At 41.5% G+C, this 61,013-nt stretch overlaps 1 protein-coding gene across 1 annotated transcript; it reads left to right on the top strand.

Annotated features, from left to right (window-relative positions):
• The first annotated feature begins 448 nt into the window (after window positions 1-448).
• FBLN5 (fibulin 5) lies at window positions 449-45,203 on the top strand. Its single transcript, XM_058027316.1, has 11 exons — window positions 449-512; window positions 2,586-2,640; window positions 5,066-5,117; window positions 6,416-6,658; window positions 32,366-32,488; window positions 35,239-35,355; window positions 36,270-36,389; window positions 39,468-39,590; window positions 40,161-40,287; window positions 43,017-43,212; window positions 45,042-45,203. Exons 1-11 carry the CDS (start codon window positions 496-498, stop codon window positions 45,201-45,203), a joined length of 1,335 nt encoding a protein of 444 aa, XP_057883299.1. The 5' UTR covers window positions 449-495.
• Window positions 45,204-61,013: the final 15,810 nt, after the last annotated feature.

Here is a 61,013-nt window from a genome sequence, read left to right as displayed (position 1 = left end):
CTTGATAAGGCTTTCTGTCCAATAACGGTGCTCTCTGCTCTGAGGCACATTTAACTGTGAAGTTTGCAGCGGGAGAGGCTTTCCTTCAAGCTGTTAGTGTTTTATCCTGGCAGGCTCCTCGAGGTTGTTGTGAGGAGTCTAGCCAGTTGGTGAGCTTTGTAATCTAAACCAGCTGTCCCAGGCTGAGGCCCCCATTTGCATTGTTTAACATACTTAGAAAATGAAGTGTTCATTTTTAACATTCCTCCTCCAATTGGTTTAATGCTGAATTACAGAAGAGAACTAAGCAAAACCAGGTGCTTTCTCTGTATTCTCTCCAGTGTCTGAGGAGGTACAGACGGCTCCCGATCTTCTCCATTACTTGCCATTTCATTCTTTGGACTATAAATGACAGAGGAACTGAAGTGCTAGCAGAGGGTAATGTTTGGAAAACTTTCTAGTTATTCATCAGCACAGACTCTGGGTTTTTTCCACCTTTCCCCAACGGTTTTGGACATGCAAGGATTAAGAAGGTAAGTGGTATGCATGAAACTTCTTTGCTTACTGACGGGAAACCTGCTTGTGGAAAATAGCTGTGGCAGGGACATGTTATGCCAATCCACTTGCAAAAGCCATTTGCAAAGGGATCTCAATGGTCAGAGGTGGGGAAAGACGATCTGCCTGTTACTAAAGCTGTGCTGTCTCTGACGAGTTCCTTCTTGATCTGTGCTTATACTCTGCGCATCTGCGGCAGTGCTGAAGTGCAGCAGCCACTATCCCACTGGCTACAGTGATTGATTGAAGTTAATTAGTTACTATTGCAGAAAATTGCTGGTTTAAAATATTTTGCCTGCTGGGCAAGCTACTGTGACCAGCTGCATGTAGTGTTGATAAGCTGTGCTGCATGTCTGTTAATAATTCTTGAGGGGATTTTAGATCTAAAGTAACGAGCAAATTGAGATCATGGGTGCAGACAGAACACATATGAGGCAGTAAGGTCGCTCCCTCACCAAAAGGAAAGAATATATCATCTTGTAGTAAAGGAAACTAAAGACTGTCTAAAAATGTTTGAGTTTTGTCTGGCTGTTTTATGGGGGATTTTGTTATCGTGCACTGTCCTGCAGCAATGTGCAGCACAGCCCAGTTGCTGCATATGTCAGTATTCTGCTATAACCTGTTGTATTCCTTCCCAATGCTTTTTCTCACTCCATGCAAAGTGAGTATGCAGTCCTTATAGAATTGTACACTTTAAAATTTCTTCAAAGAGATCTGAGGAATCAATAAATTAAATGCAAGCCTAAATGGACAAAATTGTAGTTTGAATGCTTTACATTGAACTCTAAGGAAAACTCTGTGCAGAATTTGCCTTTTCTTGTCACTCAAAAGTTGCCAACGAGCACAATCTGTCTCCACAGCCCTATGAACAACCATTTTAGGGTTTTATGTTTACTTTTCAGAGCTTGTCAAATTTGTGGTAATGTGTAGGTCATTGTGTTTGGTTTTGTCTGATGCATTTGTAGGTCTTGCTCAGCAGCTCAGTTTGCACGCTGGAAATCAGGAACAGCTCTAAGAGAGAAAGTTGGTAGCTCACATGGGTAGCAGAACTAAGGCTACCTAAAATATCCCCTGCTTCCTGTACTGGTTTTGTGGGAATGTATTGTATCCAATTGCCATTTAGAATTCCAATCCAAGATAAGCAAGGTGTGGATCTAATGGTACTAGGAAGTTTTATATAAATCAGCAGCAAAAGAATGAAATCCACAAGACCAGAAAAAAAAGTAGTTTCTGACTGTGCTTTCATGGTTTTCTATCTGTTAGTAAATATTTGGAGGTGGAAGGTTACTTGACCATAATTTTTATGCTCCAGGCAAGGAGCTCCAAAAATAAATGTAGGGCTCTTTTAGTGAGGGAGCCTTATCTTTCAGTTGCAGTGGAGAGAGACCCAGTAGGGAGCACTAGATGTGAAGATGATGTACCTGGGGAAGGCTCCATTGAAGAGAACAGCTTCTGGTAGCTGGTGACCTGGCACAGTGTGTCTCCTTCAAGGCTGAGCAAAGGGACAGAATCTGGCCCCAAGCAAATGGATTCATCTCAGATAGAGCCTCTGGGGATGAAATGCGGTTTAGCAGTCGGAGCAGCTGGCTTGGATTCAGGACCTCCTGCGTGACATGTCTGCAGCCCTGCCAACACTTCACGCTGTGAGCTTAGGCAGGGCCTTGCTTGGGTTTACCCATCTGTAAAACATGCACAGTGTGCAAGAGAAGCCTTCATTTTTGCAAAAGAAAGGTGCCAGAGAAGGGGAAACCCCTTTATTGAATACTGCACACTTGTTCATCTAACAGCTGCTGCATTGGGTGTCATAAAAATCAGATTAGTCCATAGACATTTGCAGTCTGGTTTCAATCCCAGTACCATCAGAGTCATTGGTTTGAGACCTGAATCTGGCCCAGAATTATATTTCTCCTTCTCCAAAGGCCAAATTCATGTTAGCAAAACTGGAATACACTGAAGTGTCACTAGAAATTAATTTGTCCATGTGTATTTAATTCTATGTAACAAGCCTGGATATCAGAAGGTTTTCAGCCTATTTTCTATGCACATTACAGGATACTGACTGCTTTCACACTGGCTGTCTGCCTTTCAAGCCCTGGAAAAGCACAGGTGAGAGGTGCATGCAGAGATGTGTGTACTGGTTTGTACTCAAGTGCTATATGGCATGAAACTTAACTGGCTAGCAGGTGGATAGGAAGCTCTGTGGTCTGGGGTTTACATGGAAAGGAAGTTGTGTGGTCTAAGGGTTTAGAGGGGAGAGCCTGGAGCCAGCAGGATTCTGGAGTTGAACATGGATTGAGCTTATTGACTCATCCTTGCCAGCTCAGCAAAATATCCCTGTAGAAACCTGGACCTCGCTGAAAATCTGATTCTGCCTCTAAACTGAACACTTCTGGAACAGGAAATAAGAAAAGCTATGCCATGAAACCAGAGACTGCTCAGTTCCATTGTGAGAAACATCTGTATTTAGAGAATTCATTCATAGAAATACATCTCTTCTGTGTACAGCAGGATCAAGTCTTAAGACTGTTTAATTTTGGACTGTGATCCTGAATGACTGCATCCCTGTTTTTATTTTCACTTATGCCCAAACCCATTTCTGTTCAAGACAGTGGATGGAAGTAAAGCACTCCAGTTCTTGAAATAGCAGAATCATTAATTCTTTTTATGCTCAGGCTCCAAGTAACTTTAAATTGGGAAAAACTGTTCCTAAAGGCATGTTGTTTGGATCTCTAGTTAATAGTCCAGGTATATTTGGTATCCAGAGCAGTGTTTCTAAATACCTTTGCCAAAAGCCTCTGAAATGTAGTTGTTTTTCTTCTATTACATGGAAAAATTCCTGCACTGGTCATGCTTATTGATATTTTTGTGATTATTGGATCTGTATGGGAAATGCTTGCCATGCCCCTGGAGAATTTTTGAGATGTCTTTAAAGATTTGTTGTTATGATTTTAAAAATATTGTTTACATTAGAATTTTTATAAAAACATCTTGTAAGATAAATTGATTTTTGAAGTTGCTTTGAAAAGGAAACTTGAAGCTGAAACAATAGCAATGACTTCTTTCTGAAGATACTGAAACTGTAATTTTGACAATATTGGAATATTTTCTAGAATAAAGTTCTAGAAAGTTTTTGAAACCAGTCCTACAATAGTTTCAGTGTTTCTGAATCGTCATTTTTTGACCAAAGCAAAATAATTTTCTTAACAACTATTTGAGCTGTTCCAGCTAACGTAGGTGTAGTGTATGTATGCAAAAAGGAGAACAAAAGGTAGAGTACATACATTCTTTAAAACATGAGGGTAATTATACATTCTCCCATTACAATACCTTGGCTTTCCACAACATGATACCAAAACATCTTGGAATGCCAAAACAAATGAAGGCAGAATTCCTCCATACTTGTCTGACACTTCTAGCAGGGGTTTTGTGTATTCATATGTGCAAGTGGCAGGTGCAGTCCAAACAGTGCCATGTGTTTCACTTCAGTCCTGTCCCTGATTCCTGCAATGACCCACTTCCACTGACTCACCCCTTTAACCCTTTGTCTCCCATCTACAACTTACTACTTTTCCAAACATCAATTAAGTGCTTTAATCTGCCACTCATGAAGTCCAAAAGTAAGTGTCTTTATCATTAAGATACGACAAAAAAGGAAGGATCTTGAGCACACTCCATCTCTCTGCCCTCTGGTGGCTTCAGTGGTTCCTGTTTCCTGGATATCTCTTGCTTACATTGCCTAGTGCAACCCATTTACTGGAAGATCCTGTGCTTGTGTCAATTGCTTTGCCCCTTGTTAAATAGCTGGAGGCTCAGTCAAAAGCTAGGAAGAGCAGAAAATCATTTTAACAGGCTTTGAAACCTTTATCACCTGGACTTTCACCAACTTAGAGATGCTGAGGTCACTCAGGAGGTATCGAAGGCTCAAGGCTGCAGCCCTGATCATGACCAGCAGAATAGGAAGGAACAAGGCTTCCAGTAACCTTAAATGCCTATGACATGTTGTATAAAGATTTATCCTCTAAAAACTACAAGGTTTGGTGGAAAGGAAGAGCCTTATTTTTTTAAGCTTGTTATGTTTCAACTGTGGCTCTGGATCAGTCAGTGCCTGACGTGTTGCGTGCTGAATGGGCTGTAAGGGGAGTTTCAGAGGCTGTGGGAGATGTAACAAGGACCTTCGAGATGAACCCCCCTGTTCTGGCAAAACCAAAACCCCAGACTAGAAAACTGTAATTCTGTGCTAAAAACTCATAACACATTGTACCCCTGTACTCATAACTCATTGGGGGCCCCTGGGCAGAGGAACAGCCTGACACTGCCATCCCCTGAGGGTGCCAATCTTGAGCTAAGGGACTGGAACCTGTGCTGAGGCCTCAGGGTCGTGGCTTGCTGACTGTCCTCTGGGCAAGGAGCTTTATTTTGATGTACTGTACCCTGCTGAACAATTGTACTAATCACAATAATCCAGATGAGCATTTGACTCTGCAAATCTCTCATTCACCATCACTGAGTGTCCTTTTTTCTCTCATTTTAGCAGCAATGCACTAATGGGTTTGACCTGGACCGTGCCTCTGGGCAATGCTTAGGTAGGACTTTGATTAAATCAATATATTTAAATTTGGGTTCAGAAATCCTAAATTTATTGAGTTAACATTGTGGTGCTCCTACTATGTTTTAGATGAAAATTTCTTACTGTGTGATAAATTTGTGTTTGTATACATGTATATACAACAAATATGTGTATATATAAATATGTGTGTGTGTGTGTCATTACATAGCACTGATCTTTAACATTGTTCAGATACTAAAAGGCTGTCAGGGCTACTCAAACAACAATGATGCATTTTGATAGGAGCTCAGTGTAGCTGCCAAAGGACAAGGGCTGTTCACCCTCCTTCTCTTTCTCCTTCAAACTCAGGATTTATTGTCTTTGCTGCCTGTCTCCACCTGCAGGCTTAAATAAAGTCTTCCATTCTCAGAAACTCAAACTCCAAGTAAACTGAGCTGGTACTGTAAGGAAATCTGCACTTTTCCCAGCAGCATCTTTTTGTCAATGGCATTCAGTCTCCAGGGCAGCATCTTCTACATGCCATAAAGTCACCCAAACAGAAAAGGAAAAACCTGCAGCAGATTGTTTGTTCTGCCATAGCCTACTGTTTCTGTGGCCCAGGGGAATGCTCAATTTGGCTAAAGCAGTTATATCCTTCTAAATTTAATTCAGCCACAATCTCAGTCAAAGCAAGACACCTGAACTGTGTCCCCAGATCCAAGCATCCCTAACTCGGAGGGAGGGAATCGAGACTTCCAAAGCAGGATCCAAATTTCACAGCTTGGCAGACCAAACCATCAGTTTCTGAAATCCTGATCTGCATGTTGTGGTTTGGACAGACCCTGCAGCAGGAACAGGCAGTAGCATGATGCAGCCATGTGTAAATCAGTGTAAACTTCTATGTATAAACTTCTATGTGTATAGAAGTGTGTAAACTTCTATGGAATAGTAAAGCAGGCCTCGTCCTCTCCCTCTATCCTTTAATAGTATGAGTACTCCAGAGTGCTCATAGTACAAGAGGACAGAGGGATAATATATATCATATTAGAGGATATAGTAGTCCTAGTATTAGAGGATATAGTATGAGTACTCCAGAGTTCTAGAGCAGTGTTACTACTCTAATAGTATGAGTAGATCACAGGATATGTTGAATATAAAAGATGTTTTCTGTTTGAGTGCAATCTAACTTCAAAGTGAGGCTCCACAAGAAAGGGTTAGCCATTTGATGGAGAATATAAATTTTTTTTGCAATGTTATGCAAAAACACATGAACTATTTTTTGACCAGTGCCATTAAGGAGCAGTCACTCTTTAAACCTTTGCAATTTCCTTGCAGACATTGATGAATGCCGGACCATTCCCGAGGCCTGCAGGGGAGACATGGTGTGTGTGAACCAGAACGGGGGCTACCTGTGCGTGCCCCGCACAAACCCCGTGTACCGCTCGCCCTACCTGAGCCCCTACTCCAACGTGTACCCACCGCCCCCGGCCCCCGGCCCCGTCCCCAACTACCCCACGGCCACCCGGCCCCTCATCTGCCGCTTCGGCTTCCAGCTGGATGAGAACAACCAGTGTGCTGGTAAGCACTACAAATCCTTCTTCTAACTTTCATTTATGTTAAAGCCTGTCTGACATTGCGGAAACAATTGTCCTCCAGCTGTCCTTCAGTTAATGCAGCAGTCAAGCCCAGTATTTTGAAGTCAATTTTTTTTTTAAGGATACAAGCTGTATGTTTCATATAATTATTCCATGTAAACTAAGATGTTGCCATCTTATTTCAAAAATTCCATATCTTCTCAGCAATTTCTCAAGTGCAGCTCTTCACAGCACCAACTCCATCTCTCTTCAGAGCACATCCAACAAACTCCATGTCTCCCCTCACTCCGCTAACCCACTCTTTTGTAGCCCTCTTCTTACTGGACACAGCTGTGGCCTGTTAAGGGCAGGCCTGTTCCTAATCTTTGGTGATTAGTACAACTGCAACTCCTCAGGTGTGAGATTACCTTCTGAACTGTCTTTATTTTCTTACATTCTATCCCTCCACACTAAGATATGACTCAGTCCTATTATTTAAGCAGAAAAGCCATTTTCATGAAAAATGTAATGCTTCTATGAGATAAACAGCCATCTGATGGCAGGTGATTTGTCAGTGCATCAAAAGCATGCCTTTAATGCTGATGATTCTATCCATGAGAGAGAAGGTGGTCCTTCATTTGAAGTGTTAGGCAAAGCCTGGGGAAACTTCATTCATCTCTTGGCTGTATGTGAGCTGGTCTTTGACAAGAAAAAAAAAACTAAACCAGAGAAGCCATGAGCTTTCACAGCCTCTCTTTGGACTGAGGAACAGCACTTACTTCAAAACTACAACAGAAAAACACAAGACCTAAAACTGACTTGTCTTTTGGACTTATGCTGCCCTATTGTCTGAAATTTCTGGCAGGACTTGGTTGCAGATGATGCACTTTCTTTGTCTCCCTACTGAGGAGACCACAAGAGCTTCACAGGAGCTTTAAAAGTCTAGAGTTAAATTCAGCTAACATTTGGGACATATTTTTTTATTTGAATCATTGTCCTTTCCAAGGTGGGAAAAACATATTTTCTCACCAGCACTCACAGTAACACTGACTGGAAAAATAATATTGGAAAAAAAAACCCCAACAAAAAAAGGAAAGTCATAAACCCTGGGTTTTTTGAAGAGTTCTTAAATCATGGGATCACTGAAGTTTGCTGTAAAAATAAGCATTTTTGCTATCTGATTCTTTGAAAACAGCCTCTAGTCCATTTCATCTTAGCAAATTGATCAACCTGTTCTTTTATCTACTGATTTGTAGATTTCCAGGAGTGTTTTCATTTTGCTCAGTTTGCTTTAGATGATTCAGGAAATGGGTAGTTAGTGGAAAAGAAGTGCTGAAATGAAAGTGGAAATGAAACCTCTGAATTATACTGTCTGGTCTGCTCCATGCAAACCAGAATAATCAAAACAGGAAGATTTAGGGAATTTTTACAGTGAACTTTCCAGCCTCCAAAGGGCACATATGTTCCTATTTATGCTAGCAGAAATGAGAGAACTTCTACTTTTTTCAGTCAAGACTGCTCACTTCAGTCATTTTAACTTTCAAATATTTGGGATTTAATTGTAAAGAAAGTTTGGTAATGAGAGATATTAATGAGAATGTATGGGAAATGACAGGCTGCCATTTGAGCACCACAGCAAGTGGGAGCAGTTTTTGTAAGTCTACATCAGATTTGAATTTGGGTAGATGATGTGACAAAGGAAGAAAAACAGAACTTAAAGCAAATGAGATCTGTCAGGGGTCCATGCTGGGTTAGATTTTTTATTTAGTGAAATTCTCTGGAAATATTCACTATCTTGATGCAGTATTTATTGTTGTATCTGTGTGTGTTTTGTATCCATGCGCCCCAGGATGGAAAGAGTGGTCACCAAAGGAAGTAATTTGGTCCAGGTCTCACTGTGGTGCTGGTAGAATGGCCTGATCCCCTGTTTCCAAGGCTCCTGGAGCAGTTAAGAAGGTTATGTGTAGTGCCTTGCTTGAAGTTCTTAGGGGCAAGACATCAGGGAACCTTGACAGGGTCCTCAGGAGCAACCTAAATTTTATCAGGTCATTCAAGAAAGTCTGATCCACAGGATCATGGCATCCATAAGCCAATTATAAGCATCACTCATGTTAATGGTATTTCAGCTGCTTTGTGCTTACCTCCTTGTCCATATTCAGCATGTTCTTAGGATACAAAGCACTCCAAGGGCTAATTGTGTGGTGGAATGCTTGAAAAGAATGAACTAGAAGTAATTTTGCCCAGTAGCTGGGCCACTATGTAACAGGTTTGTTATGCTGGTGTTCAGACACCACCCTCTAGCACCTTCTTTCCAAATAAAATTAGTCAAAGATATTTCCATTAGAGATAATGAGATTTTCTGCTATTGACTGCAGGGGAACCAGAGCTATTCTCGTGCCAATGTGTCTGGGCAATTTGCAGATGTTAACAGAGTACACATTTTTGTCTGGTTGGATATGGGGTTACAGATCAGGGTCACATTTTCTACTGCTAGGACAACAGAAATGTTTACTTTCACTTTGAATGTCAGTCAAAACAGCTTATTAAATACAGGAGCATTTTCTGGGAGACTGGGAGATTTACAGCCTCAACTTTGAAGCACTGAGGTTGTTCAAGAGACTTCCAAAGTGAAACAGGACAAAAATTTGATCTGAAAGTTGTGTGAGTTTTAACAAGCTCTTTCTATTTTTATTTTTTTCCTACCACTCCACAAAATGTAGGGAGGCTGCAAGAAGGTTGCTCTGTCCCAGTCTGGCACCTGGCCTGCCTGCCAAGGCCCCACATTCCTTGGCTCTCAAGGGAACGTGCACCCCTGGCTGTTCACATAACATTCCCCCTCGTGGGGCTGATATGTTTCCATGCAGCAAAGAAGAGATATTATCCATTCTTTTCCCTTTCAAGCTTTTTGGCCTCATCCTTTCTGGCCTGGATGGTCACAGACAGTGGTTAAGTGTCCACAATCCTTCTCTCTCCTGGCGACCACTCAGTCTTGCCAAGATTCTTTCATCTCCAGATGTTGTCCTTTATGAAAACAAAACTTTTCCTGGCTCAAGTGTCTCTCAAAGACACCTGTCCATGATAGCTTTGCCATCGAGTGTCTTCTGTGTTCTGCAGAAGTACCCATAGCCATTTGTGGTAGCAGACAGAGAAATGTTTTAATGATAATTACTTCTTAAGTCTTCTGTGGGTTTGATTCCTAATACATGGTAATTTTTACCCCTGGAGTTGCTGAGTGCTTTATATTTTGTATATGTAAGTGGTCTGTGTTTTCAACAGCTCAGAGTTTTTGTAAATCATTCCAAAGCAGGTTGGGAATGATTTATAACCACAATTAATGTTGGAATAAAAGATCACATACAGAAAAAAGCAAAGAACATCTAGTGCAAGAGCACTGTTTGAACTGTTTGTCTTCTAACATTACTTGTCTATAAATACAGAATGGGTTAGTCATAATAATGACTTTTTGCACAAGGAACTTGGTCTAGTAACTGTTGGCTCCAGATTACTGCAGTGAGGGCCTGTGTTCTTGCTTTATACATTCATAAGCTGAGAGCTCTTTCCAGTTTCCTTTCACTCCACCTTGCTGTTTCCTGATTTACAATGATCTTCAAAACATGCCTCAAACACAGATCCTTCTGGGCATTGTGGAAAGAACTGTACTGGGTGGGCTCTTATTATTGCTTTCTCTCCAATTAATGCAAACTCACAATGTGAGGAGATGATGGGGTTGGAGAGGGTTGAATAGAGTTCAGAGAAAGCAGACCTCAAAGATAGAAAGGCAAATGCTAGGAAAAGTACAAGCATAAGGTCAGATGAGTATGACCTAGATACAGAGAAGGGAGGAGGGCAGAGGAGGTAATTAAAAAAAAAAAACCAAACAAAAAAACAAAACATAATTGTTATTTTTAAAGCGAAAGGTAAAAGGAAGAAGAAAATGGAAGGATGCTGTCCCCAAGTATAAGAGAGAATTGTTTTTCATGCCCCATTTGTGCAGTAGTCATTGCTTCAGCTTTTCTTGTTTCTCAGAGATTGTCAGGATCTCCTATATTCCCCACCTATGGGTCCCCAGTCCTACATTTGTGAAGTGACACGCCTTCCTTCAAAAGATTACCTTTGCACAGATGGGTTTTAGATCATTATCTTTATATTGCAAACATACCTAAACCCCACATCCAAGCCTGCAATGTACTGCCCTGCCTTGTGCCCAACCTCATTAAGAGCAGCCTATGTCTAGATGAGTTTTCAAGCAAAATGAAGGAACCAGATGTTCCTGTGTGGGGAAAGGGGAGGGAAATTAAGAGACAGAGAACTGAAAGGAGGTGCCCAGGTCTTGCATCAGGCTCATGGCTGTGCTGGGATAGAGCCCAGAGTTCCTTATCCAATGGCTTAGCCATCAAGCTAGGCTGCCTCCTCCTAATGACTTTCCTAGTGACCTCTCAGTGCATATAGAAACAGGAGGAAGAAAAGTAGGGAAATGCAGCAAGGAGATTATCCCTTACTAGGGTTTATATAAAGTAAATAACAATGGAATCCACTCCCACTGTTTTAACCCTATTTGGTTCAGTTCTGTGTCTTTCCCTCTTCCTCTTGGTCTGTGAGACAATCTCTTTTGCTGCTCCAGAGGGCCAGTTCCTGAAGGTTATGCATGATCCCTGTTAGGGAATGACTGCCATCAGGTCCAAATAAGCCAGAAAAAGAAGGAAAGATTACATGAGAACAGATTCTGTGAGAGGCTGAGCTCAGACTTCTGAAAGTATAGGCAATTGTTGACAGTTCCTGATTAAATTAAGGGCCACGATGTGTAGCTTTTACTTGTAGTATGGTTTTCTGATGGGCTTGTAGTGTGAATTGAGACCTCACACTGCCACAGCAATGGAAAAGTTTCCTCTCAAGTATCTCAGGAGTTATAGCTGGTGGCTAAGGCTTGGGCTGGAGAAGTTTGTGTTCAGTTCCTGGCTTTGTCATAAAGCATGACATTCCTAGAGTCACTACCCCTGGAAGTGTTCAACAACCCCTGGACATGACACTCAGTACCATGGTCTAGGGGACAACATAGTCAAAGGTTGGATTCAATGGTCTCAGAGATCCTTTCCAGCCCAAATGATTCTGTGACTTTGTACTGGATATTTTGGGGCTAAAGTGAAATAATATTCATTTGCAGGATGATACCAAGATTAATTTCACAAGGGGATGATAGGTGTGGAGGTGACTTCCAGGGAAGTATCATGTAAAGATACACAGACAGGAGAAAAAGATCCAGTTTAATAATTCTATAGCAGTGAAGCTCAAGGTGAGACATGTGGCACTCAGTTTTTTCCCCAGTCGTCCTGGTTCCAGCCAGGACAGGGTTCATTTTTTGCAGTGGGGACAGTGGGGACATGGCCAGGACCCAGAGGTTATTCTGTACCCCCTCATGTCATTGCTGGGGGCAGGCAAAGGGACTGTGCCTTCCAGGAAGAAGGGATTCCTTCCAGCTGAGAAAATTCATCCAGGGTTGTTTATTGTCCAGGCTGCAATGAGCATTTTTGTGTGTGAATGACTCTCTTCTGTACACTTTTGTCATTAATATTGTTGCTGTTATTGTTCATTTTCTTATCTCACTGCTGTTTCCAGTGTATTGTTCTTATCTCAACCTGTGATGCCTTTTGTGCCTCCAGTAGGAGAGAGGGAGGGAGAGCAGCTTGTGGTTTTTTAGTGGCAGTACTAAATTAGAAATTCCCATCCCTAAGCCACAACACCAGTGCACTAACCTGGCTGGAATTCAGTGGCACTTTTGTCTGTGTCTCTGCATAGATCAGAGAAGAGGGGAAGTTCAAGCCCTTTACCTGTATCTCCAATTTGTTTCAAGGAACATCTGAGCTTCAGCAGCCATTTGATCCTGGAGTTTTTCAATCATCTTCTACTTATGCTGTATTTGTTTCATGTTTTAGCACAACTCAAGATGGTTTCCCCTTTATTATTTAATGTAATCAATTTAATGTAGACAAGCCAGGTAAAATAAACATGTGGAAAATAAAAACCATATACATTAAGGTTCAAGACCATATGTCAGGAGAGTAATGAAAGAAGGATCATTCACATCCTGGAGTACAGATAAACTTCACATAATCCTGGCCATTGGATAAACCCACATTATACAGCTCCAGACAAACATAACTATAAATCTTTTAGATCCAACTTCTGTGCTTCTGATCTGATGGCCTGATCTATTCACAATCCCAACAATCTTCATAAAGGTAATCAGGAGTTTACTATAAAATAATCACAGGTTAAAAGGCACATCTGAAAGCAGTCAGAGCTCCTTCCTCCCTCAGGAAACCATTGCACTAGCACAGAGAATGGGCAGTGGCTGAGGAAAGGCAAGACTCATCCAGCCACTACAGTAGGGTCCATCAGTAGAGTCCTACAGAAATATGACCATCAGTAAAGGTATCCTGTCCAGCTTACCATGGGGAATGAGGGTCAAAATGCTGTTTTTCACTGAAGTAAATCCATTTGTAGTAGAGAAGTCAGCTTGATAGAAAAAGCTGCTGTACATATCAATCTGTAGCATGGTAAACTGAACGTTCTGTGGCTTGGCTTGCTCCTGCTTTCATTCCTCCGTAAGTGCAGTGTGGGAGGAACACAGTCTGGCGGTTAAAGCACAGGCAAGTACTTCATTTATTCATGAAACTTCTACTACTAACAAAGGAATGAGTAGAATTGAACCAAAAAATATAATATGCAAGCCAATAATGCTGGCATGTAATTAAGCAAACGGGCACTCTTCACTGGAATGAAAACTAGCAGGCTCCTGGGTATCCAAAGGGTAACAGTAGGAGCAAGCCCATCATTCTGCATGTCAGTGCCCTTCAAGCACCACTCACTGACTGTATTTATGTGTGATGATGTGAAAAGTGAAAACAGAATAAATAAAACTACAGTATAGCCACAACTGAAGTTGAATGAGCTACAGTCATACCGGGTAGGTAGCTGGACAACAACTGGAGACAAAATCACTTAGACCCATGATTACAGTTCCTTTTTACTTTGGTGAAGCTCTTAAAGCAGAAGTTCTTGTAGTGAATTTATTAGGTTCAAGTTAAGCTGTCTTGAACCTAACCTTAAGTATCTTATGGTCAGGCAGACAGGTACCATATTTTTCTCCTGCTAAAATACTGATACCACAATAAGGATTTCCTAGATTTTGTGGCATTCCTTGACATTTCAAGGTCAAGATAGACAGGTGGTCAGATCATCATCTTATGATTAAAAATTAGTAGTGTTTGAATTTGGTTTCAACTTTACCTTGAGTTAAACTGATTCTGTCTGTTGAAGTGTGCATCTGCTATTAGGGAGTGATTGAAAGTTTTCTAGTTTCTTTTTTACTAAGCTGTGAGCCAGGAGGGAAGCACAGTGGCATACTGAGGAACAGCTGAGTGAGAACAGGTCATGTTAGCACATAAGGGGTTTGTGTGCAGAGAAGGGGCATAAGCACAGAAGGGACAGCGTCCTTGTCTTGTTAGATGTGCAGGCTACAGTCCAGACACAGGAGGGTTGAAATTTTTCTAGACTGTGACCTCTCTATCTCATGATGTGTTTCAATTTTCCCTCTTTCTTGGAACTGTATGATACTTTGGAATACAAAGTGGCAAGAACCCAGGAATCTCATCTCCCTTGAGATCTGTAGACTACAGAAGGAAAGGGTATGCAAGGAGAAGTTCAGCAGATACTCGGGGTTAATGGTCTCTGAAAGGGGGGTTATTGCTCACTGGGCTCTGGGCCAAGCAATACACAGACTTCAGTTGTCACCCAGAGTGGGCTGGCAGGAGGCTCCATCTGACTCACTTCAGAGGAGCAGTAATCATGCCCAGCCTGCCATATCCTGTGGCATGTGCTGCCAGGGCAGGGCTCACACCCCTGCCACTAATCTGAGAGTGATTCCTTGCACTCCCTGCCAGCCCTGGTTTGATACGTGGGGCTTTGTTGCCGCCGTGCCTTTATTATGTCTTACTTCCAGGGATTTCAGCAGTGCCAAATCAGTTAAGGCCACTATGTACAGATTAGCTCTGTCTGCTCTGGAGTAGATTTCATGAGCTTTCCTTTATGGAATAGCTGTCATGCAAGACAGTCCCACCAACTAGGCCATTCAGGGCTTAAAGAAAATCAAGTCACTTAACAGTGCTGGTAAACTGATAGGTATTATGAGTACCCTGCCCCAGTCTGTCAGCTCTTTGGCATGTTTTTCTCTCGTTTTCCTATGAGTGACACTTTCTCTATCTTTCTGTGGCATAATGTGCAGAGTTCAGTATGTGACAGTCTCTCCTCACATGGAAGGCTGATTCATTTCAGTGCCTTTCATACCACCAGCACTCTACTCAGGTCTATGTCAGTTTTTGCATATATTTGCATCACCCACAATGCCTAGAGATGGCAGTGTTCTCAATAACTTAAAAGTCACTGTTTTTCTTGGCCTCTCTCTTATATGTTTTGGGTCAGTCTTGTTTCTTTCCATTTGGTTCCAGCCTGAAATTTGCCATGGTTATATGTCACAATATAGATGTTAAGCCAAAATATATAGAAAATATGAATTCTCTTCTTTGCCAGTATAAATCAGCCAAATGGACCATATGTTTTGCCAGACTCTATAGAAAGTGATAATGTGCTGGCACTGTTCCTTTGTCCTGTCCTTAAAACACCAGACCCATGACAGAGCTGCCACACAGAAATAGAAGAGCTGCCTGGAGTAAGATGTTGCATGGAGTTTAACATGCTCTGATCCCTTGATCTGCCAGTCCTCTGCCTTCCCATTTTACTACTTCAATGACATGAGAGAATTTTTCAAATAAATAAAGCTGCTAGAAGATAAATGTGAGTTACAACCAGCCCAGTTCAGGGCAGTTTTTAAAACATTCTGCCACTTTTCTGGGATGTTCTGCCCCTTGGGGACGACAAGATGTGATGAAATTCATCTTCATTTTTAACACCAGCAAAACCTTTTCTTCTTTCAACTGTAACTCATGGTTGCAGGTGCTCTGTGATATAAGAGCACTCTGCAGTGTGAGGAGAAGGATGGTGCAGAGGATAGGCAGCAGTTTAGGTGTCAGGACGGCTGAAATGCAGGCCCAGGTCCCCAAAGCTTGGTTAAATCCCCTGCTCTCACTGACCTGCATCCTCCATATGAGTTTAGTGTAGAAATGTCCATTGGTCTGGTCTGCAGCCTTTGCCACGGACTGACTCAGACCTCTTTGCTCAATATTGCTTCTAGAACTCACTACTTCTCTGAGGAATCCCAATATAGCCAAGGAATCATCTGGAAACCCTTGAGGGGTCTGGGTTTTCAGGAAGAGACCTTTAGCATTTACTGAAGTTTGGGGTGAGAACAGTGTCTTCTCTTGGGCATCTGCAAGTTCGAACATGCAAACTCATAAGTCCGTCTGGAAATTTTTCTTGTTTTTTCTATGTATTAGCCATATGTCAGTAACATGCTACTACAATGAGAAAAAATCTGCTTGTATTCATGAAGCATTCAGATACTGAAAATAAAAGTGCTTCAGCTAAACAGGGAGAGTCTAGGAGGAGAGGGAGAGGAATGCACCATAAACTTGCAGGGTCTGAAAGAATGCACAATCTACTGCTTGGTCTGAGACTGTGTTGTTTGGTATGTGTTTCCTTTTGGTTTTTTCCACAAGATAATTTTAACATCTACTTTTTTATAACATTTTGAGCTTGGTTTTCTTTTCTTTTTTTTTTTTTTTTTTAAGTAAATGAAGCATTAACTTGTGAGTCAATAAATTGCTGGTTGGATTAAAGGCATTGATTGGCTTTGTGGTACAACCAACATATCTGTAGGTAACACTGAATGGGAAGATTGTATAAACAGTAATACACAGAAGTCTAGGAAAGCTACCGTTGTGATCAGGAAATTAAGGGACTGGAACCCAGCAGTAGGTGAAAAGATAACCTAACACAGGATCATGTGGTGGAAGATAATCAATAGAAGGCAGTGATTTCACGAGCAGTGTAGCACTAGGCAGTTTCTGACAGTGTTACTAAGACTTCTCATTCCAGAATAGAGAGCAAATAGTACTTCAGAATGTTCTGTTGAGAATGGCTCCAACCTACTGCTATTAGGTGTAAGTACTTTACTACCAGAAAAATGTAGACAAGTTTATGGAAATGTCAGTATAGAGCAGCAGCAAGTTGGGGCCATTACTGAGGCTGACTTTGAGTGAACTATTAAAGTGTATTATAAAACTTAGTGTAAGATGACAGTAATTGGAACTGTAAATGACAGAAGTAGAAGTTTGTATGGTGGGTGGTACAAAAGAATGATTATTGCTGAATAGGGTAAAATTTGCTGAAAGGAAGGAAAATTACTTTTAGACTGAATATAATAAAGCCCTTTATGGCACTGCAGTGTATCAGGTTATACAAGAACACACTAGGTATGTTGTAGTGGAGGAATAGTACAAAATGTAACAGTAGAATCATTTAATAGCTGCCTGGAACAATTTTTAGCAAGAAAGAGTCTCACTCAAGTTGGAGGTGCAATAAATACTGTCAGGTGTGGTTTGCTGTACTTTTGAGTTCTTTGATATATTTCCAGCTTCCAGTGTGCACAGAGGCACAAAGAAAGTCCCAGTATGCTTTATCTAACTCTGTAGAGAAAAGCTCAGAGCATGGGTTAGAGCCTCCACCCATCAAACAACATTTACTGTCACTGTGGCTGAGCAACGCAGAGCTGCGAGAGCCTGCACGGGTAGGCTGACATCCCCTTTCCAAGCAGGAATCTTGGAGCAGAGCACAGTCTGCTTGCCAGACTGCCACTCCTTAATCCTGGAGCAGGAACCAGGCCAGGGAGAGGAGATGTGATCTGAAAGCCATAGCATGCTGCTAATTTCCTGCTATTGCAAACCCTGTGGGGAATCCCAAACCCGGCATAGGCTGGAGCAGCTTTGGATCAGGCTCCTGTTCTTCAGAGGTAGACTGCAGCATATATACAACACTCATTGCCAGCAATTCACTAAGCACTGCATCTGGAGCTTTATTTCAGAAGCAGATTGAAATTATTTTAATTAAAAGCAGGACTGACTTTGTGATGGAATAGCCCAGACCTGTGCATTGACAGCTATCAGTTGATTTCAGGCACTCATCCCAAAAGACTGTAGCATGCCAGCTTTAGAAAGGAGGTGTTTTTCTCCACAGAATCAGTGCTGTTTCAAGACACAGTTCAATAAAACCTGTATTGTGTTCTTCAGGTGGTACATTGCATTTTGGCACAAAATTTTTTCTCGTTAACATTTTCAAGGGTTTAACTAGTCATAGATGAAAAGTGGTATAAGAGAACTTTACAGGGTTGCACATAAGACTTCAAACACTGCCCATGAATTTAATGAAAAGAAATAAAAAGTTTATCTCCATGTTTCTCACGCAATAGGCTCACATAGAGATTTGAGTCCAGAGAACTATGGCATAGGTGTGTCCTATACAGGTTAGAGAATGCCTCTAAAGATTATGAGTGGCTGACCATTTGCAGTATATCCATTAATGGCCCAGCAAGTCACATGCATTCTGGAGCTGGTAAATTTATCATCTAAAGATACAAAATACTATTATATTCTGCTCCACAAAAATCACAAGTTGACATCTAGAGAATTGGGACATGAAAGTGTTTCATAAATTCATGATCCATCCATGGTTCATTCCCTTTGACCTGGGGAGGGACATGAAATGCTAAACTAAGCACTATCTCCAGTATCTGATTGGAGATGATTAGAAAGACTATGAATTGTAGAATGCTAATCATGCTAAGAATTTGCTAGGCCTGCTTTTGTCCTGGAGACTGTGCCTTTTAAAATGGAACTGCTCCCTTGTGTGACTTGGTATGACCTGAGACCTTGTGGCAACAAGGGTTAATAAAAGAATGTACTATAAAGAAAAAAATTTAAATTAACTTTCCACTACAGTAGGCCCACATGATGGAAAATTCACTGGGATGTACCTTCTAGAGAGTAAAAGCAGGAGTTTGGTCCAGGAATAATCACAGAGATTAAATGTTCCTGCTGGTTGGGAACATTGTCTCTTCTGTTTGTTTATTTATTTACTTTTCATTTTTTTTAATTACCCAAAGAGAACATAGGGTTTTTTTCAGGCCAGGCTGCTTGAAAATGAACTGTTTGGCTTGGGAATGCTCAATGTGAACATGTCTTTCTGAGCTTTCATGGACAATGTGAGAGCTGGTGGGACTGCCTGTGACATTGCTTATGTGGCCAGTCCTGTCAGCTTGTAGGAATTTCTGAGTTGCTGCTATAAGGAAGGTTGGCTTACCTTGGAGATCTGGGGACAAAAGTGTGCAGGTCTGTCTGTGTGAGTAGTGCAGTCTGGTTCTGTTTGTTCAGCATCCAATGAAATGGTTCACCAACCTCAACAGTTGCTACTAAATTAATCAGAGATTCACATTTTAATTATTTTCTCTTAACTACTTCCAGGGGAGAATTCAAAGTGCAGTCAATTTCTGCCTTCACAGGCACCCAATTCTCCCAACCATTCTGATTTCCTGGCATAAAAAGACCTGGGCACACTGAAGATATGCAGCAAAGGACCACTGTGGTGCTTAGAGGGTGGCAGCACATGTCATACAAGGAGAGGTTGAGAGAACTGGACTTAACCTGCCTTAAGAACATAAGGCTTCTGAGGGAATTGTACTGCTTGCTGCCTTCCACTGTCTAATGTCAGTGTGTAGAGAAGATGAAGCCAGATCCATCTCAGAGATTATGTGGACAGGAATGGACAAAAATTGCAACATGGGAAATTCTTATTAGCCATCAGGAGAAATTTTATCACAGTGAGGTGTTCAAACACTGGAAAAGAGGTTCAAAAACTTTGTAGCTGAAGGTCGTACCCTTGGAGAAATTCAAACCTCAACTAGAAAAGGCCCTGACCAGCCCGACTGAATTGTCCCTGCTTTGAGTGGAGGCTGAGACCAGATGATTTACAGAAGCCAGCTTCAACATGCCTTGTGCCATGGCTCTGAAACTGCAGTGCCTGAAGTGCAGTAGCCTGTGTCTGATACTGGTTCGAGCCTTTAATATATTGAAGGCTCCCTTGAAATGAAAGTAATACTCTCTTTGTCACATGGACTATGAGTTTTAACACTGATTTTAGAGTGCTGTCAGATCTTTGAATGGAGTGGGGTGCAGGCTCTGCAGACCCGACCAGTTAAGAGTGACTCAAAATTTACATCACAACCCCAGGGTCTGCAGTGAGAACTAGAGGTCCTTTTTAAGAAGAGAGACCTTCAGATCTCTGCCCATGGCAGCAACTCCTGCCAGCTGCTCCAGAAGCTGTCATGATTGACTAAAGAGAGTGTTATCCTTGGCACTAAGGGCACTGGGGACCTTATCAGGGGAGAAAATTGTTTTTCATATTTCATCTGAGTTTCAAATCTGTCCATGTGTCAGCATGTTTTATAACAATCTCAAAAGCACCACAAAGCTAAGGTAATTCTTGTATAAATGTTAGGACCTTTTGGGCTCTTTTATAAGCAAAGAATGGGTAGTGGAATAAAGCCAGTGGAGAAGAAAAATCTCTGCAAATACTGGCTTCCAGACTCAGACAGCTGTGTCCTCATTACTCTTAATAGCAAAGAGCAATGAATGTTGGGCAACATTCCCCCCTGAGTGTATACATAGCAAGCCATCTATTTATTTATTTCAGTGGTGGTGATCATTGGAAAATGCCTATAAGCCCTGCTCAAATAACTGGCTTTAACTCAGATTTGGCATTCACTGCTTTATAATGCTTGAACCACATTTTCTTGCAGTGTTCCAAAAACTACTGCCAGCCAACCGAGTTGCAAACTGTCCTGGATAAATGAAAACTGTGTGGATATGGGAGGTTTACTTTGTTCCAATTAGTGTGTGATGTGGATGTCTACTGGCAGCTTTCCTGCTCTCCTTACGCTCAGTTCATGGCTCCCTGGAAAAAGAGGTGTTTCATCTCAGAGGGCTTTTTCCCTCTTTCTCTCTCTCTCAGTAGCCCCTTTCAGTTACCTGTAGGGCCTAAATTAAAACAGCAAATTCCTAGATTTGGGGAATTCTGATATAGTAAGATCTCAAAGGAGATATGCTGAGCCTTTAGAGGCACAAAGTTGTGTTTTATTTTGCCCCAAGAACTGCCAGTTTTGAGCAGGACCATAACCAGGTTCTAGATGTTTGCAAAACTCCCAAGCAGGATAAGATGTGAAACTGCATCAAAGAAAATTTCTAATAAAAGTTACCTAACATTTGCAGAAGTCCTGTCCCCCACCTGTCAATCAACAAATCAATTGAGATAAGGGCAGATCTTCCTCTGTATTAATCCTGACATAAAACAGAAGTCTTCATCTGGATGGTCTTGACCAAATTTTCTCTCCATGAAACTGAAGATTCATTTCACTGAAAAACTGAGAAAATACTTCACTATAAGAACTTTGAGACACACATTCTGCAAGCCAGGCTCTTTTCCCTGGTTTAGTGGCTATGTGAAGGGAATAAGGTGTTAGCCTCTTGGAGAAAGTCAAAGTGCCCATTATATGTGTGTTTGACTCATGTAGCTTCAAGTGACATGAGGCAATCTACAGCCATGCCACCTCCAGCTGGTGCCTCTTTGAGTGCTCAAGCCAAGCAGTTTTGAATCCAGTCCTTGAATGAGATGCTGGTGATTATTGCTGAAGCTTTTGTGAGAGATCAGTTAGTGACAAATCCCATACAAGGGATCTCTATCATGATATCCCATGACATAGATCCCTTGTTGTCTTCTTTTCATATATATTGAAGATTTCAAGTTATCCTGCCAGTGACTGCAGCATTCATACTGAATTTTCTCTATGGGTATGTACATATTGCTCACCTAGAATCTCAGTTGTTTTTTCAGTTGTTTGCACAACATGCTTGATGTTGCACATCCAAAGTGGCTGCATTTTAGTGGAAGAAGCAGCCCTTCCAATAACCTGCAGGTGGATATTTGTATCCCATTGTTTTCACTGTGGCTTTAATTTCTGGATCCATTTGGATCCATTTCTTCTGCCATATTAAAAGTCAGACTGTTCTCTTCTTTACTAGTTTTTGTGGTTTATTCACAGTCCCAGACCTCTCTAGACTGCCAAAACACTTGGAAAAGGAGCTCTTAATGACTCAGTTAAAATGTACGGTCAAGAAGTTCACTTATTAGAGGAAATGTAAACTGACCACCAATTGGCTAAACCAGCTGGCTGGACTATTTGTGCTTGAGATTTCTCAAAGCTCCCCAGGGAACAAAAGTGGGAATAGCAGTTCTCTGCTTTTAGTTCTCTCATGTTCTGTACCCTAACAGAGAAGTCTTTGAAAAAATTTGTTGGAGGACAAACCAATAGCATTTGACCGACATGTTTAAAAGCTTTATAAATAATGCTTTAAACACCTATAGCTTTGATATAATCTTTCTTTCAGGTCTTTTTTAACTAACCCATAGTAATGCAGAGAAAATATACAATTCAGTCATAGAAAACTCATTTCTTCACTATTAATAGTTCTACACGTCTTGTGTAAAGTTTTATAAGCCTTTTCTAGAGATTCTTGCATGAGACTATTTCATATCATGCAGCAAACTGATGATTGTAAGAATCTTTTTTCTTATTTCCTGGCTCTGACTGCACATTTTTTGTTTCCATTGCAGTAGAAAGTGCTACTTAGATAACCTCCCAGCAGCTGGGAGCATTCTTAATAAAAGCTCACTGGCTCCTCTTACCACTGTGCCAGCAGATCACAATGTAGCATATGGTCATACAAAACAGGTAATTTTGAGAAACCACAATAACACTCCATTTATTCAGCTGAAAATATATTTCCTGATGATGAAGATAAAACCATGTTGAGCAAAAACTTCTTTGTACCTCCTAATTCAGCAGGTTCAGTGTCATCAGTGGAATGGCAATGTGTCTACCTCACTTCTGCAGGGTACTTGGGTCACTCTTGTTCTGCTATACTGCAGCTATTTGACACAGAATCAGTGCAGCAGGGAAATAGCTGACATTCCCAAATCACATGCACTGGTCATGCATGTGCAGAATCTGCAGCAGGAAATCATGAATCAAGAGAATACAGTTATGTTCCAGCCCATGGAGTTTCCATCTTTTAGCAAAGCTCTTGGTTGAAATTAGTAGCTTGTCTTTTTTTTTTCTTTGATCCCAGAGTCAGCATACTGACTGTGCATTTGTGCAAAAGCTCTCATGGGACACCAGGAATAGTCCACACAAGTGGCTGTGATCAGAGAGCCCTGTGAATTGGAGGGAGTGAGGATCTGTGGTCATGCAGGTGATGCCAAGCGTATGAACCACGCACAGGTGTGAGCAGAGAGGGGAGAGGCTGCTGGCCCTTAGTCCCCTTGCTATGCACTTCTTTGCATGGCTGTCCTGTAAATCTCAGCCACAAAAGCAGGACTAGAACTGTGTTCAAAGAGCAAAGTCCTTCACAGTTTAGCTGTTGTTTATCATCTCTGAGTAATGTGTAAAGTGCTCTCGCTAAGGAAAGGCTCAGAAAGCTGGCAGGAGATGCAGAACCTGTGACACATGTTGAGCAATTTTCATACCAGGCAGAGGGAGCAGAATTACACATTCATGCCTCACACTTATTTAGTATCCATTTCCAGACTGACCCTCTATGTGAAAAAACTCACTTTAATCCTCGTTTACCCATCACCCAATAACCTAATGCATATGGGATGCAGATAGAAAATTAATTCAGCAATCAATGGCCAGTCCTCAGACAGTGAAATATGCAATTAAACAGGTGTTTAGAGAGTTGATCTTGGATCGTGTCCAAGCTCAGCGGGGTCAGTTGTCCTTGGAAAAAACACTGACCCCACACAGCAGCAGTTTGAATTTGGCTTCAGTCTGCACTTTAGGAATGTGGCATTGTTATTTCTTCCCTTTTCTTATCGAATGTAATTATCTTGAGGAAAAAAAAAAAAAGTTTTGAGAAAACATGTGATTTCACTGAGTAAAAATCTACTACTGAGGAAATTATTTTTCAGTGTCCAAATAAGGAGTGGGGGAGAAATCTGGGGAAAGTGCTCTGTTCCAAGTAATCTTGGACTTGATACCCATGTTACTGAGCTCGGATGTTTAGTCCTGGCCTGCAATTATGCCTATAAAAAACAGACATCCAATCTTTGTATTATTTTAAAATGGAGCCCTGAGGGTTATAAATGACTGAATGAGCTTTAGTGTTTGAGCAGACAGAGATTCTAGAACGAGCTCTCAGCTTTGAGCCTCTCTTCCAGATCATTGCATCTTAGGAGCCGGGTTAGCTCCTGGGGTTGTGACAGTAAAACAGTGGGACTAAAAGACAGACAGAATAAAATAAAGACATAGGGCCCCAAAATCACCCACACCTCCTTGTAAAAGGGGGAAGAAGATTTTTCATGGTAAATGTTTTCCAGTCTGCAAGACCTGTGCTCTCACAACTGTCGTAATAATCTCCAGTATTGCTGTGTTGAACCCCATGGTGCTGGTGGCTCTCAAATAGTCATGATGGCAAAAGCATACCCACTTTTGTCAATGGCTGACCAAAAGAGGGAAAAGCAGCCTTAGCTACTACTGTGACCCACAGAAATTTGTAGCATGATTATCAGAATTCATTACTTAAGAAAGGAAGTCATGCATGCTAAATATGTTCCAAAGAGAACAAAATGTAACAGTCCATCTGCAAAACAGCACACATTGCCAAAAGCATATTGTCTTGGAAATCTGCTGTCCACGTTGGCTTCCCCCTTCATCACAGAGTCCAAGCAAAGTTTCACTTCTAATTGTCATGGTCTCCAAGAGCGTGGTTCTAGCTCAGAGATGACAAGCCCACATCCTTCCATGACAGCTCTCTGCTCGTGCTGCTGTCCCACTGTCAGCCAGCTGGGAAGGGAGCTGCCATGGGGAGTGGGATGCTCACAGTGCCCGAGCACAGACCACGCCTTGGAGGGATGAGAGCAGTCACAGATCCCACCACTCACCGCCCCTGGATGCGCTGAAGGACAATAGTCTCCCTTGTTCCTGTTGGGGCAGGTGCAAATCATCTCCTTGGGATGGAGCTCCCGTGGTAAACTTACCACTCTCTGCATTTACTCAGTCTTGTGGTATTTAACCATATGCCCATAAGTACCAATATTTTTGTATCCTTTAAAAGTAGCTTTTTGTCAAGAAAATCTTTCCTTACCTGAAGGGCACTGAAAAGTCTCTGAATTAATGAGTTGCTCTTAAGGACTTTGTTCCCTTCTCTGTTCTTTAGTGCACAAAGTCCTGTCTATGCACAATCCTCTTTTTTCTGAGCAGAAGAAAGGCAATGTCTTTGCTTACAGTCCTTGAACCACACCTTCCAGAGGGCAGGTGCTCCCAGTTCCTAAATACCTCTGCTCCTTCTCCTGTTGTCTGCTGGCTTCTTTCCCTGGCTATCCACCTTGTAAAGTCACTTAGATTGCTGAAAAATCTACTGCTTCCTGCAAGACCACATCCTCTAACCTTCAGCTTAGTCTCTTGAGGGTCTTTGATTCAGTGAATTGTCTGTGGTAATAAATTGGATTCTTCCTCTATTACCTGGTTCATCCTTCACAAAGAAGCAATCACTCTGTGTGTAGTGAAAGGGAGGTGGTTGGCATGCCCAGCATATTTAGGCTGATGACTTAACATCTTCTACCACAAAAAATGTTATTAACATTTTCTATGTTTTCCACATATTTCTGAAGTTACTAAAAGCATCAGAGGTACAATTTCTTTCACTAAAAACCATTTTTATTGATTAAATTACAAATAAAAAATAAAAAATGCACACATGTACACTTAAATATTTGCAATGGAAAAATCATTTGGAAGAACTTTTCAAATTCCTATTCTCATTTTCAGTACTTTTCCTAATGGCCTAGGAAATGGAAAATTAGGTAAGGCAAACAGAAAATCTCAGGTTATGGATATAGACAAAAATAACTAAACATTGAAAGGTGTTAGATTATTCAGTGAATACTATAAGACACAATTTTGACCACATAATCTGTCTTTTTTTGTGACCCAGGACATAGAACCTTACCTGTCAAATGGTGTTTTGAAGACACAGTTTTTTCCTACAGCTTGTTTGAAAGAATAAATATTGTTGAGGTGTAAGACCCTAAAGGACAGGAACAATCTTTAGCATCCTAGTTTTTTTCATATGTAATTTCACAGCAATACTCACAGTCCTATCTGTAAGAGTAAGAAGAGGTGTGAAAACCAGATAATTATTTCAATTTGCTACTGACTGCATCAATAATTCTCTTTCTGCTTCAGTAACTATTGGAAACTTTGAGGTTCCATGCACCATCTAGCATGTGCTGTATTATGTTTTTCAGATGTTTAATCAGAAAAACAGAAGCACTAAAGCATGTGTCTAATTTTTATTTTTAATCTGTCTTCTAAACACTGAATTATATGTCTTTGTCTTTTGCTTTAGCGACCATCTCAGATAAGAACATAGTTTCCATGCAGATGCTTGGAAGATCACAGGCAAATATACCTTGAACCTTTTCTTAAATAGATTACTAAATGGAGCATTATCTTGCTCTAAGATAAATTTTTTTGGCTTGGAATAACTCTTTGGAATCTCTTGGTATTTCTTTGCAATATCATTTTTTAAAATGTTGATGCCAGAAATGTATTTCAGTAATTATTGCACTAATGCAATGTACAGTGTAAGAACAATTTCCTGTGTCTACTCAGTGTGCTCACAGTAATGTTCTTCAGCAGCATGATGTCAGGAAAAGTTCATGTTCAAGTGATTACCTATAACAACCCCAGAGGTTTGTTTTTGACCTACATTTTTTACTCTTGATATAAGACCTTGCATTTGTCTGTCTTGAAAAGCACTTTCAAATGTGCCCACCATACCTAGCGACATACTTTCATATAAGACTTCATTTCACATTTTAGTTCTTTACTGCACCAGCTTGGGATCCTCTGCATTTTATCACAAATGTGGAAAACAGTGGGCCAAAACCAGCTCCTCAGAATTCCACATTTATGATTCTCTCTTGAGATTATGGAACTCCTAGTCTTAGTTTCTTTGGTTTGAAAAGTACTGAATATATCTGGTCTTCAATCAGAGGGTTAGAGTGTTGGTTTTCTTTTTATGCTGTGATTTCTTGCAGTATTATTAATACAAATAAGAGTGGTCTCAGTCCTGTGTTTTTGGTGAACATGAGTCAGTGCCATAAAAAGACCTCCTGATAAGAATTAGCCTCCCTGGTGAGATGCAGTGTTGTGCTGCAGTTTCACATTTAGCTTTCCTTTCTATATTAATATGTTGCTCCATTTTTTGTGCATGCATGGCTTTTAAATTATTTATTTTATCTTTAATTTATAAGCAGCGAATTAAAAATTTCATTCATTGTTCTATGATGTGGCTAAATTCTAAAGAATCCACTAATATCTATTAATATTAGCTTTTACAGATAATAAAACACAAAGCCAGTAATTTGCATGCTAAACACCATGAGTTCACATATTTATTTTGACATTATAAATGATATCTATCCAGTCACCAGGCATCCTGCCATCCATTAAAAATACAATTTGTACCAATAAAAACAAAGCATCAGCACATCACATCCTACAAAAGGCAGGCAGCCAGCCAGAAATTAAAAAAAACTTTCTCCACCCTTGCAATCCCCAAATGAAATCCCATTGCCCCAGCCACCTCACCTCTTGTCAAAATGTCAAGTAAAGACAACATCACACCCCAGAGCTGCTAAACCAAAGCACCACAGCCATAATTTTTAATGCAAACACACTGACCTAAGAGAGAGGCATGTGGTTCATTTTGGAGTGTTCAGACTTCGGCTCTTTCAGCCCATGTATCCTTACAAAGGGATATGGAGATGCCCTGTACCTATTCTCTCCTTCTGTCAGTAACCCAGAGATCTCTAAATCTCACGGCTCAGAGCCACGAGGCTCTGTTCATTGTAGGTGGTATTTCTTAGGAGGCACAGAGCAGTGCTCTGCACAGGCCATGTGGTTGCTCTCAGTACTCATCTGGGAACTAACAAAGAAAATCGTTCCCACTTCAAGTCAGATTTTAATTTGTCTGGAGTCCTGCCCAAACTTCTGCCTTTGGAATTAGCTGTGGGAGCAGTAATGTGAATACAGCAACTGGAAAGATGGATAAGAGAAGTGAATACAACAACTGGAAGGATGGGTGAGAGAATATCAATGACCACTAATTTAATAGCACACAGCAGGATGCCCAAGAGCTGAAACAACTAGAACCAGCTTTGGCCAAGCATTCCTTGGCAAGAGAAGTTTTGAACAGTGATCCATCTATCCTGCCTTGGTTCTCTAGTGTGCTGAACAACTGCTGTCTCAAAGGAGTCACCCAGAGCCACTAGTCATTTGGAAAAATCTGAATTTGTTCAAAATTATTAGGTATGACAACCTTTAACATCCTCACTTTTTTCATATGCAATTTCACAGCAACACTCACAGTCCTGTCTGTCAGGGTAGGAAGAGGTATGAAACTCAGATTACTCTTTCAACTTGCTGTAGGTTACATCAATAATTCTCTTCCTGCTTCAGTAACTACTGGAATCTTTGAGGTTCCATGCAACATTAGGGTGGAACAGCAACATTCCATAGAATTTAGCTGAAAGAAACTTTGCTGCTTCCAAGGTCCTCTAGTAGAAAACAATGATGGTTAATCTTTTATTTTACATCTCACTAGCCAATGTATAGTCTGCACAAAATTACTGAAAAAGTGGTATCTTGAAATGTTCATAATAATAGATGCAGGTTGTACATGAGAGACTACAAGACAGAAAGGTCTGTCACCTGCTCCTGTTTCTGTTTTGTAAAATGCCCTATCCTGAAGAGTTTTAGGTGCTAAACAGTGAGGGAGACTGGACTATGGCAGAGATAATGGATTTTCATGGATTTTGTAATCCCTGCTTTCCAAAAAGGAAGCAGGGTAATGGAAGACGAAAAGCAATGAAGAGTTCCCAAAAGATAAATTCTCAGCCCATGAGCTACAGTGTGGCCAGTGTATCTGTGCTGGCTCCTTGTCCTGCACAGTAACCACCAGGTACCTTACCTTCTCTGAGGACAGATCTAATTTGTATTTTCTTCCCAGTCCACCTCACAGCAACTTCTCTCTGTTGCCACATACTGAGTCATCTAGCCAAAATCACATGAGGTATCCCTTAACAGTAGCTATTATTAAAGACTAGACGTTGTTTGGATGCAGGTAAGATTTTCTAAGGATCTTGGTGATGAAAGATACTAAAAGCAGGTTTGGTATAATGAAAACCATCCTTGGATTATCAGTGATAGGTGACAGCATCTGATGCTTTCATGGCACTGAGATCATCAAATATCACACTTTGTTAACATCTTGAATGGAGGGCAGTGGGGTTTCTAGGGTTTCTTGCTAGCATGCTGCCCTTTAATAACTCTTCTGCTTTCCATCTGATTAGACTTTACCTTGGGGCTCAGGGGACAACTCACTGCAGTATTTCTGTCCATGGTGAAGACTGTGACATAAGTTGTGCTGTGTCAGACATACTCTTCCAAACTTCAGGAAAATGCACCTCAGGGATTTCTTAGCCACTTGTGCTATCCTTACATTGAGTAGGCCTTACAGTTTTTTATTCTCTGAATTTGTCTTATCTGCTTTGAACCTACAAAACTATTGAAAATCTATAATCATGTGCAATTAGATTGCTCAGGTATTGTGTATGACCCATCACAGAGGCAGAGGTAGTACCTATGGGCTCTGAAGTCCCAGAGCATGAAGACACCTAAGATTGATGCTTGAATGGGACAGAAATAAGATGTGCAACCAGAGAAAGAAATTATTCATGCCTTATTGATGGATTGTCATGTTCCACTTGCAACCTCTTGCAATTTTCATTCAAACAAAAATGCCCTGGAACTGTTTTGATGTAACTTCTATGTCTCTATCCATAGAAGACAGAACTTCTATGTCTATCCACAGGCAATCTCTTGAAGTTCTATGACTAGTTTTCTCCCAAGTGGAAATAATCTGGGATTCTTTGGGTTTGTTGGTTTTTCTTTTTTGTTTTTCCTGCCAAATGTCTAGTTTTGACTTTACCAACCACATCTGCTCTTACTGTATGCTGTACTGTGCAAATGGGCATGACACCCTATGTCTCCCAGGTCTGATGTCCTTCAAGAAGATGCCTAATGTCTGGCCAGCTGTTGCACCAATAGTTTTTTCAGTGCACAAATATCTGCTCTCAGTGAGCCCATATAATGTGGATCAATCCAGGGCAGACAGCCTGGGATTATACTACCTGTTTCAGCTGTGAAGGCTGCTTGCCAAAAATACTTTATTTGATTGTATTGGCTGTGTCAATAAGAGTTTAATGGCACTTCATGGTAAGGGGCAATCTTAGAGAACGCCAGACATGAAATACAGAACTGGGTGTGCTCCCTCAGGCCCAACCAAAAAGATTTGCTGCTACCAGTAAATCTGTTTACACCTTCTGGCTGCATAAAGCTTCTTTAGTGAAGTCACTGAGGTACTGTTCAGTGCAAAATGTGATGAGTCAAGGTGTTCTGCATAGACAACTTCAGGATCATCAGGTATTCTGGCAGAAACTCCACAGGGGGCCTTCATTGTAAAAAATGTAGTGTTCAAATGGAAATATGCTTCCAAATACTACCACAAAAGGTGAAGACTGGGAATAAGCAAATAAATCTGCTTGTTATAAAGCAAGTGGAAGAGGATCAACATTTTACTTCTCTGGAGTGGAGCTCAAGCAGCTGCTACAAGGATGATTTGGGAACAAAACCAATCCCATAACCACCTGTTGCTTAAGTGAAAGATGTTGTATCCCTCCAAGAAAAATGCCCCCCAAAAGAGTGGAGGATCTGTTGTCTTCAAACTGCCTTGCTACCACATGTGGTGAGACCATGACCCTCATTTTGTTTCCACTTTGCTTCACCTATTAATATTACTGGAAGCAGGGAACATGGAAAATGAAAATCTCCTTTTTAAGCTTAGTGCAGACTAAGAAAAAGCAAAATTGGCCAGATCCCAAGGTACCACTCCTAAAACAATAAGCAAGCATGACAAATAGAAAGCTTTTTCATTTAGAAAACATTAATGTCATTGCTATTAAATTTATGGTCAGATAAAATCTCTGTTCAGATACTACCAATTATGTGTGATATGCTATGAAGGGAAGATCCAAATTTTTTAGCTCAATCGCAGAAGCAATAGCTGAACTCAACAACATATTTATGGACCTATATAGTCTAGACTTGTTATCTCACCCTTTCCCCACTTCCCCCACCATTTTGCCAATCTTCATCTGGCCAATAAATACATGGGAACCAAATTCTGACAGAGTTAATTACTTCTAATTGTGCCCCTCTTGTTATCTTACCAGTTTTGACTCACCATAAATTGCTCTCATACAGATGTTGGCAAGATAAGAACCCTAGACTCCCTCCATATGTACAATATGTTTGCATTTATTTATGTATCTGAGCATGTTAGATATGCTGCTGTGGTAGCCTGGATCAGTTATTTCATGACTGCTGGGGTTGTACAGCTGACTGGCTGTGCTTGCTGCCTTGGGGGCAGGCACACACATGGAATTCCTGCCCTCTGCTCCCTGCTCCAGCCCGGGGCTTTGGTGAGACACTTTCAGTCATGACCTAACAAAGTCTGGGTTAATAAGAATCAGGGGAGGATCAAGGGAGTAGCATTGCTAGGATGACATAGTGCTTCAGCAAAGGCCAGTGCACAGTATGCTGGAATGAAAAATAGTTTAGGTATCAATAAATAAAACATAAAAATTTAGGTTGGCTGGGGAAATGACACAATTTATCTTTTGGCATTTCTATTTCTGACATCTAGAGGCAAACCTGATGCCTGAAACATCAGGAAAGATATTGAGCAAGGCATGATTCAAAATGAATTTCTGACTCTGAAAGGCATTTTTAATCAGTTAGGTTCCAGGGTCCTGGCTTATATAAATGTAAGAATGCTATTCACCTCCCTTGCAAAAAAAAAAGGGGGAAAAAAAAAAGCCCACAACAAAAACACCCTAAGGGATTGCAATAAAAACCCAAATACATTAAACCCAGTAAAGATGGTGAGGTGGGGGGGTGGAAATTAAAAGAAAATAGTACTATTGTCAGGAAATTGATTCCAGGGAAGTATACATTTTTTTGGTCAGGTAAAGGTTGATTTTTGGTTGAACTTTGTGTCTGAAAAATTGCAGTGAGATGGTCTGCATTGGTGGGGGTAGGAAGTGTTTTTTTATGTCTCTGAGTTGTGTTTGTACCTCTCTCAAACTCTCCTTCATCTCTTACTTTTCAATGGTGTTGCACAACCCTTTCAGCAGCCTCTCCCCAGGACTGAACACTGCTCTACAGCATGGAAATCCAAGCTCAGTGACAGCAAATGTGGAAGTTACAAAAAGTTTGAGATAATGAGAGACTTTCCTTGAGGAGAAAATACTGGGTCACCTGCAAAACTGAGATTTGATGCGCATTCTCAGTTCTCACTGCCCTCAGGCATTTATTAGTGTGATTTTCATTCAGGTTATGGTCATTCTCTCTACTCCTCCAAACTCTGCTTCCTTGCACAGAGGCAGCGTACACACTGTACAATATGAACAATCTTTTGTTGCTGCTATTTCTAACATTTTCCTTCTGTATTCTGTGTTGCAGATGTGGATGAATGCGCTTCAGATTCTCACCAGTGTAACCCCACCCAGATCTGCATAAATACTGAAGGGGGCTACACCTGCTCCTGCACTGAGGGCTACTGGCTGTTAGAAGGCCAGTGTTTAGGTAAAATGCTCATTTGCTACAGTATCTGAGTATCTGTGTACCTGGGGCTCCCTGAATTAAAGTCACTAAGCAGTTTTGCCAAGGACACAGTTAAACCTTCAGCTATGTGGAAACTCTTTTGTCTCTGAAAGTGCCAATGAGGTGTTTGGCAGAGACACTCCCCCATGGAACAAAACTGTAGCTGGAAATGCCATATGACTAGCATCATAGTAGTGTCATAACTGGGCTTTTCATATTCCCAGCCTGAAGGATTCCCTTTCATGTAAGATCAATTGCAAGCATGTGTGCACAAAGATTTTTGCCCAAACAGACTTGAGCTCTTGTTATTGTGACAGGGTGGACCTGAAGGGATCCATATCTGATACCAAGAAATGGGAATGACAGTAACTCCCAAGTCAACCAATTCTTTTGTTTGGGGGTAAGAAAAAAATTACCTCTGAACTAGGTGCCATTTCATAATCTTCCATGCAGTTTTATTTCAATTTTATTATTTTCCTTGCAGCAATACCCTGTTCATCCTTTTAGCTCAGTCCTGTTGAAAAAACATTGCTCAGCAAACAGCACAGGAAAACAAAGCTTCCATCCCTCCTCTCCTCCAGCCCTTTCCCCTCACCTGACATACACCTGGGATGATGATGTAGACATTAATCTTAGGTACACAGGTAGGACCTAGGAGTCAGCATACAACTTTTTTTAAAGAAAAGTTACCCATTATTAGTTCTTTCCCTGCAGTTCAGGCTGTTTGGTGCCAGCTCTGCAGAGCTGGACCATCCTGTCACATCTCCACTGGAAGGAGAATGGGCTTTCCCTGCCCATTTGTCCCTGGAGCATCTCCAGTTATTTTCCAGCTTTCTCCTCCCAAGTACCAATTCCATGAATTCCTGGCTGCTTTCCTAACTGCTGCTGTGAAATTCACCTGGCAGGCACCAGGCTGATCCCTGTCCAAGCTGGGGTCTGTGCAGCCACAGCCTCCTCAGGGAGTCTCTGTCTTGCAGTTCCCCTGGCATAAGAAGTCTCCAAGACCCCTGCTCCATAATCTGTGATAAATGAACTTCTCAAAGCTTGTGCTGGGGAATGTACAGACATATGTGGTAGGATGGGGATGAGGGAGGGAAGGAAGGCAGACTCTGCTCTGCATCACCTGTTCTGTTACCCATTTACTTCTCCCAGTTACAGGCCAAATGAAAGGGTTGGGTGCAGGATTTGAACACATATCTAAAATATTCTTCTGCATGATGGTTATAGCAGAGAAGTGAAATGGCTGCATTGATAAATTGATTTGAGTACCTGCTCATGCTATCTAAAATAGGGAATAACATCCCAGTATTGCCCTATTTAAGTAACTATGGGATGGATTATTTCAAGGCAATGTGAAAAAGGAAAAGCAAATTGTGTTTAGAATTGCTATATTTTCCCCTAAATTTCAAAGAAGTCTCAGTTTTCCATACTTTATACTGGCTTTGGAGAAGTGATCATTGCTGCCATAAAGCAGTAAAGCAATACTTAGTGTAATCAGAGGGCCAAGTTGGGGTTTAGAGGCAAATTTTTTTTGGGCACTGTTATTAGTGCAGTGGAATTCAGTGAAATTACCAATTACTTTTGGTAAATCACCATTACAAAAACCTACACTTCTATCTGTTGCAATTATCCTGTAAAGTTTACACAGAGAAGCCAGTGCAGCATATCCACATGACCCACCCACAAGAAGCAGCCCTGTACAAGTCCTTATCCTCAAAATGTAGCACTCTTGAGATAACAGTCCTGAAAAGACAAAGCATGTACTTCATGAAATGCACTGTGCCATTGAATGAGATATTAATTTACTTAAAACCCTTGTTATTTTTGCAGGATTTGTTGCAGCCTGCTGCTGGTGTACTCATCACCACTGATCTGACCTTTAAGTTATCTTACTGACTGCATATAATATACTGGGTTTTCTATTGCATAAATTTAGCTTCAAAGCTTTAACACAGCCATTTAAAAAAAACTCCAATAATCAAAAGCTGGTTGATACCAAAGGAAATGTTAAGGCTTTGAAAGGACAGCTATTCCAGGTGTTTCATTTTAGTTTTTAGTTCTGAGGCAAAAATCTTCTAGCACTTACCATCTTACATGTCTTAGAGCATTTTCTTGTGCTCATAGCACTCCGTCGCATGCACTGCCAATGCTGCAATTCAGCCCAAACTGCTATTTTGGCATTAAACTAACTGTTTATATAGTCTGTAATTTGTCAGTTAAAAATTCATATAAAAAGAGAATGTGACTATTTGGAAAAAAACCTTTCAAAAATATCCTCACTCAAAAAAGAAGCCTGTAGTAACAAACACCGCTGTTCCAGTGAGCAGCTTTGGTACATGTGGAGGCAAAGAAGGTTTCTATTTTAATTCTGCCAAAATTTCGCTGCAATGTTGGCTGTGGTTGTGCTGGCAGCCAGGTATCATTTGAGGGAGCTGCTTAAAGGAACAAACTGGGCTGCCTGATTTAAACTGAAGGTTACAGCAATGCCAATCAATTCATCAGACACACTGGTAGATGCCAGATGTGGGTAACACCACATTACCGCATTCTACTGGGGACAGGTACATTTCAACTCTAACTCCATGTCTGCACGCCTGGAAGTTTGGCTGTGACACCATGACCAGTGTGCTGGGGAATTTCTGTGTTATCAGCACTGCTGGCTCAGTGTGCTGGCTGCTTTGTCTGCCATGAGGAGATGCAGAGCACTCCAGTTCCCCTCCTTTTCCCCGCAGACATAGACGAATGTCGCTATGGGTACTGCCAGCAGCTGTGTGCCAACGTGCCCGGCTCCTACTCCTGCACCTGCAACCCCGGCTTCACCCTCAACGACGATGGGAGATCCTGCCAAGGTAAGGCTAGGGTGAACCAGGCCTGAAATCTTTGGTGCCCCCTCAGCCACACCCTTAAGACTTGCTTGGTTTTCAGAACAAAAGTGACCTTCCCAGCATTGCTTTTAGAAATGGTCACAGGTTGGTCAGACAGATATTTCTGCAGTTTCACAGTACCTCAAAGGGGTGCAGGTGCAACACCACTGGTGTATCAGGAGAAATATGCACAGAGGCCCAAACCTCAATTCACTCAATTCAGTGTAATTACCAAGTGTTCAGGCACTGAATTTATTATTAAAATGTGAGGTTGTGTGCCCCAGCTGAGACAGAAAACCTTTTATCAGATCAGTAAATCGGGCTCTCCCACAATCCAGACTGGAGTCCTAAGCATTAGACCACCTTTTGCTGTGCTATGCTACCTCAGAGTCAACACAAGCCCTCCCCAGCCTCCCTGGCAAAGCAGAGAGCATCTTCCCACATGCTGCAGGAGAAGGTCTGTGCTCATGATGACCAGAAGTTGTTCATGTCCTACAAGGAAAAAAATATTGCTTTTGCTTTAGCCCAAGGCTTCCATAGGGCTCCTCATCATTGCTGCTTTTTTCTCAGATCTGTTATGATAATATTGGTTCAATGGTTTTCAAATTGCAGGACAAGGACAGAAACATCTATAATAAAAATTTCACCCCCATCTTCCATGTTATGTTTTAATTGAAGTCATTCCCAAAATGCTTCACTTCCACACATGTTGTGTCCAACATGCTATTCCCAGGCATCAACAAATAAACATCCAAATAAACAACACTGACCTGGTTATATTTTTCAGAACAAATTGTTCTGACTGTACAGCTAATCTCTTTGAAATGCTCTGCAGGAATAAAAATGAAAATGGAGTTTGGGGAGAAGTCACTGATGAATTTGGCATTGTTTTCCCATAGATGTGAACGAATGTACAAGTGAAAACCCTTGCACTCAGACCTGTGTCAACACCTATGGCTCTTTTCTCTGCCGCTGTGAACCTGGCTATGAACTGGAAGCTGACGGAGTTAACTGCAGTGGTAACTCTCTTATTTACTCTTTTGGTTTAATTCTATTACATTTACTTTTTCAAAGGCATTGTTTTTACAAACTTTCTTAAAAGTTTTTTGCCCTGGTCCACGGTAGCATCAGGATAGCTGCAACTCATATGTGACAGTGTTCACAGGAGTTCTTGGATGAGGGAAGAGATGAGGATCTGACTCCGTGTTTCAGAAGGCTTGATTTATTATTTTATGATATATTACATTAAAACTATACTAAAAGAACAGAAGAAAAGGTTTCATCAGAAGGCTTAGCTAAGAATAGGAAAGAATGATAAGAAAGGTTTGTGGCTCAGAGACCCCAAGCCAGCTGGGCTGTGATAGGCCATTAATTACAAACAACTTTCTGAGACCAATCACAGATCCACCTGTTGCATTCCACAGCAGCAGATAATCATTGTTTACATTTTGTTCCTGAGGCCTCTCAGCTTCTCAGGAGGAAAAATCCTAAGGAAAGGATTTTTCCTGAAAGATGTCTGCGACACTCATATGATCTTCTTTCCAGCTAAAGCACTCAGCAAATGCCCAGGAAAACTCTGTGGAGGAGGGCCACAAATGGTTTTAAAGAAATAAGCTAAATATTCAAAAACTCCAAGGTAACAGCAAAACATAAGAAAGCACTCTGTAATGCTGAACAGGAAGCTTTATTAGAGCAAGTAGAGATAGCCTGAGGACATTCTTCCATGATTAAAGAAATAGTTTATAGAAAGCACTTTTCCATTTGTCTGTTGAATGCATGTATTTCCCTTGCTCTTAAGGACTGCTCACTTCTGCCTGACACTTTCCCATTTTCCCTGTATGGCTCTGGCTTCACTTTAAAAACAATATATGATTTCTTAGTACAGTTATTGCTGACCTGTTCAGCACACAGCAGAATAAATTGTGCTTATGTCATTGTAATTTTTCCTTTCTGGATTTTGTTTTTATTGTATTATTTTATTTTAATTGAAGGCAAAACTTATTTCTTTGCTTATTGTACCATCAGCCTGATAAAATTAGAAAATTCAGCCAATATGTCTTGGAAAAATGCACTGGAAAATACTTGAGTTTTAATTTACAGTAAACAGATGTAATATTCTGTTTCTGAGAGAGAAGATGTGAGATGCAGTGTACATGATTAGTCTTTCCCAAGATATTTTCCCTGCAAATCTCCTTGTTATAAGGGGAAGAACAAATATTAAATATCTAAAGGATCTTAAGAATTAAACACCTAAGTGTCCTGCATTCTGATGGATTTTCTTCTTCTCAGTTAGGGGGTCTGAACCAGATAAGTTTATTGCAACGCCCAATAAGGTGGTGCTTGAGCCTCATCCATGAGAGCTGAGCCAGCAAAAGGGCCTTTCCACCATCCAGCAGAAAATCTTTTCCTGACAATCTTGTGCAAGAGATGTTTGACAAAGCAGGTCAAGGTTCTCTGGATGAGCTTCTTCCACTCCACAGCAATCACTGGACATCTGAGGCTTGCAAAGGGAATGCCTGGTCAGGGGGACACTCTTGAGAGACACCCAGGATTCAGGTTTATTTCAGTAGGAGTGGAGTTAGTCCATGGCCTAGCAGCCAACTTACCATAAAACTGGAAGGCATTCTTGCCCCAATTCAAGGAGAGAGGCAGAGATTTCAACCTGGCTTTCCCAACAGAGGTCTTCCAAGTGCATCAGATGTGCTCTGAAATAACAACCACCCTGTTGTCTGCACACAGGCAGCCAGGAGAATGCCAGGAGTGTTTAGGAACACTGTGGGGCCAAGAGCAGGAATGCAGGGCCCTTGGGGCTTCAAGCCCCTCAGGACCTGATAGGAGCCAAGCACCAGTTACACAAATCCAGTATGCTGGAGGTCTGGGCTAGGATGCCAGAGGACGCCTGATATAAAGTTCCCAATATTTCAGCCGCTTTATGGAGTCAGCCCTCAGTCCATGGAGCTTCAGGAAGGTGTTTGTTTCTGTGAACTCACTGGGGAAACTCACAGAGTAACAGGACTCTGTAGGTGTAGAGTTCCTTTCATCTCCCTTTTGAGAATCTGATTTCAGCCCTAAAGCCACTTGGATATATTTGGACTTCAAATACTTTCCAATCCATTTGCACAAAACACCAGAAGTGAATAAATGGACTGAGCCCAATTTAGAAGAAAGGGAAATTCAGTCTGAAGAGTAGAAGTGATTTGCCTGGGAGAGTCAACATGTCAGAGCTGGGAATAAGAACTTGGGAGTTCCTGGCTGGGGCCCTGGCCTTTGTTCCTTTCTTCCCCTGAACAGGGAAATAAGGAAATGATTAGTGGCAGCCTCCCTCGGCCTCGTGCCTTTGCATGTGTTTTCCCCTCAGTCAGCCATGGCTCCATGTGCAGCTCTGAAGTTCATCTTTCTCACTTGAGCACAGCCACAGACCTGCAGAACAAAATGACTGGTCAATCCATGAGAGCAAGGGGCAAAGAACTCAGTTTCTGCTTTCAGTCAGTGTTTGACAGATTGCCCAGCCTCCCATGTATCTGGGAGAGGGCTGGGCCTTGCAGTGTGTCTGACCCAGGCTGGGATGTGCTCTAGGAGTCTTGCTGGAATGACTTGGAAGTAACTGACTAGAGGCTAAAAGATATGAAACAGACAGGGCTGGCTGCAGGAGTTCTGCTGGAACCCATGCGGCTGGAACCCTGGGAACGTGAAGTTTGTTCTCCAAAAGAAGGGGAAAAAAAAAGAAAACAAAACTGCTGCCAAGTCTTTCCTTTTAAATTACAGTTGCAGCTTTGTTGTCAGAGTATCTATCTCTGACGTAAAACAGGAATGAAAACATGGCCAAGTGGTGACAGGTATTAGAAAAGAAAAATAAATAATTAAAAGCCATACATTGTGTTCAGCAGCAGCTTTGGTTTCCTTAGGAAAAAAGTGTTTAATGAAGAACTTGTTGTATAGCATTTTGTCAGGCTGCTGCAGAGCTCTAGGGAGCTGGAGGGTGCCAGCCTCCAGCTGAGGTAATGGGCAGGTAGTCTGGGTGGCCACCTGCCTGCAGGACTGCTCTTTTGACAGTAAAGCCAAGGACACTAATTTTGGTTTTTGTTTTCCCACTGCAGACATGGATGAGTGCAGCTTCTCAGAGTTCCTCTGCCAGCACGAATGTGTGAATGGGCCTGGTTCTTACTACTGTACCTGTCCTTCAGGATATAACTTGCTTGATGACAGTAGAAGCTGCCAAGGTAACATTTCTGCACTGATTAAACCCCTGGGGACCAGAAAGTAGATCCTGTGTCTAGAAAGAGGTTTTCAAGAACTTGGTCTTGGCATTGCACAGTGCAATACTCGTGGGGGCCAATTATGCCATTCTGGTAAGGATGTCAGCACGTGAATATTCCTGCTGAGGTGAACTGGTGTGTTGTTTTAAGTAAGACTTTACTGACTAGGAAACAACTACACAGGAAAGACCTCAAATGCTCTCCCCTCTGCTGTACCTTTCACATTCTCTGAGGTTGGAGAGTTTGAGAAGCCAATTCCCTTTTTTGTTTGGGTTTGGTTTTTTTGGGTTTTTTGTTTTTTTTTGTTTTTTTTTTTTTTTTCAGCATTTAGCATGTGGGAGCACTCTAATTAGCAGAAGTGAATGGAGTAAAACCTGATCTTAAAAGAGGGGACAGTTATAAAAAGGCCACCTCTCATAGTGCACGAGTTTTATGAATTTTGGGGTAATTCTTTAAGATGGAAACCAGTTTGTAGGAGTAGTATCTTGTACATATTTCCCTGTTTCAGCCATTCTCTCATTCCTTGTGTTTTAGATATCAATGAATGTGAAATCAGAAACTTCACCTGCACTTCACAGCAAACATGTTTCAATATCCCAGGAGAATATAAATGTTTAGATCCAGTACGATGTGAGGAGCCTTATCTCCAGATTAATGAGAAGTGAGTAACATACCCACAGCCACAAAAGCAAATTCTGTCTGTGAAAGTTGTATCTAAGGTAAACCAAAGAAGCTGTAATTTTACACTACAGCCATGAACTCTGTCTGTAAGTCAGATGTATGTGAAGTTAGACTGGAAAAGCAGCTATCAGTTAGTTAGAAAACAGCAAGGCTTGTGATGTAATAAGAAACATTTACTTACATTACTGACTTCATATATACTCAAATGCAGCCTGTTTATTAGTAGGAATATTTCCTGAAAATGGTGACTAGTTTATGCCTGCGAAGTACTTTAAAATATTATATGATATTTGGAGTTTCTTATTGCTTAAAGGTTAAAAGTTCTGAATAGTTTACAAACTAATCAAGTTCAGTGACCTTGCCCAGAAATTGGGTATGTCTGGATGAGGTTGTTAGTACTGTCTCAACTGGGAAACATTTGAGCAAGCAAACAATAAACCTTAAATTTCTTAAAATAGACTGTTTCTTTCACATCTGTATGTATTTGCTGGGGCTCAAAATATTTCAATTCCAGACAGATATCAATATACTGTAGTCCACATTATTTCATCCACAATGTTTGCACTAAACCCAATAATCTGGAATTGGTTGGTAGCCTAATACATTTTATAGAAAGTCAAGAGATTAGCAATTAGCTTCTTTCCTTTAGAATTTATAACTGTATTTGCATTGTTTTCTGAACAAGGGCAGCTGAAGAGTGGACACATAATGTTTGTCCAGTTCTGGGTTCTCCTCCCTTGGTGATAGAGTCTTAAACTGGAATTTGGAATAACAGAATCCTCTGTATCTAAATTCCCCAGAGCTCAGCTACAGAGTCCTTGCAGAGCAGCTTGCATCAGAACACAATCTCTGAGCCTTGTGTTTGGTGGCTTTGGCTCATCTCTAGATGGGCCTGCTCTTAATTAGTGACATATGTCCAGAAGTGGTCAGTGTAAAATTGCCAAGTGAATTCCTGGCATCTGTGTTTTCTGTGGAAGGAATTGGGTGATCATAATGCCAGGAGCCTCTTGATGGGGGACATGCCAGATGCGCTGTCTGAAATTGATGTCAGCAGTAGAGGTTATAGAAAATATAGAAAAAATAGTTAAAACACCCTTGCCCAGTAAATTCTCCCAACATTACTTTTATAAAGAGATATCCTGCTTTACAACTTCCTTAGAGATCTCTGAAGAAATCAGCAGCATATGACTAGGGCACAGGAACTGATGCAGTCTGTTTGCATTTCCAAAGGCTTCTGAAAAGACCCTCACATAGTTATCATGGAAATTAAGCAGTCATAAGTAACAGAGAAAAGTCCCTGGAACAGAAGAATAAGAAGCTGAAAGATAAAAATTAAACAGAGGATAGTGTTAAATTGTCAACTTTCATGAATTTCTGCAGAGGTCTGAGCTGGACCTACTTGGTCCATCATAAACAACCTGGGGAAAAGAATAAACCATGAGATGGGCAAAGTCTGCAACAATATATGAAGACAGCAGATAAAAGTGGGTAGAAAAATACTACAGAATAAGCCTCAATGACTGTGCAATGAAAATAGCAGATTAAATTCAGTGTAGATGAGTTTAAAGTAAAAAGAAAATCCCAAATTCACAAATTAAATAAGGACCACTGATCTGATCATAATCCATGCAAACTGAGATTTGAAGGTTCTTGTTCCATGATCTGCAGTACTCACTAGAGGTCAGAAAAGCAATCTGAGTTCCAAATGTTAATAGGTAGAGAATATCCTTGGAGCACATGCTCTATAGTGTACTACATCTTTAAGACTGTGCAGTTCCTTCCCCTCCTGTCAAAAGAAATACAACTGGATAAAGGTTCATAAGAAGCAATGAGGATGATCAAAAGTATAGAATAGCTTCCTTGTGAGTAACAGCCAAAGTAGAGCAGTTCAGCCATGAACAGGATCAGATGGGAAGCCCTGAGATGGGTGAGGAGGATGAGCAGGGATTGACTGGCTGCTCTCCTTTCAGGTGAGCAGCTGGGAGCACCAGCTACAGTCAGAAAGAAGCCATGCAAAGAGAGATGAAAGGGGCTGTGGGGCTTCTGGCCACAGGGGGCTGTGCATGCCAAACATTCATGTGGGAAGCTGGATAAGAAATGCACCGATAGCTGATGAATAGAAAGAAGAAATTTTTGTTTCAGGGGTTCCCTGAGTCACAAACAATTGGAGACTGTTGGTGGAAATGTTGTGTGCTTGTCATATCCTCTTCTTCCTTAAGGCTCTGCATTTGATGTTAGAGCTTTGGCTTGATCCAGGATGTCAACTGTATGTTTTCATGTAGTGCACAAAATATAATGAAACAAAAATCACTACTGTTTATGTAGTACTACCAGTGAAATTATCTAATAATATTCTGGGGACAGTTCAGTATAAATTACTAACAGAATAAACATGAACAGAGTATTCTACACCTGCAGGGCTGCTTCAAAGGAAGTTCACATTTTTGAGTGATCTAAGGAGAATGGCAAATTATTTTTGCCAAGAAGACAAGAAAAAGGAGGCAGAACGTAAGCCAGAACAGCAACACAGAAAATGCTAAAAGTGAGAAAATGCATTACAAGTTTCATTGATTCTTTTAGCTGGTCAACAACATTATTTGTTTGTTTATTTATTTATGCACATTTATTTATATAAATAATCAAATATTACAGCAATTTGTAACCCCTGCTGATAATTCTATCTCTGACAATCCTGTCTCTGACCACCAGCCGCTGCATGTGTCCAGCTGAAAACCCTGGGTGCCGAGATCAGCCCTTCACCATCCTGTACAGAGTGATGGACATGGTGTCTGGGAGGTCTGTGCCTTCGGATATATTTCAGATGCAAGCAACAACTCGCTACCCTGGAGCCTATTACATCTTCCAAATCAAATCAGGGAACGAGGGCAGGGAATTCTACATGCGGGTAAGTCCAGGGCTCCCTGGGGGAAACATGGAGCATCTTGTTGGCTGAATGTCCCGATGGCACAGCTGAGCTTCTTGTGACTGCCACTTAAACCTTCAGTATGAGGCATTTTTTTACACACAGATGTGCACAGCAGTGTGCTGATGTGCAGGAACTGCTGGATCTCTCTGGAGAGTAACCTACCCAAAGCAAACATGCCTGTCCTATGAGACAGCAGGTTTAGGAAAGCCCAGAGCTGTACCCATGTCTAAGAATAGCTCAGGTTTCCCAAGCTCAAGAGAAACTATTGTGCCAAACTGTTTTTTATTTGATGGACAATCAAAACTGTCACCAAAAGACTCAATGTTTCTTTTCTGTTTTATTAAACTTTTTCATTGGAAATTGAAAAACATGAAAACCAAAAAAGTAAGCAAAAAACCCTTTACGCCAACAATTTACTTTCTGGGTTCTTTGCTTTCATTTGTTATGATTTTTTTCCACTGAGAACATACATTTTTTGTAGACACTGTTACAGAAAATGTAATTACCTGAGGTTTTTAAATTTGTTTTTCTCAGAAGATCTCTGTGTTCCCCAGTCATCTTTGCCACACCACCAACATGTAGAGATTACAGGGGTGTCTGCAGAGAATGGGGCACATCCACAAGGGATGGTGACTCTTAGGAGGTTGATTTTCAGCTCCAGGCAAAACCTGGCTCTGACATTCACATTAAGTCCTGTTCTGTGGCTACTGAAGGTTCCCATCCCTCATGGACAGGGGCAGTGGGATAGATTCCAGGACATATTTCTCATAAGAACCTCAGATTCCCACTGTAAGAAAATGGAAATGTTTCAAAATCCTGAATTGACAAGCGGTCCCATTATAATGATTTACATCTCACTAGAGCTTTTCTGTTGCAAAGCCATTACCAATCCCCTCATCTGGGCCAATCTAGCAGGTGCTGAGGCCTCAGCACCCACTCCCATTGCCCAAGCCTGCTGCTCCAGTGATTCATCATGCAGCCATTCCCTGGGCACTGGGAGGGCATGGGAAAGACACTGTGCCCTTGCTGAGGCACCAGGACCTGGCCTGGCACAGACCAGGCAACATGCCCAGCACCTCCTCATGGCTGTGTCAGCCTTCTCTGATCAAAGGTAACAAACATCCAGTCTTGAGGTAAAACTGGACAGGTAAAGCAGGACCCACTGTGCCTATGTAAGTTCCTGATGGAAAACAAACGGCAGTTGGTTTTAACATTAGCAGATCTGATTTTTAAATGCACATAATCCACTGTGCTGGTCAGATATCACCAAGGTCTGCTTCCACTTAATAAAGGACTTGTTCTGAAGTGCCATTGCATATTCAAAGTGTGAGGTTTACAATTAACACACACAATGTACCACAAACACAGACCCCATTCACATGGGAACACCTGTTCTCCAGGTTCTTTTAAAAAAGCCCTTCTGGGTCTCTGCTTCTTCACAGTAACTTTACATCAAACGAAAGAGTACTTCAAACAGACAAACAAACAAACAAACAAAAATGTATAATTACTTGTTTATATCCTAAATCAATGTTTTCACCTTTTTTCTCTTTTGGGCAATAGCAAGTGTCTATGTTCAATAGCTCCTTCAATGCGCAGGGCTCCCAAAGGCTTTACAAACTGTAGAAGGTGACAGTTCACACTGAAAAGAAGCCAAATGCTGCAATGAAACTCTGTCCCTTCAGTTGCAGTGGTTTCAAACAATGAAACAGAAAACACCTATTTTAGCTGCTTGAAGACTAGTGGGACAGTGGTTTTGAAGAAATAGTTTTGGCAATCTCACCTGCTTTCTCTTGTTTCATGCACAGCAAACAGGACCCATCAGTGCCACCCTGGTGATGACCCGGCCCGTGAAGGGGCCGCGCACGATCGAGCTGGACTTGGAAATGATCACTGTAAACACCGTCATCAACTTCAGAGGCAGCTCTGTCATCCGGCTGAGGATATTTGTGTCACAGTACTCCTTCTAAACCTCCAGTCTGTGCCCTGGAAACACTAAGCCAAAAGAGACAGTTCCTCCTCTGCACAACTCTCTCCTGAAAAGCCAGTACTTTAGAAGCTCCAGACCAAATCACCATTTCCACAGAGCTGTGACCTATGTGTGTCTAGAGGCCTCTTCATGCTCAGTCCAGAGCAGGATGCAAACAACTGAAGATCCCATATGATTGTCTGTGTGATCATGTATTTTAAGGACTCTTCTTCTCACTGTAAACACTTCTAGGGCATGAGTCTATGTGAAAGACTGTGAACCTTTGTAGCTCCAAGGCTGCTTAGCAGAAAGCACCAAAAAAACTGAGGAAAAAGCTGGCTTTTGCAATCTTGCCTTTTAAAATTTTTTTTTCATTATAAATGAAAAGCAGAAAAACAAGCAGAAACAGAAACAAAAAACCCACCTATTGAAACAAGGGACCTCAGGAGTCCCAGTTTGCATTCCCAATTATCTCTGGAATTATCAGTCAGGCACTTTGTTTCAATTCACCCTGCATTTGTCTTAGTTTCACCTGGTTTTTTTCATTCGATTTTATAGTTAAAATTAATTGTAAATTCATTCCAAAAAACATGTTGTACTATGTAATCTTTTGCTTTCTGACAAAGTGTCACATGTTTGGGTTCCTTTCTGTATTAAATCTTTCTATATAACAGAGTTCATAGAAATCTATCACTGGATGGTGTGCTTTACAATATTTAGGATTTTATGCTTATTTACACTCAAGATTTTTGACACAGGCCTCCACTGCCAGAATAGTATCCAGCATAAGTAGAGACTTTAGAGCAGATAAGGATCAGAATTTTATTTTTCCCTGTTTTCCTGAGTGTGATAGAGGCAAACAGTGTGTAATGGCTACAAGGTAGTAATACTAACTCTGTAGGTATGGCTGCAATTAATCTCCTGTTCAAAGACCACTCAGGTCAGACCTGTCCGTATTCCTTCAGAAAATATTTTTTTTCCACTTGCAATCTCTCTCCTACACTTCTAACATGGGGGAAAAAAGCTGAAAAGGACTAGGAGCCGTCTTATTCATGCAGACCAGAGTATAGCAGTACCCCAATCTCAAACAGTGGGCTCCCACAGTTTTCATGGGCATTGTCTTCTCAGGTATAACTGCTGTAGCCAAAAAAAAAAAAAAAGTTTCTTCTAAAGTCTAATCTGAATCTCCATTGTAATCTTCTTCTAAAGTCTAATCTGAATCTCCACTGTAATCTGTTGCTTTTTAGCCTACTTCCAGTAGAAATTGAGAACAGTTTATCTTCCCCTTTGCAGCAGCCTAACGTGTCTGAAGACTGTTGTCATGTCTCCCCTCAGACTGTTCTTCTCTAGTCTAAACAAACCCAATTCTTTTGGTCTTTCCTCATACATCACATTTTCTGGGCCTTTGATCATTCTTGTTGCTCTCATCTGGATTCTCTCCAGTTGGTTCACATCTTTTTTGAAGCACAGTGCCCAAAACTGTGAAAAGAATTCCAGCTGAGGCCTCTCAGTGCTAAGCTAAATCTATACATATGTTTAATAGTTTGAAAAATATTAAAAATTGTATAGTTGGAAGGTATAATGTGTGTTGAAGCCACTGGCACTTTGGTCTTTTATTTTAATAGGGATGATGGTTTACATGCCTTGTTCTTAAATCTGTTTGAAATAAGCTCTTTTACTTTGCTTTTCCTTACTGGCTTTTTGGCTCTCTAGCATTGCTAGGACAGGAAGGATAGCCTTTGCTTGTCTTTTGAGAACTGGAAGTGCTCAGTGCTACTTGGGAGAGGTTTACAAAGACGATAATGTGAGCAACTCAGAGCAGAGTAGCAATGTGAGGTCTTCATTAAAGTGGAGTATTTAATGGGAGAATACAGACTTGGAAAGTTATTACAACATGGACTGCATGATACAATCAGAAAACTGACTCTTGTTCCTAGTAAGATTTGTGAATTAGTAGAAACTCTGCTCTTTTTCCTTGTACTCAGCTTGAAGGAAGCCCTGATGCTCTCAGCAATGAAACACTGAGTTTAGCAGCTTCCGTTTCTTAATGGTTTAAACGTTTTCTCTCTGCTGCTACAACATCCCAGGATGCTGTGGCTCAGAGCTCTGTCCTTTATTGTAAAAACAAAAAGGCTGGGGACTGACTCCAGGGTTTAGTGAGCCAAGCTGAAGGCAGAAAGCCAATGAGTTTTATGAGCAGCCAACTTGGAGGAGATAAATGCAGAGGAAATGGGCAGAGAAATATCAGAAACAAGAATTTGTTTCCTGAGTGTATCATGGCTCATCAAGTACCAGAGTCTTGGAGGGAAAAATAGAGATGACTGGGAAGGAAGAATGATAATTTATAACCATGGGACTGAAAGTGCTCCTGCTCCAGACGATGGAAATAAAACATGGGAAGCATGCAGGCTCTGGTGGATCAGACAGCAGCCGTGGGGCAGGCAGGGTCTTGCACTGAAAATGTCCAACTCTTAAAATGCTGACAGCTTTCCCAGTGTTTAAAATCCCCTCTTCCCCCTTTTTGTGTCCTTATGTTATGGCTCCTTCATGCCCAGTTGAGGAGTCCTCTTTTCCTGCCACCACATCACCTCCCGGTGTGGAAGCAAACCCTGCTAGACATCAGACAGTTTGTCACTTCTGGCCTGCTCTCCCATGGCCCCCACATACCAACCTGATTTAACCCTAATTTAGAAACATCAAAACCCAGAGGAATTCCATAACAAAACACTTTGTTAAAAGAGTAAAGCTTGAGTGCTTGGTTTTAGCAGGGTCCAGCAAATACCCATAAAACAATATTACACTTTCTATATAAACATTCTGCGCCTTAAAAAAAAGTGAAAAGTCTGGAAACAAAGGAATTCAGCCACTTCTCAACCGCCATAACATCTTTCATCACTCACTATCACTCCAGCCAACTTAAACTTTGCCAAAATATATGCCAATCTCAAAATAATAAATTACTAGCAGTTTATAACATCTAAACTCTCTATTTCCTAGTCAGGGGTCTGTTTTCAATAGACCACTGCAGACTCAAATATTACAGCAATTCTCACCAAATAAAAAAGCAGACTACAACATGAAAGCTAAAAAAGTAAACATGCAACTGTTTCATATATTCATGTTCCTCTTTGAGGCCAGGACTCCTCAAAAGCAGACAGAATTCCAGGTCTGTTCAGAAAATGATTCTTTACTCTAATCCACTGCTGATGATTTTCTACCATGAAGAGTTTTGCCGCATGGTTAATGGCCAGTGTTGTGAGCAGCACCAAGGGAGAGCACAGACCCTGCTCTGGGTGTGTGGGGCTTCCTCTGGCTCTGCTTGCTCAGGCTGGCAGGGAAGGTTCAGCTCCTTGCCTCTCCTGCCAGTCAGCTGCCATGTCTGTTTGAACACAGGCTCTCAGCGGAAAAACTGCCCTCCACTGTGTGTACAGCGCCTATTAGCAATGCAATAACTGGAATAAAGGTAAAAGACAGCAGATATGGCAGTAATCTTTGACACAGATCACAGTAATTGGGAAGGAGGAGCTGTTTTGATAAATGAAAAAATTGGTTCATGCTAGTTGGGTTAGGTGCCAGAGGGAGTAGAATGAAATCTATCATCTGCTTAGTTGACTTTGAGATATTTTTAAGGAATTGACCTTTTTGACACAGACAACAAAATGTTATTTCACCCAAGAGTTTCCTGGATCTCACAGAATCGCTTTTCAACTGATGATTTTCACTGACTACAATAACTTTGTTTAAAAAACTCAACTTCTTTTGAGAACCTGGTCACCCACCACCACTGTGTCGTATCCAGGGCCATTCATACAAGCTCTCTCCTCTTCAGTTGGAGTCCTGTATTCATATTTACTTTTTTTTTTTTTTTACTTAGCCTTCAGAAGAGCCAACTTTTATTGTCTCATAAACATGGTATCAGCATCAGCAGAACTTGTATAATAATTTTTCTCTGTCTAGACCTGGCAGAACAATACAATCGGTACAATTTGTGGTCATGCAAGTTCTCTAGTTTGGCTTATTCACAGAATATGCTACTGAATATCTTCCACAGCATGTAGCTGTATTAGAGCATAAGGGAAATATCATAAAGATGTTTAAAAGAAAAAGGAATAAAAGTATGCCCTAATGTTATTCAATCCTGACAAGCACTATTGTCAAAATAAATCTCTATCCTCTATGGACAAACCCCTCAGGTGGTGTCAATCTGCATGACTGATGCTTTTCAGTGAAGCATCCTTGGAATCTTCCCTGAGTTTGTGTAAAGCACTGTACATGTATCTGTATACAGGAGAATTTACAGAAGCTACAGAAGTGGTTGTGTGGCTCTGCATGTGGAAGTCAGAGAGCTGTAAGGCAACATGGAACAAGCAAATTCTGTTTCCTTATCTCACACAAGTCCAGACAAGTGTTTTACACCCATTACATTTTGTTGTTGTAAGTCTTTGAACCAATTTTGAATAGCTCAACCCCAAAGCAGGTGCTAGGCATGAAGACTGAAGATGATGGCCATAACTAGAATTTTGGAGACTCTGCAGAAAGCCTGCCTCAGAAAGGTGACATGTGCCAAAGGGTCAGTGCCACATGGTCCAGAGGCATTTGTGTGGGGATGTCTGTGACAGCTGCCTGCCCTCTGCACCTGCCCCTGTCCTCACCTGTGTCAGGGCAGAGTGTAACTGGAGTTTTTAACTGTGCACATCAGCTGTGGAAATCTCACCTATTCCCATTCTTAGCTCAAACTTCTGAGATACCTCTAGTGGTTTGCAAACTGATCCCCCTGGGTAACTCAACAAACACTGGTGAAGCCACATGAGGGAGAGTTTGGGTACAGCTTTTACACCAGGAGGTAAATAATGATGCAGTAACCTCACTGTAAAAATTGAGGAATGTATCTGAGTAAAAAAGGGATCTGTAGGAAACACTACAGGAACTACTAACTCCTGAAATATTCAATCTCTTCCAAATCCCTTTCCCATATCCCTGAGGTCACTCATTTTCCCTTTCTGGTTTGTCCTGGACAAATGATCTCATTATGCTCATGTACTGCAAGCACATGCTGAGTGAACTCCACTTCTTCTCTGGCACTTAACACTTGCTTTTTGGAGATCAGTTGTAGGCTATTTGCCTTTTCTAGGGCCTGACTGACCTCAAGTACTCTGCTCATACCCAGGGAAGATCCATTATTTTCCCACCATGTTATTCTGCAGCCACCACCTGGTCAAGCTTTCCATGTGTTTCACTGGAGATGCAGGCACTGCCATGTTCTAATTTCTCTTACAGCAAAGTATGAGCTGAGAATGGCTGAAGGGATTGCCCAGCCTGCTGGCAGAGCCTGACTTTATGAACAGGATTTTTAAAACCCCACAACTCCTCAGTTTTGAAGGTGATGCTCTTCTAAGTATGGATTTTCTCTGGAAATGGCATCTGTTATTGTGTTGGCTTGATAGTCCTAGGGTGTTTTAAGAAGTCTGATAAGGACATGCTTATGCAATACACTCTTAGGCTTTACAAACCTTGGATGAGGTTTTTCCAATTTGCAAACAGAGTATGTAGCCCAAGTCAGAGAGAGTTCAATGTGATCATCACTGTGCTGAAGTCAGTGATCACTAAACTCACCTCAATTCTGGATTTAGCCCAGTTTTATTTTAAGTCTCAAATCTCAGTGTCAGTGGTATAAATGTAAGCAGATACATATTATTTTTAGAGTAGAGCTGAAAGCCTCCTTCCTGTGAATAAATAATAGTATGATTGCAGTATCTCTGTCTTTGTGGGCACTATCTTTGGGTTCTTTGTCATTTCCTGAGATAACCTTTAACCTTCAAAATCTCTTCTGGTACTTCAAGACATTCGTTGATGCATTTCCATGAATGATTCCTCACTCCTGGTCTTCAAAGGCCAGCCCAGGCACTAGATTCTGTTTTGGTAAAACATGAAGCTCTGCATAAAACCCAAGCCTCTGCATAAAACCCAAGCCTCTGCATAGTCACATCATTGATAGGAATTGTTCCTCTCTGTAACCTATGAGCGATTTTGTTGACTTCCTTGAGAGTGTTCCATGCATGTGTTTGTCCAGACTGGGACCTTAGTCTGGAGGTTGTTCATCAGCAACTTTCTGCATGTGTTCTCCAACCAACATGTGGAACCATAGCTACAAAGGTTAGTTTTTGACAAAAATCTTCAAAGCATGGTGTTTCTTGGCTGCCTACATATAATGCAAACACAATTCAAAACTCCAGGATCAGAGTTCCCCAGTCTTCATGAGAAATTCCTGCTTTTCAGAAACATTTTGGTCAGTAAACTTGCTTTGTAGATTATGTGAAATGCAAACAAAGAGGAAGAAGACCTGCCAAGATGACACAGATTTGTTATTAAAATCAGTATCCCCAGGAATATTGGAATATAATTCATCATTTAAAAATATTCCTTTGGACCCTGACATCTGATGCCATTCAAGCAGAGCAGGGGGACAGAAAAACTGACTGCTTCCCAAACAACAGCAGCTGCTCAACAGAGATCCCTGGGCTCCTACAGTGACCAGAAACACCAGCTGGCCCAAGTCTACACACCAGGTCAGTGAGGAACAAACAAAGCTCATAGAGACATAGAGCTGAAGGAGAGGTAATTTCACTGGCTTCTGAATGATATCAAGTGCAGATTTACATCATAATGTCTATAAAATTTCTCACTGCATTTATACATCTGTATAAATGCAACATTTAAAATTACCAAAATTAAAAGGACCAAACTGTTACCTACCACACACATAATACAGGCAGGAAGCTCTAGTGTATCCCTCTGCCTTTCCTCAGGGTTGTGCTCACTTGGAATTACCCAGCGTGATTTGGTGCAAGTTAACAGTGGTGTGACAGCATTTGGTTCACAGCAGTGTAGTCATATCCATGGATACAAGAGAATTACAGAGGGATACCATTACAATTGAACCAGAAAGTTAATAAAAAAGAGCTTGCTGATTAGTTAACCTTCAGTGCTTTGGTTATGAAGTCATTGACATGGACAAAAATATTCGACCAGAAACACAAAATATTAAAAAGGAGATTATCTCCTTAGAAACATAAGTACCCATGCAGCCTATAAATAGCTCTGAAATTAAGACATCCCAGACAACATCTGTAAAAGGAAGAATTCACTCCTTGACCTTGTCTCCCACAGCAGGATTAAGCATAGTTGATCCATATCAGGATACAGACACAATGGCTGTTTGATGGTCGAGCCAAGAAAGAGGCAGGCATGGCCAGAGGCAAGGGGGAGCCACACTAAGATAATGTAAAAATCCTAAAGAATGTTCTCCATGTGCAGGATCTCTGAGACAGATCTCTCTTGCTCTATGAAGCATTTTAGCTCTGCTTGGGAAGTACAAACACTCACTTCAATAAAAAATAAAGGAATAAAGAATTCAATAAAAAGGGGTGGCAGGGCACGGGGGAGGATGGCAGCATTCATGTGTTTGAATGCAGAATCAGTTGACAAAAAAAATGATGCCCTGGCCAATCTGTCACCCAATGAGATGCACTGGATACCAAAAACCTCTAAGTACAATTTTAGGTGTATCACATTTAGTATCACATTATTCCAAGAGTTTATCCTGCAGCCAGTAGAGATGGAAGGAGAAGGACTCACTGCCCAGCTCAAAGGATGCTCCTTAATGTTGTTGCTGAAAGAGTCTTTTCCCTAACTCTGACTTGCAACCTGTCTGGATTAATAAACATCTTATATTTTGAAGTGTTCTTTCCTTTTTTTTTTTTAAGAATAATTTTTACTGTAATTTTAAAAGGATAGTTTCAACGCCCCTCATCCTGTCCCTTTAGCCTATAACCATTACTTCATTTCTAGCAGAAAATGAGCTTTTAAGGCTTGTATTGTTCTCCAGCTCATGAACAATTTGCATTGAATACACCAATAGGGACTATTTTAAAGGGGGTTTTTTTGAAAAAAAAAAAAAAAGTTGTTAACAAAAATTATAATTTAATTCTAGTTTATTTTGATCATTAGCTGGTTTAGAGGTGTTCATACAAGATTTCTGCAAGTAGGCATGACAGAATTACGTAGCCTGTTTGGAAAGCAAGGTGAATGAGGATCAGTGATACTGGTACACCTACTGGTCATAAACACGAGTAACATACAGGGAATAGTAGAGAAAACTTCAAAGCAATATACAATTAATTTTCCAGAGGCTAATTTTCTTTCACAGTTTTTGTGTTGTACAGTTGTCCATAACTGGAGGTACCTGTGTGTATTTTACCTTTATTTCCTGGTGGGTTTATGTGTGATAAGGCTCAAATGAACATTTTGTGTAATACTACTTTATCTGTACTAGGAGCTTGACGTATCTGAGGCATTTCTTCCCCCTGCAATTTCACTGAAGGATGGAGAAGGTCACTGCTTCTGAGGGTGGGGATGGCTCCCCTGCCCAGTTCCCCTCAAGCACCAGCCATGCTTTATCCACCACATTTGGAGGGTGTACAGGAGGGTGTGCAGACTGCATGCCTTGGAAGTATTCCCAGACAATCCCAGGAGATGAGCTCTCCTCCCAGCCTGACATGTTGCCATACCCCTCTCCCAGTTGTCCTGGCTCTTTGGAGCCATTGAAGGCAGGGGTTTGTACAGTGACCGTGAAGCTGTGGCCAGGATTTGGCTTCCAACTGGCAGAATAAACTTGTCTCCATAACAAGTAGTGTTAATATGTGGGGGGATAGAATGTAATAAAATAAAGATAGTGCAGAAGGTAGTCTCACACCTGAGGAGTTGCAGCTGTACTAATCACCAAAGATTAGGAACGGGCCTGCCCTTAACAGGCCACAGCTGTGTCCAACAAGAAGAAGAGGGCTACAAAAGAGTGGGTTGAGGAGAGGATTGGAGTTTGTTTGCTGTGGTGTGAGGAAGGAGTCAGTGCTGCAAGGAGCTAAACCATGAGAAATCAATAAGAAGGTATGGGAAGTTCACAATAAGATGACCACATTAATATAAGATAATTGAGACTGAACTGGTTTTCTCATACATAAATCATTAACCAGTGACTAGTTCTCACTCCTAACTGCACTATGTTTCTTATGACTTCAGTACAACAAAGGCTTTTCCACCCACATGATACTCAATGACCTGTGCCTAATGAGGCTTGAGTTTGTTGCTTGGGTTTGTGTTTTGCAGGTGGAATGTTCTTATTTCAGCAATTTGCAAGGACAGCCAAAACTGGCTCTGGTTTGCTTTGTGGAAAGTGAAGGAACATAGGTCACACAGTTGCTCTCTCACATTCTCATCACTCAAATAACTCATTGCAAAGTGAGGTAGGTCATTGACAGGGCTTGTGATGATTTACAAGGCTCTCTGAAAGCTGATCTGCACTCAAAGGAAGCGCCGCCGCCGCTCATTTCCAGCACCACCAGAACGCGTCATTTCCCTTCACTACACTGCAAACACATCAATTCTGAATCACATGCTCAAGAGAAATTGCACTGAAATGAGCACACATGCAAACTGAAAGAGGAGAGGCCCAGTGCAGGAATGCTGAACTACAAAATTTCTCTTCAAGAGAAGAAAACAACCCTCTAGAACTACTCAAAGAAAATGAGAAAGTAGGTGTGACCCTTGATCAAAGGCTTAGGGCTCTACAGTCCACTCTGGTTGAAGCAGCCTGATGAGTGAAGGCAACAAGGGGCTGGTTTGCCACTGAATGTGACAGAGAATGGACACTTCACAAAACACAGCTGCTCTGGCTTTGCTGTTGGCATACAGCTGAAATAGCCCAATACAGGTTTTCCACACCTGGGTAACTTTATCCTTCTTTCTCTAGTCATTTAGGATTTGCTTTTTAGGTTGTCATTGCACATGCTGCTGTGTCTCTGACATGGGGTTGCCCAGGGGACTGAACAGTGTGATCCCCTCCCGTTTGTGCAAGACCAATCTGTTCTGACAGTGTCCTCCCAGCTAAGGGGGTAGAGCTCTGTGGATAAGGAAATTGTCTCTCCAAAGCTGACTCATGAATGTGGACAAACCTGAAATAGGTTGTACTTACTTTTCTGTCAGTGCTATCCAGCCAACTGGTAAAGGACACTGCACTGCTGGAGAGATGGGGTTTTGCTGGGCTGTAAAACTGACACCCTGCAGGGCTTTAACCTCCTGCTGCACTTCCTTAAGGGTAAACTCTGAATTGTATTTCCTTGAGAAATCCCATGGGCTGTATTCTGTGTACCAGAACTCCTGCTGTCTCCTCCCTGTTTTTGGTGGCACCAGTTCCTCCTCAGGCCTGCAAGCACTGCTGAATGTTGTTAACCTGTCCTTGGTATCAGCCTGCACATAACCAAATCAGTGATGGAAAAAATGAGCCTACGTGTTTTTTTCCAGGAAGTCAGAGAGCAGTTCCCTGTCTCATACAGGTGAACACTTTCTCACGCCAGTTACTCATTAGGACAGCAAGTGTGATCTCAGCTCTTTCACAATGATGTTTATAGTCTGTGCCAGTTTGTAAGGACTGCTCTGAATGGCAGCTGGCTGCTGATCTTTAACAGCACTTCTGCACTCCCATTTTTACTCTTTCTAGCCTGTTTTATTCCTCCTTTCTTGGGCTCTGGCACAGTTCAGTCACCATACCATCCCAAAATCCTCATCAAGGCCTCCTAAAATCCAGTACTGAAACACATCCTCCATCTGCCTGCTAATGAAGATCCTTGTCACTCATGGGATCACCATGTCAGTTTAAGCAAAGGAACAGCCAGTTCCAGCCAAGTTTTGGCTGAGAAGTGTTTAGTGAGGTTTCCTAAGATCTAGAAGAACTAGTTTAATAAATCCTTGCTTGCTTGTATGACTGCACCTTCCATCTCCTACACACTTTTCATTATGTCACTTGGATAAAATGCACGTGGTTTTAATGTGAAGTTAAATCCTTGAGCTGCAGTGAAGTAATTAACCCCTCACCCTTAAATTCCTTGCTACTGTACAATCTAGTTTTTATAGACCTAAGAGTTAAAGCAATAGTGACAACAAAATACTTGAGGCAAGTGGGTATTTGGTCACCATGGAAGGCAGCCTTAATCATACATATACAAACTTTTGGGCTTGGGAAGTACAGGTAAAGAGCACAGCAAAGATACTGTCCCACAAACAAATATTTGTATCTACAGTTATTGGTGCTGACTCAGGATTCTTGAAAATAGTCTCTGAAGAAAATACTGCCAAGAATAAATAACCTGCAGTTTTCAGCTGTTAAACTTCCTGGTAAAGCACTGGTTTGTGACACCTGCACCCATCCACTCAGCTGTATCATTGAGTGGTACCAAGGTGTAACCCATTTCAGCCTGTTTGGCAGAGCAGTCTCTCAAGGGCTGTGTGTTCTCTCCTCTCTGAATATTTTTGTATGTAACCAAACAGAGATTAAACATGCAAATCCTCGCCTTTGCAGTGAAAGTTCATCCTTACTCCTGCCCTGCAGCCCCTATTGATATCAGCAAGGGCTGTGGCACATTTGCCTCCCAGTGATTCTGGGTGCAAGGCTGAGGAGCCAGTGCTGCAGCACAGGGAAGGCTGAGAATGTGGGGAGCAGGTTGGTTTTCCCTTATTTCCTGCACCTTAAGAGTGCTGCATTCTGGTGTGTTTGCCTGGGAAAGGAGCAGAAGAACCTGCAGCTGGGTTAAAGTGTTAAAATTAGGGTAGAGTGGGCTGGTAACTTCTGTTTCTAGTTATGTCATTAAGTACCTTACCTTTCCCAGGGGGATGTGCCCAAAGCTCCAGCTTGGAGGTCAGTGTGTGTTCTCCTTTTGAACCAAGCAATTTTTGATGGAAGAACAGCATTCAAGCTTCTGTGAGCAGCCAGTCACAGGCGTCCATGGGTCTTCTTCTGAGCTCCCTCACTTCAATGGGCCAGGAGGTTTTAAACTGCAGTGATTTCTGTAATGGCTTTCTGTCATCACCCCCTCTCAACAAGGGAAATGAGGTTTGCTTTCACCTGAAAATAGGAGACCAAGAAAAAGGTTTTTTACAACTGGAAACGGTAAATTATTTTTGTGGGTTTTGGCCTTTTTCTTGACTCAGTCCCTTTCAGAAAGGATCTTTTGTGTGCTGTCCTTGCTCTGTGCATGGGTGACACCTGGCTGGCCTCTTCTTCCTGGGGACAGGAACATCTGCTCCTCCTCGGGCAGCCCTGTATGTGCTTTTGGGAGACAGGCCAGCCCTGAGGCTCTCAGCAGGCTCTAGAGAGATGGTGGTGTGAAAATACAGGGCAGGGCAGCAGCACCTGGCCCCGAGCTCCCAAAAAGAGAGATGGGAGGAAAGGCCCAGGCAGGGACACAGGCCCTGAGCAGGCTGGGACAGGCCAAGCTGCCTCCTATCCCCTCTTCCACATTGAAAGAGGCATTTCTGGGCAGTGTCACAAGCAAGGGGGACTGTAACAGAGATTGGGAAGGCATCCCAGAAGTACCCCATGAGGTGGCATGACCCCAGCCTAGTGGGAGAGCATATTCCTGGGATTCACAAACAGCCCAGGGAGCACTCCCCAGGCAGGGAAAGATTGTCACTGCTAACTGGTCACATCTAGCATTCCTTGATGTGCTTTTACATCAGATGTAACTGAAATAGTTCTGTAAGATCTCTTATGTCTCTGGCTTGTAAAATACAATAATTTCTTACTAGGTTACACTAATATTTCGTAATTCATTCTTAATATCATTCTTCAATAAAGCTCTGTGCAAACAATCCATCCCACAGGAGGAACTTCTGCCAGATCCCAGATGTCAAACACATTTTCTTCAAATACAGGACTTTGTGACCTTTTTGTTTGTTAATGTGACGCCATGGAAATTATTTATAATAAATAAGCATATTTCAGAGTCAGGTGCTCTATGGGCCCTTTTTCAGTGATACAACAGCCCTTCCTGAAACAGGTCTTTCCTGTTTTGTTGTAGGAGTTTTTCCCCCTAACAATGAAGGTTTGGGAACAGTTGCAAACCCTGTTATTGAACCAATTCCAACTACTGCACTGAAAGGTAGACAGTAACTTTTAAGATAATTCATCTTTAATATCTTTCCTGAAATCAGCAGCAGATAAGGTTCTAACTTTCTCTTTTACCCTGAACTCTGAAAATTTTAATTTTTAAACTGCAGACTGTATAAATATATTGTCTCACAGCATCAAATCAAAGAGGGAACTTCTGGAATTGTTTGAATCTCATCAAATGTATCAAATTATACATTTGATATGCCAACTGATTTTTGATGTAGCAAGCTCATTTTAAAGCTGGGCTAGAACCAGCTACCCACAATCTCCCAGGTATAAGACCTATAAACAATATCTGAAGGTGTCAATATGTTGATAACATTTAGTCTTATCTTTTTTCAGTAGATGTGACAGTGTCCTCCCAACCCTGTGCCAGATTAAGAGCATATGGCTCTTAATGAAGTCAGGCAAGAAAAGGATAAGATTAGAAAACACTGCAAGGAGCATGCCTTGGCTCTGCTACATCCTTTTCTGAACAACACATAAAGGTTTATAACACCTCCTGAGTTTATTGGATTCGTCATCTTGGATCCCTGGACGCTGGCAGCATGAACAAATGTCCCCTGAGGGGAAAACAGAGCCATTTGCTCCTGCACCCACAGTTCCTCCTGTTCATCACTCTGGGCTGAAGCTGATGGCCTGGCCAGAGCAGCACCCTTGTGCCTCAGTGATTACCCACCCTGGAATCTTTCCTCACCTTTGGACAGTTTGGGGCTGGCAGCACTGACAATGTTAAAGGCCACTGTGGAGCACAGAACAACTGCTGCAGCTCACACAGATGTGAGACTGGCTGTGGAGAGACAAAATGTTCTGGTGCACAAAGGATGAATCCTCCTTGGATTTATTATCAGAATGTGTTAATGATGTGTGTATGCAAAGAAAATCTGCCTTGCAGCATAAGGCAAAATATAACAAGCCAGAAAATCTATTTTCAAATTCACAGTACAGCAAATCTAAATGAGTTAAGGAGAGCGTCTAATTTGAACAGCAGAGTATCTCCATGTAATTCCTTGTCTAGGCATTGTAGCAACATTTTCAAATGGTACTGGCCATTGTACAATAAAGCTGTCCTTCTGCAGCTCTGTGGGAAAAGGCAAATGGCTGCAGTCTCAGATGGTTGACAGAATTACAACAGGTAAGAAAGTGTGATGTTAAACATGCATTTGATAAAAGGAGAAAATAAAAATAATAGTCACGGACTGAATTATAGCAGCTTTCTCTAATGAAGTGTGTGGACCACACCCAGCATCTGTGGCAGAGGAGGGAAGGTGTCAGCTAAACCCAAAGGTTATGATGGGAATGGAAAGAAACCAGGCTCCAGCTGAGAGCAGGACAAGGAAGATGAGGAAACAGTTTCATGTTGCTCCCAAAAAACCCTCAGGGGACAAAGATTACTGCTGCAAAAACTTTAATGGTAGTAAAATCCTCTGGCTGCAGAAGTTGTTTGTAAGGAAGGTGTATTAACTTCTTTGAGACTTCAGCTGAAAACCACTCTGCTATTCCACTGAAATCTACGTTGCGAAATCCTTTTTTCTCTCAAAAGGTCTCTGCCTCAGAAAACCTAATTTAGTGGTTACACAGGGAGTTTGGCTATGAGATGGTGTAGGCTGTGTGCTGGACTTGTCCTGATAACGCCCTGCTTTTAGGTCCTGATGGCTGAGCTCATCGCTTGGCTACTGCAATATGCCCTGGAATTTAACTCTGATCATAAGTACATCACTTGATGTTAGTTTCTGCAACTAAAATATTTCATAAGTAGTGGTGTTAAATGCTTGCTTGCTCTGAAGGATTCTCAGCTGGGAGAGAGCTGGGAAAGCTATTTGGAATCATCAGCTGCATAATTTCATGTAATTCTTCATAAACTAGTCAAGAGCTACTAAGCAATTATGTCTTCCACTTTTGTGTTTAAAGGATTTCAGTGTGCTCTGTGCAAACATTGATTCAACCTCTGAACTCCTTGATTTCTAACATGGAAGCTGGCATGTCAGTAAGTGTGCACAGGTGGTGGGATCAGGTTTCTGATGCAAAGGATCACGTGGGAGAATTCAGTCCGAATTTGTTCAAAGCTGTGGCCTCCATCAGCATTCCTGCTGAAAACTTTGTTCACTGGAGCGTTTGCAGAGAGTGAAAAAAAAAGGGTCTTAATCTGTTTGAAAGTGTTTGCAGATGTAAATAATTACTCAAGATTTGTGTCAGTACTTATACATGGGGTTTTTATTATTTCAGTTCCTAAAGGTTTGAGGCCCAGAGATGATAATATAGACTCCTGCTTGTAGCTACTTTCTATAGTCTGCTGGCTACTTCTCTTTCAACAAGAAAAACACTGGGAAGTTGTAATCCAATAGCATAAACAGGCTCAGCAGCAAGTGAAAAAGTCTATGGTGCAGAGGTTCAAAACAAATGAGACAAGGCCTCACTGGGGAACATGAGAGGTGAAGCATAGCCCAGACTAATAAATTCTCTTCTATTGGCCCTGCATGGGTCTGCTCAAGTATTTGAGCCCTGCATTTCTGGACCTGAGAGTGCTGTGGTTTGGCAGAGCCAGCCAGAAGCAGCCCAGTTTATTAGCTTGCTCTTAGTACTGGGGGTGCCTGGAGCAGAGGCACACAAGGAGCAGGAGCAGCTGCACAGAACCAGGAATGGGTGAGGATGAGTGGCTACAATGACAGCCTGGAATGGTCACCAGAGGAGAGGGGAGCCAACAGCAGGAGCCAGTGAGGGAGGGGAACATCACCAGTGAGGCAAGGTTTAGTTGCAGAAAGATGCAGCAGAGCATGGAGCACTCTGGGCATGGGCAGGGAAGCAAGATCA

Source organism: Melospiza georgiana, chromosome 6 (assembly GCF_028018845.1).
Source record: "Melospiza georgiana isolate bMelGeo1 chromosome 6, bMelGeo1.pri, whole genome shotgun sequence".
Taxonomy (NCBI): Eukaryota; Metazoa; Chordata; class Aves; order Passeriformes; family Passerellidae; genus Melospiza; species Melospiza georgiana.
The sequence above is the reverse complement of the archived record's forward strand: the minus strand, read 5'-3'. Positions and strand labels throughout refer to the sequence as shown.

Bases quoted from the DNA above. Each gene is read 5' to 3' on its own strand.
- FBLN5 (XM_058027316.1), top strand. The intron at 32,489-35,238 runs GTAAAATGCTCA...TTTTCCCCGCAG, and splicing joins GTTAGAAGGCCAGTGTTTAG to ACATAGACGAATGTCGCTAT. The intron at 43,213-45,041 runs GTAAGTCCAGGG...TTTCATGCACAG, and splicing joins GCAGGGAATTCTACATGCGG to CAAACAGGACCCATCAGTGC.